The sequence below is a fragment of the Arachis ipaensis genome, chromosome B10 (genome assembly GCF_059453495.1).
Source record: "Arachis ipaensis isolate K30076 ecotype BB chromosome B10, ASM5945349v1, whole genome shotgun sequence".
NCBI lineage: Eukaryota > Viridiplantae > Streptophyta > Magnoliopsida > Fabales > Fabaceae > Arachis > Arachis ipaensis.
Genome location: NC_142435.1, coordinates 22,017,192 through 22,089,280, shown reverse-complemented (window position 1 = coordinate 22,089,280; position 72,089 = coordinate 22,017,192). Strand labels below are relative to the sequence as shown.

General features: G+C 38.6%; 1 protein-coding gene and 1 pseudogene across 1 annotated transcript; one reads left to right on the top strand and one right to left on the bottom strand.

The window, feature by feature from the left end:
• Positions 1-29,927: 29,927 nt before the first annotated feature.
• On the bottom strand, positions 29,928-70,018 carry LOC148579387 (uncharacterized). The gene is made up of 8 exons (XM_088489833.1): positions 69,952-70,018; positions 69,820-69,835; positions 69,638-69,725; positions 31,967-31,993; positions 31,474-31,572; positions 30,306-30,383; positions 30,053-30,256; positions 29,928-29,939 (listed from the first exon to the last, which is right to left on the bottom strand). Exons 1-8 carry the CDS (start codon positions 70,016-70,018, stop codon positions 29,928-29,930), a joined length of 591 nt encoding a protein of 196 aa, XP_088345959.1.
• Positions 36,743-37,666, top strand: LOC148579388 (uncharacterized; annotated as a pseudogene).
• Positions 70,019-72,089: the final 2,071 nt, after the last annotated feature.

Genomic DNA, 72,089 nt, shown 5'->3' with positions numbered 1-72,089 from the left:
TTATATATTTTATTTTATTCTCAATTTAGTGATCCTTACTATTTATTTGTTTATCTTTCGTTCTATTTTATTATATGTAATTATGTTGCATATAAATTTCTAAAGTCAATTGATCAATTTACTCATTTAGAATATATATTTTTTATTTTTAGAAATAATAATGAAAAAAATATTTTTCGTCTTATTTTATTATATGTAATTTTTTATTTTTTGTATTTGAATAATTAATGTGCACTTTAATTTTATGTTTTTAAATTTAGATTAATATATCTTTTGATAGTAATGTATATTATTTTTGCCCCCTAACATAAATTTTCTAGGTCCGTCACTACACGTACGCATTTCATTTAATTTATGTGCATTTCTTTTTATTTTCACGTAATATTTTTGAATTGATAAGAAAAATAGAATAATAATAAGTTTATATTGATATAGTCATATGATTCATTATTATTAAAAAAAACAAAAAAATTAAATATTCAACTCGAGCTTACTATTTTCAGAAACGACAATGTAATCTCTGACAAAAAGGAATAATTCCACCCCTAACGATTTAATGTGAAAATCTTTTACTCAATTTCAATTATATTAGTCCAATAAAATGTAAAAGTGTCTATTTTAATGTATACTATTAATTAATTTGTTTCATTCAGTATTGATATCATATTTACCAGTGCAAAATAACCGAAGAAACTAAAATAAAAAAAATTCCATGAAAATTGCAAATTTATAATCACAATTATTAAAATATATTTTCTTAATAAGTATGTATGCCCAACTTTTTATAAAAAAAATATATTCTAATAAAATATAATTTTTATATAATTAAACCTTTTCATCGCACAAATTTTATTGCTAGTTATATATATATTTCATACTTTTAAAGAAGATTCAAAAAATTGTATTAACAACAAAAGAAAAACTATTTTTGATTGGAAAAAGGTAATAAATTTTAATTTTGTAATAACTATGCATATGATATATCATATTAAAGAAAAATTTTAATAACTTTTATTTCGTTAATTCTTTTTCACTTATTTTTTTATGGAATACATAAAGATATGTTTGCTCGAGATACACATAATCAAACACAATAAGAAAAACACTTCACTTAACATATTAATTATTTTCTCCTGTGATCTAGAAGAAATATAGCTCTAATTAATAGCAGCAGCAACATCTTAGACCCGTACAACAACCATATGCAAAGCTCTTAGATCCACATAACTTGTTGCAAGTTTTAGCATGACATTGTCCTTGAATGCAAAACATTACTACATCATTAATAGTCCTATACATTATTCCACCTCTTGCGTCTGCGGTAATAATAAACACAACAAATCCGTTAGAATTTCTATCTAAATCGAAATGTGCATTTGAATGTAATATGATAACAATAATATATTTGCATGAATATTTAAAAATAATTGAAATCTCCGTATAAGAAATCTATAATCTCTCTCATGATCTTTTTATTTATTTTAGAAAAAGAGTTCAAACAAGTGCACCCGATTTTTATTATAAAATGAAATTTGAAACAAAAGCAATGTTATTTAGTTTATAATTTTATACAAGAGGGACCAAATATTTAATAGATTATCGGTAACAATTACTCAATCAATAATTAGATCATAATTTAACAATGAAAAATGATTAGATCATACCATCCGATCACAAGAATGCTTTATATGGGAAAGGAAAAAAATGTTTTAGAAAAAAGTGTAATAATAACGTTGAGAAATATTTTTTGTTACTTTAAATTTAAGCAGAAAATCAAAATTTAGGAATAATTACTATAACTCTCTCATGATAAAACAACAATGTAATTAAGTTTTAAAGCAAATTTTGATACCTAAGGTACTAGCGAAAAGTGAAGCCACGAAAAAAATGCACAAAAACAACTTTGTAACAGCATTAGGGATAGACACATGAGTTCATGGTCTGCGTTAGGAATAGACATGCATCATGTTGTTTGTACATTTGCATTTGATTGCGCTTGCTTGTCTTATTTTTTTTGTGATTGTGCAGTTTGTCTTGTTGTAACTTGCTTGTACATTGAATTGAATCTCTTGCTTGTACTATTTGTTTGTGAATGTATTAAAGTGATTACGAATTGACATTTGACTAAGGATTAACTATGTGACTGAGAGACGGGTAACATGACTAGTTTTATATTTAAAATTTGTTTTGAGTTTAGAGATTTTAAAAAGAGGTAATTAGTTAGCTAAAGTAGAACCAAGAGTATTTTCAAAGGGTTTGATAAAAATATAGTTTTATTGAGTAAAGTTAATTATTTGCACTTTATTTCATTACTTTTACGGTATTCCCATTCCCTACTGAGAACGTGCGGTTTGTTCTCACCCCAAAATCTTTCACCCTTTCAGTGTCATAGGTTCGAAGACTCAGCTTGAAGCTGCAGATGGTTATTAGTTTTCTTTGCGTTAAGTTAAGAGTTGAGTTGCTTTCATAGAATTCCCTCGCCTTTGATATTTTAGATTTATTTTATACAAAGGGATAGGTATTGTCTTCAAGTTTTATATTGAATTCATTTGTATAGCATTTATTATTATTAATAATGGTGTGATTTTAATTACTAAAAATAATTTTCTAGTATTTTCTTATAAACTGAAATGCGATATCGACAGAAAGGCTCAATATTAAATAGATAATAAAGGAAATCAGGTCCATAACGCCTTACTTTTAGTACGATCATGACGTGTTAAAAGTTAGGGTGTTATAATAATAATAATAAGTTTATATTGATATAGTCATATGATTCATTTTATTAAAATAAATAAAAAATTAAATATTCAACTCAAGCTTACTATTTTCATAAACGACAATGCAATCTCTGACAAAAAAGGATTATTAAAAGGATCGGAATACAAAAAGAATTGTTTGCTCGAGATACACATAATCAAACACAATAAGAAAAATACTTTACTTAACCTATTAATTATTTTCTCCTGTGATCTAGAAGAAATATAGCTCTAATTAATAGCAGCAGCAACCTCTTGGACCCGTACAACGACCATATGCAAAACTCTTAGATCCGCATAACTTGTTGCAAGTTTCAGCATGACATTGTCCTTGAATGCAAAATATTGTTGTATCATTAATAGTCCTATACATTATTCCACCTCTTACGTCTACGGTAATAATAAATACAACAATCCGTTAGAATTTCTATCTAAATCAAAATGTGCATTTGAATGTAATATGATAACAATAGTATATTTGTATGAATATTTAAAAATAATTGAAATTTCCGTATAAAAAATCTATAATTTCTCTCATGATCTTTTTATTTATTTTAGAAAAAGAGTTCAAACAAGTGCACCCGATTTTTATTATAAAATGAAATTTGAAACAAAAGCAGTGTTTTAGTTTATAATTTAATACATGAGCGACCAAGGATTCAATCCATTATCAATAAGAATTACTTCATCAATAATTAGATCATAATTTAACAAAGAAAAAAGAATAGATCATACCATCCGATCACAAGAATACTTTATATGCGAAAGAAAAAAAATGTTTCTCAGAAAAAAGTATAATAATAATGTTGGAAAACATTTTAGTTTCTTCAAATTTAAGCACAAAAATCAAAATTTAGGGATAATTAGTACAACTATCTTATGACAAAATAATAATGTAATTAAGTTTTAAAACAAATTTTGATACTAGCGAAAAGTGAAGCCACGAAAAAAATGCACAAAAACAATTTTGTAGCAGCATTATTAATAGCCATTTTGCCAAAATCACTTTATGTTCTCTTTCTTTCTTTCAATAATATGTCTAATCCTAATATGATATTTTAATTATGATGATAATAAATTGGTCTTTTGGGATTACAAATACTACTATCTCACACATTATTAGCATGTTTACTTACCCAATGATAAAATAAAGTTAGATAGTCCTTATATTTGGAAAATTTATTTAAATATTTTTCGTCTAATTTAAATATTTAGTCTGAATTGTCCTTAGATTGTCCCCCGACGTGCATCCCCAAGAGTCTATGCATAGTTTTTTCTCAAATAATCAATATTTCTCAATGGGGTAACATTCTCGAAAATTTATATAGTGCCCGGTCACACTTACGTCGTAGGGTCAACAGAGTATCGAGTTTTCAATCTGGTATACGTGGTGGCAAGCCATGGTACTTTATCCAGGGAACCTCGTATCTTAGATAATTCAAATTCATAAGCCATGTGAATAATTCAAAGTTCATATCTCAACGTTCTCAACATCATAATCATTCATCAATCCAAATCTCATTTCCAAATTCATTCAAAAATCGTATTTCAAAGAAATTCCTCATCATCCTTCTTTCTATTCTGTTCACTAACAATTCTCAATCCAAAACATAACTTTTCCTTTTATAAATGAAGTAATCTTAAATCATATAATGCTTAAAATTAAACCTTTTAAGATAACTACTTCAAATGAAACTTCTAATTTTATAAAATTTCGACAGCATCTCCTCTAAAACTCGGATTCTGCCACCCTTTTCGGGTCCCATCCAAACATTTCTCAACCCTTTTCAAATCTTATTCATTTGCAAAATTCAACTAGTTCCAATATCAAATTGTTTTCAAAGCGAATCAGTGCCAATAATAAATCTCTTTTTAAAATCAAACCAGCTAAAATACTAAATCATTTATAAAGTCATTTATAAAGTTAGTCTAACTCAAAATTAAACCGTTTCCAATATCAAATTGTTTTCCAAAGCTGATTCGTTCACATTATCAAAAATAGCTTCAAAATCAAGAAAGCCATTTTTCATAATAATCAACTAAATAACTTTTTAAACTAATTTCTTTTCAGCAATCACAAACTACTCAAGCAATCAAGCAACCAGTCATTCAGTCCAGCAAACAACCACATTTATAAGACAATCATAATCACAGACATATGTTTCTCACATTAATATCTATTTATAACAACTCTATAATGTAAAATAGATTTTAAGAAAAACCCCTACCCCGATTAGTCGCAAGTTGCCTAATTAAACCCATTAAATCCTTATTCTCATGTTAATTGGCAGTAACCGTAGAAATTCTCAAGCAACCGCAGGGATCACGGCAACAACCACATATCTGACATAATTTAAAATTAACGCGGAATGGATATTGAGCGATATTAGAACATAATTGATAGTAGAGTATTGTGATAAACAAGAATGTAACCAAAATAACCTTACCATGATAAACAAAATAGAACAACATAATAACAGCTTCCAGATTGACCGGACAGCAGCTTCGATAGCGGCCGAAAACTCTGATGGTTCAGCAGCAACCTCAATTTTTGACATGCAACCCCATAAAATTGACCTTACAACATCTATACATAATAATCCTTAACTGCAAATAACTAGAACGATTACAATACGAGTTTCAGAGCACAGGCAACTTACCATGAAAGGAAGAATGAAGGAAGTGGAGCAGCAACTTTGACGACAGTCTCCTATAGTAACAACACCGTTTCCCGGCAGCCAGAGGCGCGGCGGCGCAGCCTCTAGCAGCGGCAGTGGTGAACGGTGGCGCTTTTCTTCCTCGGTGTGTCCCTGAGTCGCACGTCTCCTCTCCCTTCCCTGGACGGCAACGCACAGCAGTGACAGAACCATCGGCAGCCGCGACAAGTTTCAGCGACGGTGGCGCACAGATCAGCGTTGGCGATAGGGTTTCGGGCGGCAGAGGCGGCGTGGAGCTTCGGCAGCGATGGCTTCACGGTGAGGGCGCGATGGCAGCGTGCGGTTCCCTCCTTCGTGTTTCTCTTCCTCACCTCAGATCTGATCCGCGACGGCAGCTTCGAGGCAGGTCGGCGGCGACGCATGGCGCAGTGGCGACAACCCCTTCCTTGGCTCCCTTATGCAGCGGCTTGGGCTAGATGGAAGGTAAACGGCGACGTTTGGGCATGAAAACGGCGGCGAGGATCCTCCAGCAGAAGCAGCAGCAACGTGGGGCTTCGACGGTGAGGCGTGGCGGCGACGGCTCCTCCCTCTAGCTTGACGACGGCGTAACGGCAGCCCACACCCTACCGGCGACGCATCTCCCCTCTCAGATCTCTCCTCCATGTTTTGTTTCGTGTGTAAATGGTTGGAAGGCAGAAAGAGTGAGGAGAGGAGGGTTGGGGGCTGCGCAGGTGAAGAGGAAAGAGAGGCGGTAAGGATAGAATTAGGGTTAGAGGCAGTTTGGTCATTTTACTAAAATTAGGGGTAGTAGAGTAATTGAAAAACCAATTTTAATTCAACAAAATCATCTCTAAAAAAAATATTATTTAATCATAAATTTACAAATTAATTTCGATGAAATATTCTAATTAAAGGATTAGATATAGTATAATTAATTTTCTTTATCTTTAACTTAAAGTATTAAATGATATAAATATAAATCATCTAAAATCAAATCATATAAAATTCTTATTATCTTTAATAAGAATAATTTCTAAAATTAAAACTATAAATAAATATATGATTTGAGATTGATTTAAAATAAAACTTTTCAAAATTTTTGGGTCTTACACCATATGCAAAACTCTTAGATCCGCATAACTTGTTGCAAGTTTCAGCATGACATTGTCCTTGAATGCAAAATATTGTTGCATCATTAATAGTCCTATACATTATTCCACCTCTTGCGTCTGCAGTAATAATAAACACAACAAATCTGTTAAAATTTCTATCTAAATCGAAATGTGCATTTGAATGTAATATGATAACAATAGAATATTTGTATGAATATTTAAAAACAATTGAAATCTCCTTATAAAAAATCTATAATCTCTCTCATGATCTTTTTATTTATTTTAGAAAAAGAGTTCAAACAAGTGCACCTGATTTTTATTATAAAATAAAATTTGAAACAAAAGCAGTGTTATTTAGTTTATAACAATTACTTCATCAATAATTAGATCATAATTTAACAACGAAAAAAGAATATATCATACCATCCGATCACAAGAATACTTTATATGCGAAAGAAAAAAATGTTTCTCAATAATAATAATAATAATAATAATAATAATAATAATAATAATAATAATGTTGGAAAACATTTTTAATTTCTTCAAATTTAAGCACAAAAAACAAAATTTAGGGATAATTAGTATAACTATCTTATGACAAAATAATAATGTAATTAAGTTTTAAAACAAATTTTGATACTAGCGAAAAGTAAAGCCACGAAAAAAATGCACAAATACAACTTTGTAGCAGCATTATTAATAGCCATTTTGCCAAAATCACTTTATGTTCTCTTTTTTTCTTTCAATAATATGTCTAATCCTAATATGATATTTTAATTATGATGATAATAAATTGGTCATTTGGGATTACAAATACTACTATCTCACACATTATTAGCATATTTACTTACCCAATGATAAATTAAAGTTAGATAGCGCTTATATTTGGAAAATTTATTTAAATATTTTTCGTCTAATTTAAATATTTAGTTTGTGTAACACCCTAATATTCAAATCCTTATGCTCGAGTCATAAGTCAATGATATTACGGTGGTACGACTCTCAGGTGGATTTTTAATATATAAATATAGGTAATTTCGAAAAGAGTATTAATCGAGAAGCCTGAAAAGAGTAGAAATAAAATCGCAAAGACGTATCACTCACGTTTCGATAACAAAAGATAAACTGTGAAGCCGAAAATGATATACGAACAAGGCGTAGAGGAGATTAAGAGATAGATAACAGATAGATATATATAACATAAGTAAATAGCCACTAGTCGCGACCCGCGAAGTTTAGGCCGGCTAGGGTACAGTATGAAAGTAGATGACAACATTATATCCTAATCTCTCCCAAAGGAAACATAAGAGCCTCTATAGGCAAGTTCCAAAAGAGTTCAATACATAATATAATCTTTTCAAAACATAGGTGGAGAGATTCTAATCAAACACAAAGTAGAGGAAATAAAGATCTTCGCCGTCTCTCAGACGACCCACAACTCACTTCTGAGCACCTGGACCTGTATCTGAAAAACAAGAGATATATACGGAATGAGAACCCCGGGCCCATGGGTTCCCAGTACGGTAAAAGTGCCAAATAAATACAATGCACTGCAATAAAAACTCACCAAGCATCCTAAACTCCTTTTCACCAAGTATCCAGCCTAGATTCTCACTAATCTATAAATAGGCATCTGTCGTAAGGGAATACTAAATCTAGATCACATCTCATATGACTCCCAACTCGCTGACTCTCCCACGAATCAGATTTCAGAATCATAAACAAAGCCATCATCAGTCGTGCTGTCTCAGCAATTCTATATCAATATATCATGCCCTCCCTGGAACTAGTGAAACCACATCACTGCATCTACCCAGGGAGCTCAAATCATCTCAACTAATGATCACCATCATCATGCAATCGCATCATCAATTCATCTCATCAAGAACAGCCCTCAACCTCCACCGACACCAACATGAGGGGCCTCTCAGTTGTACAAACACAAGCAATACAGGCAGGTAATACACAATTAGGGTACAAGTAGAACAAGTAGCACATAATCAGGTAACTTAGCATATATAATGTAGAAATCCAAAACAAATAGGCAAACCCAAACAATTCAAACATATGCAAATGATGAATGCCTGCCCTATGGCTGATGATATCATCTGTCGGTTATCAAGCCAACCCGACATGTCCGGTAGCTAACCCGGGCACAGTCTCTCTGTTGCGTATTAATATCATTAGAGGGAATATGTGCCCTGTCACCATTAGAGGGTATCTGCGCCCTGTCGCCATTAGAGGGTATCTGCGCCCTGTCGCCATTAGAGGGTATCGGTGCCCTGTCACCCTTACAACCAGAGAGAAAACACAAGCATGCTTACATTCAACATTTTTCATCATTATTCATTTATCATATTCGTTAATTTATCATATATGCCTTTATACTCAGCCATAATCCATAATGTCTTTGCCGTAACTCGGCAATAACTCAGCCACCCGGCTCACAGTTCCATCCAGAACTAGCCAATTTATCAACATGGATCCGCCGTATCCGGCAAGAACTCAGCCATCCGGCTCATGGTCCAATCAAGAACTAACCATTTATCAATAAATATAGCCCTTCGGCTCATGGCATACACGGTACTTCCACCGCCATCCTCCATATCTCATATAATCATATCTGATCATCATTGATCATAACCTTTTCCCTTGCTTCACTCGCAAGTTACCACATCCCCTAGCTCCTTCCTCATTGCTAGGCATACCATAATGATTTGATACATAAGGGGTGAGATCGGAGGCTTAAAAGTATGAGGTTTGGCTTTAAAAACTCAAAAATCTAACTTTGGCATGAAAACAAGGCCACGCGTACGCGCACTCCACGCGCACGCGTGGATGGCCAAAAACTCATCGACGCGCAAGCGTTATACGCGCGAACGCGCGGGTTGAAAAATATCCAAACGGCGCGCAAGCGTCAGCCACGCGTACGCGTGGGTGCTCTTGCGCCCAGGCACAAAACTGGCACGACCCTGGCACAACTCTCTGGAAAATAGCTGGGCATTTGGTACAGCGCATCGACGCGCCCGCGCACGCGTGGATGGTGCTTTCTGGAAGAACGGCGCGCACGCGCCAGGTGCGCCTACGCGCGTAGGGTCGTTCTGCTAAAAATTTTCTAAGTTAAAAGCTGCAGAATTTACAGATTCAACCCCCAATCTTTCGACAAACATAACTCTCTCATTTTAAATCGTTTTTCACCCGTCCTTCGAACGGCATGGACATCCCGGATCCAATTTTATTTCTAAACAGATTTGGCAGAAAACAGAGATCCGTAGTCCAGGTTATGTCCCGTCAAAGTATGCCCCAAAACCATGTTTCCATACAAAACCACAAAGTGCCATTTTCAAAACAAGCCATTTTCAACTCTTTTCAAAATCAATCAAAACATGCCAATTTCAGCCTTTTCTTTGAAATCAATCAAAATATACCAAAATCAACATCAAGCCTCCTCAACTCGCACGTTGACACTTTCTCAAACTCAAACACATTTACATATCATATACTCTTTCTCATGCCAAATTTCAACAACACTATTTCCAATCAACCATCATTATACATAATCAATATCGTACTCACTATCACGTGGCTTTACCCACAAATCAACCTTAATTATTCCTCAAGCATATATCACGACAAACATATCTCTAATGCATCATCATACCATCAAGGCATCAATAATCATAATCACATATATGACCATATAATATATCTCAACCAAAACCAAACATACTTCATCTATATAATTGCACCCAAATTTACCAAATCCCACACCTCAACTCCTCAAACCTTATTATTCAATAACCAACCCAATCATTCATATATTCATTATCTGAAATTCATCCAATCACTTGTGTCATCATACAATGCACACATCAACTTACCTTTCTCACCTTTTTTCGGCCTCCGGCCCAAAATCCACGGCCTCCGGCCCAATATCATAATTTAAATGCATAAACCACAAATCAATACTCATTACCCAGTACATCAAATTCTCAATACACCAAGCATACAAGGCCACACAATTCTCAACCCAAATCATTAATTCACATTACATACCAACTATGCATATTAGCACCAACCATTTACACAATCCAAACTTAATCCTAGGGGCATCTAGCCTAGGAATTCTCATCACAACACACGGTACTTAAATGAAACTTAAACCGTACCTCTTGTAGCCAAACCAATTGAGCCTCTTCTTTGGAAGTCTTCACCAACCTTAGCTCCAAGCCTCACCAAAGCTCCTCAAGTAATACCAATCTCCCAATTGTGCACCAACATCACCAAATACACTAACATAACCAATATCACATACATACATCAACCTAGGGCTCATAAAAATGACAAGTCACAAGGGTTTGAGCACTTCTTACCTCAACCCATATGAAGTAGGGATAGAACCCACTTAGAATCCATGTTGGAGTATCCCTAAACACCTAAAATCACAAGATTTTAACACTAATTACCCAAAAACGTGTAACAGTGGGAATTTCGAAAACTGGGCAGAGATGAACGGAATACTCACCACAAAACTTAAGTAGAATTGTAGAGGATGAGAAGAGCGACGCGTGGCCGCAAACGGCTCGTCAATCGGAGCTCCGTAGCTCAAGTTATGGTGGTTTGAAGATCAAAGAGAGTTAGGTTTTCTCTTTTCTCTTTTCTCTTCTCTCTTCCCAATTTCAGCGCCCAACACCCCTTCTTTAGGGCAAAATGAGCTGAAATGATCATAACTAATGTTTATATATGTTGGGTCTTGGGCCCACTTAGGCCCGGTTCACTTATTTTTGCCCATTGGCCTAATTTTGGGCCAAAACCTTTAAGATTAGCGCTCTAAATTGCACTTTAAATATTTCTACCTTCCCTAATTATAGTTCCTCATTTATTAATCTTATTTACCCATAATCAATTTCCTCAGTTGTAGTACCAGACAGATCTCAGCCGGTACTGCCGGTCAAAATTCTACTGTGCGCTTTTACGCAGAAAACTATGTTTTCCGACTCGGAAAAATTCACTGAATCCAAATATCATATTTGAATTATCAAATTCCAATTGCAAAATCTTCCAACCATATTCGCTGTTATTTAACTTATTATTTAATTAATTTCGGTTAGACCGGGTATTACATTCTACCCCCTAACAGAAATTTTCGCCCTCGAAAATTCCATCCATCACTGCGAGTACGCGAGCGTAGTCTGCCTCTATATCCAACGCATAACAGTCCCAAGGTCCTTTTATTCTGCGCGCTTCCGTTGCCGCGCTCTGATTTCTCTATATTCGAGGTTCTCGGTCATTTGTCCAACGCCGACCAATAGTCTCGTTCCTTACTTTTATCGTCTCATCAACTCACCCTATTAAATCTCAAATCATGTCATCAATAATATTACCATCGTCGTTAATCACAGCCATCGTCCCCCATCACTATAATCAATCAAAGATCATCACCACACCTTAATGATACTCCATCACTATCCTCTCTCTCTGCCAAGCCAATTACCACTAATCACAGCTCAACTCCAAGCATAAACTCCAAACTTACTTTTTTATTCTCAAACCCTCGAATTTCCACATGACTTGCTGTTATAAAGCCTCCGACTCATCAATCAAAAACCCCTTTCATTTCTGGAAAGCAAATGAGTTTGAAATAACAATTTAACAAAATTATAAGAATCCGCTTTCCTTTAATAATCTATAAAAGCATTCGAGACACATCTCTTTTGTTAACGTTACTCATATCAAAAATCATCCTCAAAACCATAACCAACGGTCTTTCAATTTCTTGGGAAAAATTTTCAACAGTACCTCCCCAAAAATTGGAGTTTACCACCCGTCACGGATTCCCTTAAACCAATCTCAGTACCGCATCAGCATTCCAATTTAGTGGTTTTCACATTCGTCTTTCAAAACCAATCATTATAAATCTCAATCTAATTCCAAGGTCACTATGACCAAACATCATAGTACTCATCTCTCAAACACGACAACTTGCACTCTCTCATCATCTAAATCCAATTATGCATCAATGATAATTTCCTCATCCACTTTAGAACCATCAAAGCTCGCAGCCGCAATCAATTCCAACTATTAGGGATCATTACTTGCAGTAACCCGCTTAACCCTTCTAGTATTCAAACATAAGATACTATAGTAAACTTTTACAGCTCTTATTCGTAGCTATCCTGTGTTACTGCTTCCACAAGTTTTCGCTGCTTTATTCTGATCTCTCGTCTAGTACGAGTTCTATCACTTACTCCCTCACAACCACAACTTAGCATGACTGGCATTCACTAGATTTCTATCTATGATAGCCAAAACCACATACCAACTTAATCGTACTTTTAACACGTTGTTACCGATCTTTTGCTTACCAATTCCCAAACCGTCGGATCTAACGGTATCACCCGTTGTTGTAGTGAACACACGACCTTGTTGTTGGCCCTTGGTAGTATTCCGGTTGACCTTCTTAGGACATTTCCAGGACACGTGTCCAACTCCTCTGCAACCATAGCAAAGTCCCAATCCACCTCGACACGGAGTTCCCGGATGATGGCTTTGACATCGCCCACCAGTCATTCCACTCTGAGGTTGCTTTCCGTTAAAGGCCTACCTAATCACTTATGCTCACCAAACCTTCTATTAAGATAACTTAGGGTTATCTAGAACAGATCATAATTTTTTATTCGACCATGTATTATGAGTGAATACCAGCCTTCAGCATTATCTAAAGTGGTAAAGAATTAAGTTATCAGTTTTCTTATTACCTCAGGTACGAAAATCAGACCTGGCAGTCTCCCGGTCCTTCCAATGTGGGCAATCTCTGACCAAATGTCCTAGCTTTCCGCAATTGTAACACAAACCCGAACCATAACGACACGGTCTATTTGGGTGATGATCTCCACATCTCTGACAGCTCAAAACATCTGAAACAACCACTATTTGCTTTTCCCTACCTTTTCCTTGGAAATTCTTATTTGTCGCAAGGTCATTTTGCCTTTGGGGAAGACGTTGTGGGTATCCTCTTCTCTTAAACTCTTGACCCCTTGTTGGGTATTCCTGATTGTGCTCTCTGCGGTGGAACTCCTGACGGTCATTCTTCGTCTCAACAGCCTTCCTCACACATTCTTCAGCAATATGGCTCTTGTTCACAAGTTCGGAGAAGACCCTAATCTCCATCGGTCCAACGGAGCTCAGGATTTCACTTCGAAGTCCTCCCTCATACTTAATACACTTCCATTCCTCGAAGTCTCCCGGGGTTCCTTGACACATACGAGAAAACCTGAATAACTCCTCAAATTTATCCGTATACTCAGATACGGACATTGTACCCAGCTTCAGCTGCAGTAATTCAAGTTCCTTGACCGTTCTAGCAGAATTTGGGAAGTACTTCTTATAAAATTCCACTTGGAAGGTACCCCAGGTGATAGGATCATTCCCCTGCTGCAGGAGACGTCGGGCCCCTTGCCACCAATGCGATGCTTCCCCCGTGAGCAGATAGGTAGCAAATTCAACACACTGTTCTTTAGGCACCAACTGCGCTTGCAGTGCTCGCTCCATGGCCTGAAACCAGGTGTCAGCTTCAGTCGGATTAGTGGTTCCCTTGAACTTAGGTGGATTAACCTTTAAGAAAGTTGCCAGTGTCATCGGGCCCTGAGCTCCACTTCCGCCATTGCCATTATTGTTTATCTGTTGCCTAAGAGCCTCCGCAGTGGCCTGCATAGTAGCAGCCATATTCTCCAACACCGCATTAAAGTTTACCGGGTTATTTGGGTTGATTTCCGGTTCCTGAGTACTAGTACGATCTCTCTCACGTCCCCGACCAGGTCCACGAGGCGCCATCTGGTTCCTATACATACCAAACAATCGATATCAAGTTGATCAGTCTCAATATCGGAAGTATAGTGCTTCAAAGTACCAAAAGTACACTCATGGACTTCATGCTAGATGTATCAGTTAGATACCCTAACTACCACAGGCACAGACTCAGAGTATGCATTGAAGCATAAGTAGTTCCATCCCTCAGGCTCACGAGGACGAACTGCTCTGATACCATAATGTAACACCCTAATATTCAAATCCTTATGCTCGAGTCATAAGTCAATGATATTACGGTGGTACGACTCTCAGGTGGATTTTTAATATATAAATATAGGTAATTTCGAAAAGAGTATTAATCGAGAAGCCTGAAAAGAGTAGAAATAAAATCGCGAAGACGTATCACTCACGTTTCGACAACAAAAGATAAACCGTGAAGCCGAAAATGATATACGGACAAGGCGTAGAGGAGATTAAGAGATAGATAACAGATAGATATATATAACATAAGTAAATAGCCACTAGTCGCGACCCGCGAAGTTTAGGCCGGCTAGGGTACAGTATGAAAGTAGATGACAACATTATATCCTAATCTCTCCCAAAGGAAACATAAGAGCCTCTATAGGCAAGTTCCAAAAGAGTTCAATACATAATATAATCTTTTCAAAACATAGGTGGAGAGATTCTAATCAAACACAAAGTAGAGGAAATAAAGATCTTCGCCGTCTCTCAGACGACCCACAACTCACTTCTGAGCACCTGGACCTGTATCTGAAAAACAAGAGATATATACGGAATGAGAACCCCGGGCCCATGGGTTCCCAGTACGGTAAAAGTGCCAAATAAATACAATGCACTGCAATAAAAACTCACCAAGCATCCTAAACTCCTTTTCACCAAGTATCCAGCCTAGATTCTCACTAATCTATAAATAGGCATCTGTCGTAAGGGAATACTAAATCTAGATCACATCTCATATGACTCCCAACTCGCTGACTCTCCCACGAATCAGATTTCAGAATCATAAACAAAGCCATCATCAGTCGTGCTGTCTCAGCAATTCTATATCAATATATCATGCCCTCCCTGGAACAAGTGAAACCACATCACTGCATCTACCCAGGGAGCTCAAATCATCTCAACTAATGATCACCATCATCATGCAATCGCATCATCAATTCATCTCATCAAGAACAGCCCTCAACCTCCACCGACACCAACATGAGGGGCCTCTCAGTTGTACAAACACAAGCAATACAGGCAGGTAATACACAATTAGGGTACAAGTAGAACAAGTAGCACATAATCAGGTAACTTAGCATATATAATGTAGAAATCCAAAACAAATAGGCAAACCCAAACAATTCAAACATATGCAAATGATGAATGCCTGCCCTATGGCTGATGATATCATCTGTCGGTTATCAAGCCAACCCGACATGTCCGGTAGCTAACCCGGGCACAGTCTCTCTGTTGCGTATTAATATCATTAGAGGGAATATGTGCCCTGTCACCATTAGAGGGTATCTGCACCCTGTCGCCATTAGAGGGTATCTGCGCCCTGTCGCCATTATAGGGTATCGGTGCCCTGTCACCCTTACAACCAGAGAGAAAACACAAGCATGCTTACATTCAACATTTTTCATCATTATTCATTTATCATATTCGTTAATTTATCATATATGCCTTTATACTCAGCCATAATCCATAATGTCTTTGCCGTAACTCGGCAATAACTCAGCCACCCGGCTCACAGTTCCATCCAGAACTAGCCAATTTATCAACATGGATCCGCCGTATCCGGCAAGAACTCAGCCATCCGGCTCATGGTCCAATCAAGAACTAACCATTTATCAATAAATATAGCCCTTCGGCTCATGGCATACACGGTACTTCCACCGCCATCCTCCATATCTCATATAATCATATCTGATCATCATTGATCATAACCTTTTCCCTTGCTTCACTCGCAAGTTACCACATCCCCTAGCTCCTTCCTCATTGCTAGGCATACCATAATGATTTGATACATAAGGGGTGAGATCGGAGGCTTAAAAGTATGAGGTTTGGCTTTAAAAACTCAAAAATCTAACTTTGGCATGAAAACAAGGCCACGCGTACGCGCACTCCACGCGCACGCGTGGATGGCCAAAAACTCATCGACGCGCAAGCGTTATACGCGCGAACGCGCGGGTTGAAAAATATCCAAACGGCGCGCAAGCGTCAGCCACGCGTACGCGTGGGTGCTCTTGCGCCCAGGCACAAAACTGGCACGACCCTGGCACAACTCTCTGGAAAATAGCTGGGCATTTGGTACAGCGCATCGACGCGCCCGCGCACGCGTGGATGGTGCTTTCTGGAAGAACGGCGCGCACGCGCCAGGTGCGCCTACGCGCGTAGGGTCGTTCTGCTAAAAATTTTCTAAGTTAAAAGCTGCAGAATTTACAGATTCAACCCCCAATCTTTCGACAGACATAACTCTCTCATTTTAAATCGTTTTTCACCCGTCCTTCGAACGGCATGGACATCCCGGATCCAATTTTATTTCTAAACAGATTTGGCAGAAAACAGAGATCCGTAGTCCAAGTTATGTCCCGTCAAAGTATGCCCCAAAACCATGTTTCCATACAAAACCACAAAGTGCCATTTTCAAAACAAGCCATTTTCAACTCTTTTCAAAATCAATCAAAACATGCCAATTTCAGCCTTTTCTTTGAAATCAATCAAAATATACCAAAATCAACATCAAGCCTCCTCAACTCGCACGTTGACACTTTCTCAAACTCAAACACATTTACATATCATATACTCTTTCTCATGCCAAATTTCAACAACACTATTTCCAATCAACCATCATTATACATAATCAATATCGTACTCACTATCACGTGGCTTTACCCACAAATCAACCTTAATTATTCTTCAAGCATATATCACGACAAACATATCTCTAATGCATCATCATACCATCAAGGCATCAATAATCATAATCACATATATGACCATATAATATATCTCAACCAAAACCAAACATACCTCATCTATATAATTGCACCCAAATTTACCAAATCCCACACCTCAACTCCTCAAACCTTATTATTCAATAACCAACCCAATCATTCATATATTCATTATCTGAAATTCATCCAATCACTTGTGTCATCATACAATGCACACATCAACTTACCTTTCTCACCTTTTTTCGGCCTCCGGCCCAAAATCCACGGCCTCCGGCCCAATATCATAATTTAAATGCATAAACCACAAATCAATACTCATTACCCAGTACATCAAATTCTCAATACACCAAGCATACAAGGCCACACAATTCTCAACCCAAATCATTAATTCACATTACATACCAACTATGCATATTAGCACCAACCATTTACACAATCCAAACTTAATCCTAGGGGCATCTAGCCTAGAAATTCTCATCACAACACACGGTACTTAAATGAAACTTAAACCGTACCTCTTGTAGCCAAACCAATTGAGCCTCTTCTTTGGAAGTCTTCACCAACCTTAGCTCCAAGCCTCACCAAAGCTCCTCAAGCAATACCAATCTCCCAATTGTGCACCAACATCACCAAATACACTAACATAACCAATATCACATACATACATCAACCTAGGGCTCATAAAAATGACAAGTCACAAGGGTTTGAGCACTTCTTACCTCAGCCCATATGAAGTAGGGATAGAACCCACTTAGAATCCATGTTGGAGTATCCCTAAACACCTAAAATCACAAGATTTCAACACTAATTACCCAAAAACGTGTAACGGTGGGGAATTTCGAAAACTGGGCAGAGATGAATGGAATACTCACCACAAAACTTAGGTAGAATTGTAGAGGATGAGAAGAGCAACGCGTGGCCGCAAACGGCTCGTCAATCGGAGCTCCGTAGCTCAAGTTATGGTGGTTTGAAGATCAAAGAGAGTTAGGTTTTCTCTTTTCTCTTCTCTCTTCCCAATTTCAGCGCCCAACACCCCTTCTTTAGGGCAAAATGAGCTGAAATGATCATAACTAATGTTTATATATGTTGGGTCTTGGGCCCACTTAGGCCCGGTTCACTTATTTTTGCCCATTGGCCTAATTTTGGGCCAAAACCTTTAAGATTAGCGCTCTAAATTGCACTTTAAATATTTCTACCTTCCCTAATTATAGTTCCTTATTTATTAATCTTATTTACCCATAATCAATTTCCTCAGCTGTAGTACCAGACAGATCTCAGCCGGTACTGCCGGTCAAAATTCTACTGTGCGCTTTTACGCAGAAAACTATGTTTTCCGACTCGGAAAAATTCACTGAATCCAAATATCATATTTGAATTATCAAATTCCAATTGCAAAATCTTCCAACCATATTCGCTGTTATTTAACTTATTATTTAATTAATTTCGGTTAGACCGGGTATTACATTCTACCCCCTAACAGAAATTTTCGCCCTCGAAAATTCCATCCATCACTGCGAGTACGCGAGCGTAGTCAGCCTCTATATCCAACGCATAACAGTCCCAAGGTCCTTTTATTCTGCGCGCTTCCGTTGCCGCGCTCTGATTTCTCTATATTCGAGGTTCTCGGTCATTTGTCCAACGCCGACCAATAGTCTCGTTCCTTACTTTTATCGTCTCATCAACTCACCCTATTAAATCTCAAATCATGTCATCAATAATATTACCATCGTCGTTAATCACAGCCATCGTCCCCCATCACTATAATCAATCAAAGATCATCACCACACCTTAATGATACTCCATCACTATCCTCTCTCTCTGCCAAGCCAATTACCACTAATCACAGCTCAACTCCAAGCATAAACTCCAAACTTACTTTTTTATTCTCAAACCCTCGAATTTCCACATGACTTGCTGTTATAAAGCCTCCGACTCATCAATCAAAAACCCCTTTCATTTCTGGAAAGCAAATGAGTTTGAAATAACAATTTAACAAAATTATAAGAATCCGCTTTCCTTTAATAATCTATAAAAGCATTCGAGACACATCTCTTTTGTTAACGTTACTCATATCAAAAATAATCCTCAAAACCATAACCAACGGTCTTTCAATTTCTTGGGAAAAATTTTCAACAGTACCTCCCCAAAAATTGGAGTTTACCACCCGTCACGGATTCCCTTAAACCAATCTCAGTACCGCATCAGCATTCCAATTTAGTGGTTTTCACATTCTTCTTTCAAAACCAATCATTATAAATCTCAATCTAATTCCAAGGTCACTATGACCAAACATCATAGTACTCATCTCTCAAACACGACAACTTGCACTCTCTCATCATCTAAATCCAATTATGCATCAATGATAATTTCCTCATCCACTTTAGAACCATCAAAGCTCGCAGCCGCAATCAATTCCAACTATTAGGGATCATTACTTGCAGTAACCCGCTTAACCCTTCTAGTATTCAAACATAAGATACTATAGTAAACTTTTACAGCTCTTATTCGTAGCTATCCTGTGTTACTGCTTCCACAAGTTTTCGCTGCTTTATTCTGATCTCTCGTCTAGTACGAGTTCTATCACTTACTCCCTCACAACCACAACTTAGCATGACTGGCATTCACTAGATTTCTATCTATGATAGCCAAACCCACATACCAACTTAATCGTACTTTTAACACGTTGTTACCGATCTTTTGCTTACCAATTCCCAAACCGTCGGATCTAACGGTATCACCCGTTGTTGTAGTGAACACACGACCTTGTTGTTGGCCCTTGGTAGTATTCCGGTTGACCTTCTTAGGACATTTCCAGGACACGTGTCCAACTCCTCTGCAACCATAGCAAAGTCCCAATCCACCTCGACACGGAGTTCCCGGATGATGGCTTTGACATCGCCCACCAGTCATTCCACTCTGAGGTTGCTTTCCGTTAAAGGCCTACCTAATCACTTATGCTCACCAAACCTTCTATTAAGATAACTTAGGGTTATCTAGAACAGATCATAATTTTTTATTCGACCATGTATTATGAGTGAATACCAGCCTTCAGCATTATCTAAAGTGGTAAAGAATTAAGTTATCAGTTTTCTTATTACCTCAGGTACGAAAATCAGACCTGGCAGTCTCCCGGTCCTTCCAATGTGGGCAATCTCTGACCAAATGTCCTAGCTTTCCGCAATTGTAACACAAACCCGAACCATAACGACACGGTCTATTTGGGTGATGATCTCCACATCTCTGACAGCTCAAAACATCTGAAACAACCACTATTTGCTTTTCCCTACCTTTTCCTTGGAAATTCTTATTTGTCGCAAGGTCATTTCGCCTTTGGGGAAGACGTTGTGGGTATCCTCTTCTCTTAAACTCTTGACCCCTTGTTGGGTATTCTTGATTGTGCTCTCTGCGGTGGGACTCCTGACGGTCATTCTTCGTCTCAACAGCCTTCCTCACACATTCTTCAGCAATATGGCTCTTGTTCACAAGTTCGGAGAAGACCCTAATCTCCATCGGTCCAACGGAGCTCAGGATTTCACTTCGAAGTCCTCCCTCATACTTAATACACTTCCATTCCTCGAAGTCTCCCGGGGTTCCTTGACACATACGAGAAAACCTGAATAACTCCTCAAATTTATCCGTATACTCAGATACGGACATTGTACCCAGCTTCAGCTGCAGTAATTCAAGTTCCTTGACCGTTCTAGCAGAATTTGGGAAGTACTTCTTATAAAATTCCACTTGGAAGGTACCCCAGGTGATAGGATCATTCCCCTGCTGCAGGAGACGTCGGGCCCCTTGCCACCAATGCGATGCTTCCCCCGTGAGCAGATAGGTAGCAAATTCAACACACTGTTCTTTAGGCACCAACTGCGCTTGCAGTGCTCGCTCCATGGCCTGAAACCAGGTGTCAGCTTCAGTCGGATTAGTGGTTCCCTTGAACTTAGGTGGATTAACCTTTAAGAAAGTTGCCAGTGTCATCGGGCCCTGAGCTCCACTTCCGCCATTGCCATTATTGTTTATCTGTTGCCTAAGAGCCTCCGCAGTGGCCTGCATAGTAGCAGCCATATTCTCCAACACCGCATTAAAGTTTACCGGGTTATTTGGGTTGATTTCCGGTTCCTGAGTACTAGTACGATCTCTCTCACGTCCCCGACCAGGTCCACGAGGCGCCATCTGGTTCCTATACACACCAAACAATCGATATCAAGTTGATCAGTCTCAATATCGGAAGTATAGTGCTTCAAAGTACCAAAAGTACACTCATGGACTTCATGCTAGATGTATCAGTTAGATACCCTAACTACCACAGGCACAGACTCAGAGTATGCATTGAAGCATAAGTAGTTCCATCCCTCAGGCTCACGAGGACGAACTGCTCTGATACCATAATGTAACACCCTAATATTCAAATCCTTATGCTCGAGTCATAAGTCAATGATATTACGGTGGTACGACTCTCAGGTGGATTTTTAATATATAAATATAGGTAATTTCGAAAAGAGTATTAATCGAGAAGCCTGAAAAGAGTAGAAATAAAATCGCGAAGACGTATCACTCACGTTTCGACAACAAAAGATAAACCGTGAAGCCGAAAATGATATACGGACAAGGCGTAGAGGAGATTAAGAGATAGATAACAGATAGATATATATAACATAAGTAAATAGCCACTAGTCGCGACCCGCGAAGTTTAGGCCGGCTAGGGTACAGTATGAAAGTAGATGACAACATTATATCCTAATCTCTCCCAAAGGAAACATAAGAGCCTCTATAGGCAAGTTCCAAAAGAGTTCAATACATAATATAATCTTTTCAAAACATAGGTGGAGAGATTCTAATCAAACACAAAGTAGAGGAAATAAAGATCTTCGCCGTCTCTCAGACGACCCACAACTCACTTCTGAGCACCTGGACCTGTATCTGAAAAACAAGAGATATATACGGAATGAGAACCCCGGGCCCATGGGTTCCCAGTACGGTAAAAGTGCCAAATAAATACAATGCACTGCAATAAAAACTCACCAAGCATCCTAAACTCCTTTTCACCAAGTATCCAGCCTAGATTCTCACTAATCTATAAATAGGCATCTGTCGTAAGGGAATACTAAATCTAGATCACATCTCATATGACTCCCAACTCGCTGACTCTCCCACGAATCAGATTTCAGAATCATAAACAAGGCCATCATCAGTCGTGCTGTCTCAGCAATTCTATATCAATATATCATGCCCTCCCTGGAACTAGTGAAACCACATCACTGCATCTACCCAGGGAGCTCAAATCATCTCAACTAATGATCACCATCATCATGCAATCGCATCATCAATTCATCTCATCAAGAACAGCCCTCAACCTCCACCGACACCAACATGAGGGGCCTCTCAGTTGTACAAACACAAGCAATACAGGCAGGTAATACACAATTAGGGTACAAGTAGAACAAGTAGCACATAATCAGGTAACTTAGCATATATAATGTAGAAATCCAAAACAAATAGGCAAACCCAAACAATTCAAACATATGCAAATGATGAATGCCTGCCCTATGGCTGATGATATCATCTGTCGGTTATCAAGCCAACCCGACATGTCCGGTAGCTAACCCGGGCACAGTCTCTCTGTTGCGTATTAATATCATTAGAGGGAATATGTGCCCTGTCACCATTAGAGGGTATCTGCGCCCTGTCGCCATTAGAGGGTATCTGCGCCCTGTCGCCATTAGAGGGTATCGGTGCCCTGTCACCCTTACAACCAGAGAGAAAACACAAGCATGCTTACATTCAACATTTTTCATCATTATTCATTTATCATATTCGTTAATTTATCATATATGCCTTTATACTCAGCCATAATCCATAATGTCTTTGCCGTAACTCGGCAATAACTCAGCCACCCGGCTCACAGTTCCATCCAGAACTAGCCAATTTATCAACATGGATCCGCCGTATCCGGCAAGAACTCAGCCATCCGGCTCATGGTCCAATCAAGAACTAACCATGTATCAATAAATATAGCCCTTCGGCTCATGGCATACACGGTACTTCCACCGCCATCCTCCATATCTCATATAATCATATCTGATCATCATTGATCATAACCTTTTCCCTTGCTTCACTCGCAAGTTACCACATCCCCTAGCTCCTTCCTCATTGCTAGGCATACCATAATGATTTGATACATAAGGGGTGAGATCGGAGGCTTAAAAGTATGAGGTTTGGCTTTAAAAACTCAAAAATCTAACTTTGGCATGAAAACAAGGCCACGCGTACGCGCACTCCACGCGCACGCGTGGATGGCCAAAAACTCATCGACGCGCAAGCGTTATACGCGCGAACGCGCGGGTTGAAAAATATCCAAACGGCGCGCAAGCGTCAGCCACGCGTACGCGTGGGTGCTCTTGCGCCCAGGCACAAAACTGGCACGACCCTGGCACAACTCTCTGGAAAATAGCTGGGCATTTGGTACAGCGCATCGACGCGCCCGCGCACGCGTGGATGGTGCTTTCTGGAAGAACGGCGCGCACGCGCCAGGTGCGCCTACGCGCGTAGGGTCGTTCTGCTAAAAATTTTCTAAGTTAAAAGCTGCAGAATTTACAGATTCAACCCCCAATCTTTCGACAGACATAACTCTCTCATTTTAAATTGTTTTTCACCCGTCCTTCGAACGGCATGGACATCCCGGATCCAATTTTATTTCTAAACAGATTTGGCAGAAAACAGAGATCCGTAGTCCAAGTTATGTCCCGTCAAAGTATGCCCCAAAACCATGTTTCCATACAAAACCACAAAGTGCCATTTTCAAAACAAGCCATTTTCAACTCTTTTCAAAATCAATCAAAACATGCCAATTTCAGCCTTTTCTTTGAAATCAATCAAAATATACCAAAATCAACATCAAGCCTCCTCAACTCGCACGTTGACACTTTCTCAAACTCAAACACATTTACATATCATATACTCTTTCTCATGCCAAATTTCAACAACACTATTTCCAATCAACCATCATTATACATAATCAATATCGTACTCACTATCACGTGGCTTTACCCACAAATCAACCTTAATTATTCCTCAAGCATATATCACGACAAACATATCTCTAATGCATCATCATACCATCAAGGCATCAATAATCATAATCACATATATGACCATATAATATATCTCAACCAAAACCAAACATACCTCATCTATATAATTGCACCCAAATTTACCAAATCCCACACCTCAACTCCTCAAACCTTATTATTCAATAACCAACCCAATCATTCATATATTCATTATCTGAAATTCATCCAATCACTTGTGTCATCATACAATGCACACATCAACTTACCTTTCTCACCTTTTTTCGGCCTCCGGCCCAAAATCCACGGCCTCCGGCCCAATATCATAATTTAAATGCATAAACCACAAATCAATACTCATTACCCAGTACATCAAATTCTCAATACACCAAGCATACAAGGCCACACAATTCTCAACCCAAATCATTAATTCACATTACATACCAACTATGCATATTAGCACCAACCATTTACACAATCCAAACTTAATCCTAGGGGCATCTAGCCTAGGAATTCTCATCACAACACACGGTACTTAAATGAAACTTAAACCGTACCTCTTGTAGCCAAACCAATTGAGCCTCTTCTTTGGAAGTCTTCACCAACCTTAGCTCCAAGCCTCACCAAAGCTCCTCAAGCAATACCAATCTCCCAATTGTGCACCAACATCACCAAATACACTAACATAACCAATATCACATACATACATCAACCTAGGGCTCATAAAAATGACAAGTCACAAGGGTTTGAGCACTTCTTACCTCAGCCCATATGAAGTAGGGATAGAACCCACTTAGAATCCATGTTGGAGTATCCCTAAACACCTAAAATCACAAGATTTCAACACTAATTACCCAAAAACTGGGCAGAGATGAATGGAATACTCACCACAAAACTTAGGTAGAATTGTAGAGGATGAGAAGAGCAACGCGTGGCCGCAAACGGCTCGTCAATCGGAGCTCCGTAGCTCAAGTTATGGTGGTTTGAAGATCAAAGAGAGTTAGGTTTTCTCTTTTCTCTTCTCTCTTCCCAATTTCAGCGCCCAACACCCCTTCTTTAGGGCAAAATAAGCTGAAATGCTCATAACTAATGTTTATATATGTTCGGTCTTGGGCCCACTTAGGTCCGGTTCACTTATTTTTGCCCATTGGCCTAATTTTGGGCCAAAACTTTTAAGATTAGCGCTCTAAATTGCACTTTAAATATTTCTACCTTCCCTAATTATAGTTCCTCATTTATTAATCTTATTTACCCATAATCAATTTTCTCAACTGTAGTACCAGACAGATCTCAGCCGGTACTGCCGGTCAAAATTCTACTGTGCGCTTTTACGCAGAAAACTATGTTTTCCGACTTGGAAAAATTCACTGAATCTAAATATCATATTTGAATTATCAAATTCCAATTGCAAAATCTTCCAACCATATTCGCTCTTATTTAACTTATTATTTAATTAATTTTGGTTAGACTGGGTATTACAGTTTGAATCTTTTAATTAGTTAAAATATATTGCTTCTAGAAACAACTAATTAAATCAATTGATTTGAAAATATATATAAATAAGGCTGTTTTATTGACCAAACGAATATAATAATTTCCTGACATTAAATTGTCTATCAAACAATTAAATCAGTTGACTTGTTAATATGTATACATAGATGTTTTCGTGAGTAGAAAATATATAGTTTTTTCCTCTATATTCATTTATTTAGATTTGAATTTGAAATACACTAAACATAGAAATAAAAATGGGCCAAATTTGTATATATATATTCTATTTAATTTAATTTGTGCCTCAAATGTTTTCAAATTATTATTTTGTTCTTTCTATAAAGAAAGCCCAAAATTAAATATAAGCAAGTAATAAAAAGGCATCTATATATATGATTAAAATCTTATTTTTATATTAAGTGTTGAGATCTAAAATACTAATAACAGTATAATATAAGCTAAGTATTTTATTTTAAAATAATTACACAAATTACAAATAAGCATGTGTCATTATCATAGCTATAAAGCATATCAGATATCAGATGGATAAATGAAATATTTAATTACATTAGAATATTTTTGTGGTTGAAACCATTTTGAATTTGATAAATGCATTGCTTATGAACTATGTATTCGTATATATCCTATAAAATTATTCGTTATTGATTAGAATCTGGAAACAGATATTAAAAACTATGCTTAATTATGGATATGCAAAAATCTTTCTCATTATTATAATGGATCCTCAAAAAAAAGTTTGTATCGAATAAAATATAATTCAACTTTTTTGTATTAAAACTTTAGCTCGTAAACATAAGACCATTTTATGTGCTTCTTTGAAAGGATTAGATTTAATACTCTGTTAATCTTTGTAATTTTACTAAATTTATAATTAGGTTTCTATAATTTTTTTTCCTTTCAATTGGGTTCATATACAGTTTTTATTTTTGTAATTGAGTCCTTGTCATTGTAAAAAATATTAGAGTTAATAATAAAATATTTTTCCGTAAATTAAAAGTATCCACAATTAAAAATCTAATTAAATTTTTGATCAAATATTTTTTTGGGAATAATATTCTCTTTATTTTAAAATTTGTGACACGAAAATGACTTAATTATAAAATTAAAAATAATATAAAAATTTATTTAAAAAATATGAATTTAAATACAAATTTGATATAATTATAAAGATCGACAAAATTATTAAACTTAAATAAAATCATGCTATCTAGCTTAATAAGATATAGTATATCAACAAATATGTTATATAAAAACGACATTGTTAATGATCATTGATTTTTTGGTAAATATGTAGTCATCAACTCATCATAAGCGGTACAAACTACTACAAAATGTAATTATTCATGTGTGCATTTCTTTTAATTTATGTACATTTTTTTTATTTAGACGTAATATGTTTGAATTGATAATAAAAATAGAATATTAAGAGGTTTATGTTGATATAGTCATATAATTTATTATTATTAAAAAAATGACAAAAAACTAAATATTCAACTTGAGCCTGACTATTTTCACAAACGACAATGCAATCTCTTACAAAAATGGAGAAAATTCCCTAATAATTTAATGTGGAGATCTTATACTCAATTCAATTCTATTGGTCTAATAAAATATAAAAGTGTCTATTTTAGTATATATTGTTAATTAATTCATTTCCATTAAATATTGATTTCAATATCTAACGATGCAAACTAACGAAAGAAACTAAAATAAAAAAAATTCTATGAAAATTGCAAATTTATAATCACAATTATTAACATATATTTCCTTATTATGCATGGCCAACTTTTTTGAAAAACTATATTCTAACGAAATATAATTTTTATATAATCAAACTTGTTCATCGCACAAATTTTATCGTTAGTTATATATATTTCATACTTTTAAAGCAGATTCAAAAAATTGTATTAATAATAAAAGAGAGATTATTTTGATCGAAAAAAGTAATAAAATTTTAATTTTGTAATAATTATGCATATTTATATACCATATTAAAGAAAAACTTCAATAACTTTTATTTCGTTAATTCTCTCTCACTTATTTTTTTTATGGAATACATAAAGATATGCTTGCTCAAGATACACATAATCAAACACAATAAGAAAAACACTTCACTTAACTTATTAATTATCTTCTCCTGTGATCTAGAAGAAATATAGTTCTAATTAAAGCAGCAACAACCTCTTGGACCCGTACAACGACCATATGCAAAACTCTTAGATCCACATAACTTATTGCAAGTTTCAGCATGACATTGTCCTTGAATGCAAAACATTACTGCATCATTAATAGTCCTATACATTATTCCACCTCTTGCGTCTGCGGTAATAATAAACACAACAAATCCATTAGAATTTCTATCTAAATCGAAATGTGCATTTGAATGTAATATGATAACAATAGTATATTTGTATGAATATTTAAAAATAACTGAAATCTTTGTATAAGAAATCTATGATCTATCTCATGATCTTTTTATTTATTTTAGAAAAAGAGTTCAAACAAGTGCACCCGATTTTTATTATAAAATGAAATTTGAAACAAAAGCAGTGTTATTTAGTTTATAATTTTATACATGAGCGACCAAAAATTCAATAGATTATCGGTAATAATTACTCAATCAATAATTAGATCATAATTTAATAACAAAAAATGATTAGATCATACTATCCGATCACAAGAATACTTTATATGCGAAAGAAAAAAAAAATTAGAAAAAAGTGTAATAATAATGTTGGGAAACATTTTTTGTTACTTCAAATTTAAGCATGAAAATCAAAATTTAGAGTTGATTACTATAACTATCTCATGATAAAACAACAATGTAATTAAGTTTTAAAACAAATTTTGATACCTAAGGTACTAGCGGAAAGTGAAGCCACAAAAAAAATGCACAAAAACAACTTTGTAGCAACATTATTAATAGCCATTTTGCAAATATCACTTTGTGTTCTCTTTCTTTTTTTTAATTATATGTCTAATCAATTGTATTGTTCATCTTATTTATAGGCTCTTGTTACAATAAACTAATTCTAATATGATATTTTAATTATGATGATAATAAATTGGTCTTATGAGGTTGCAAATGTTGCTATCTCACACATTATTTGCATATTTACTTACCCAATAATAAAATAAAGTTAGATAGTGCTTATATTTGGAAATTTTGTTTAAATATTTTTTCTTCTGATTTAAATATTTAGTTTGAATATTTTAATTAGATAAAATATATTACTTCTAGAAACAACTAATTAAATCAATTGCTTTGAAGATATATATAAATATGGCTATTTTGTTGACCAAACGAATATAATAATAGACACCAAAACAAATATATATATATAATAATTTTCTAAAATTAAATTATCTATCAAACAATTAAATCAATTGACTTGTCAATACGTATATATAAATGTTTTTGTGAGTAGAAAAATATATAGTTTTTTCCTCTATGTTCATTTATTTAAATTTGAATTTCAAATATACTAAATAAAAATATAAAAAAGTGCCAAATTTGTATATATATTCTATTTAATTTGTGCCTCAATGTTTTCAAATCATTATTTTATTTTTTCTATAAAGAAAACCCAAATTAAAAGTAAAAGAGTAATAAAAAAGCATCTATATATCTAATTAAAATCTGATTTCTATATTAAGTGTTGACATCTAAAATACTAATTACAATATAATATAAGCTAAGTATTTCACAACTAGAAAATGGATTAATACAGATAAATTTATAGACAGATTTAGTCTTTATTACAGACAGATTTTTGGTTATCGATGGATTTTGTCCCTCTGTAAAAACTTCGTCGGAAATTATTTACCGACGGATTTTTACCAGTTACCGACGGATTTTTCTCTATAAATTCTCCATCCATTTTCCTGAAATGTCGAACTTTCCGACGGATTTTCCGTCGGTAATTACAGACGAATTTTCTGGCGGATTTTCCGTCAGTAATTACAGACAGATTTTTCGACGGATTTTTTGTTTGTAATTACAGACAGATTTTTCGACAGATTTTCCGTCTATAATTTGAACCTTGGAAAATCATCCCACACTCTGAATACAGATAGAAAATTCGTCTGTAAATCCGTCAATAAAGTAAAATATTGGATTACTTTTGAAAAAGTAATATTGGATTACTTTTGAAAAAGTAGAGAGATTGTTAATACCTTATATAGGTGTTGTATTTGACCATGAATCCATAGCCCCAGGAGTACGAGGAAGGAAATTCCAAGAGTAACAAGGAGGACAGATTCCATGCTAAGAAAGCCACCGGCCTTGGCAACTTCAATAGTGCCGTTAAAGAAGATATTCTGGTAAGGATGCTGGTCTATCTCATACAAAATAGTGCCAACAAGGTCAAAAGTTCCATGCTAAAATCACATGTATCAAAGTTTATTGAGTTACCATCATTTTTCAAACCAACAAGCAGTTCTGTCTCTTCTCATGTGGTAGTGTCCACAACTTCATCTGAATATGAATCAGACTGGCACCTAGCAACTAGCAAAGAAGAAAAGAACTAACTTCAATCATAGTCATGCACAGAATGCATAAAAACAAACATGCATACAAGTTATTTATTTTGGCGCTTTGCACAATCATGGTAGCATATAAACCAAAAGATCACAGAGAGAGTAAAATACTAAAATACAAGCTCTATCAAGCTTATCACCAAAACCATGCTAACAGAACAACCATGTATATGAACAAAACCAGATAAATGTAGCATTCATTTAATGGCATAACATTTTGTCAACGCTTCATGAGATTCATGATTCGAATTGAGAATTCGCTTTGAAAAATTCACTAACAAATCAACATCGAATTTATTTCAACCCTACTGAATGTTTCCATAATTGGTCCTAAAATATAATGCCAGTAGTGAAGTGCCTACCATTAAGGCGTCAACAGAACAAAAGTCAGAAATCACAATTGTGCCTAGCATGCAAAAACCAAGTGAATTACCACACAGAATTAAGCTCAACAAAGATGCACAATTGTATATATTAGGAAATATGAACATGAGTCACCTATTAAAGGACAAACAACAAGCACAATTCCTGTTTTGGCCAGTGCAGGAATCTGATAACACATCGACTTGCTTCCTCCAATAGGCATAAGACAAAAACAATCTCTTCCTACACCAAAAGAGGGGTGGGAAGGTAATTGGCATTCCATCAAAAAATGAAAATCCCAACTTATCCATTTACCAAATTCAAAGAACATGAGTTCGTGATTTCAGATCATTTTTTAATTTCTTTTCTTTCATATCCAAACCGTTTATTAAAGTAGGACACTAATATAAAACTTGCTTCATGTTCTTTACTTTCTTCTTTCTATATTTGCAAACAAAACATTGTTAAAAGAAAAGTGTCAAGCTAATTTAACCAATCAAACTGAAAAGTGAGACCTATAAAAAAATGCAGAATTCAATTTCCTATGATTTCTCAGCAACCAAACAGTAACGGAAACCAAAAAATAAAAAAAGGAGAGATTTTTGCAAAAATGAACCTGAGAGAACAACTTAAATAGCGTCCAATTGCTTGCCCTTGAAATTAGGGTAACCAAAATGCCATCGCAAAAGCTTCACCAAAGCTTCCTTGCCGCACAGAGCCTTCATCTTGTTCGTATTGCCGCTTTTTGCGTCCCTCAACGGCAATGCTGCTTTTCTCTGCATTTCAATTCCAACCTGGAGGGTGAAAAAAAATGAAAACAGAGGATCGATTAATTGATCACTCGAATTTGAAGCAGAATTGGGAAGTTCGTTATCAATAGAGGAACAAAAAGTAGACGCCTTTTGTGTCAGGGTTTCGTGTGTGTTGCAGTGTTTGCGGGATTTTCTTTCTTGCTTCCAGTTTTCTTTGTAGAGTTAATTATAAGTATTAAAACCTCAATAGCCTCAAAGTGTTTGAGATCAATAAGGTTCTACTATGATTGCTATATCAGAATTCAAATGTTTCTCACTTTTTCCTGAGAAACTGCCCCATGCGTGCTTCCCATCTACCACATTTGTGCAAGGTAACTCCCCTGTATTTGGAGCTACCTCTCGAAAAACTAGTGCTTTGCCTACACAGAATATACACAAACTCTTCCTTTGTAAAGTTACTCATCTGCATCAGAAGAAAAAAAAAACAATCAAAGAAAAACCCTCAAAGCTTTTTAATTTTTCTTTACAAAGAAAAACCCTCAAACTTGCTCAAAACTATTATCAGATCAAACTATTAAGTATTAGAACCTGTAACACCCTAACTTTTAGCACGTCATGATCGTACCAAAAGTAAGGCGTTACGGACCTGATTTCCTTTATTATAAATTTACTATTGAGCCTTTATGTCGATATCACGTTTCAGTTTTTGAGAAAATTCCAGAAAATTGTTATATGTAATTAAAATCACATATCAAAGATATTCAAATAATAATAATCACATAGTTATTAATAATAATAAATGTATACAAATGAATTCAATATGAAACTCGAATACAATTCCTATCCCTCTGTATAAAATAAAATCTAAAATACCAAAGGCGAGGGAATTCTATGAAAGCAACTCAACTCATAACTTATCTCAAATAAAACTAATAAATGTCCGCAGCTTCAAGCTTAGTCTTCGAACCTGTGTCACTGAAAGGGTGGAAGATTTTGGGGTGAGAACAAACCGCATGTTCTCAGTAGGGAATGGAAATGCCGTAGAAGTAATGAAATAAAGTGCAAATAATTAACTTTACTCAATAAAACTATTTTTTTTTATCAAATCCTTTGAAAATACTCTTGGTTCTACTTTAGCTAACTAATTACCTCTTTTTAAAATCTCTGAACTCAAAACAAATTTTAAATATAAAACTAGTCACATTACACGTCTTTCAGCCACATAGTTAATCCTTAGTCAAATGTCAATTCGTAATCACTTTAATACATTCACAAACAAAATGTACAAGCAATAAGAAATTCAATTCAATGTACAAGCAAGTCACAACAAGACATACAACATAATCACAAAGAAATAAGACAAGCAAGCACAATCAAATACAAATGTGCAAACAACATGGTGCATGTCTATCCCTAACGTAGGCCATGAGCTCATGTGTCGGTTGCCTACCCGCTCCCGACATTACCCGGGTACAAGTCCCAGATATGACTTTCCAGATGCATACAGTGTGCTTACAAGTCGTACGGCTAGGCTGCAGACAGTGTGACTTTCCAAATCAATAAGCGTACATCTGGAAAACAATTCTCAGTGTGTAAGCGTCCCTACTTTATATTTGGCACTAAGGCCCAAACAATGTCACATCTGCTCTCCTATGGCAGACAATCCCTTTAAGTTAATATATTCTTTAAATCCTTGTTCTCTGCTCTCCTGTGGTAGAGATTCCTTTTCTTAAAAAACCGAGTTCAAAACAACACTTAAAATAAAATTCTCCTTACAAAATTGGATTTAAAACATTATGTTTTTCTTAATAAATCGAGTTTAAAAATAGAATACACATTTTCTCAACTAAATAAATCTCAAGTAATTTAATTTTCCAAAACCAAATCTTTTAAAATAACTTTTCAAATAAAACTTCAGACTTTATAAAATTTCGGCAGCACTTCCCCTAAAACTCGGGCTTAGCTACTCTTTTCAAGTCCCAACTGAACCATTTTCAAATCTCAGTTCAATATCAACGAATCGAACCAATTCCAATGTCAAAATCTTTACCGACCCTCAGAATCATTTTCGATAAATCAATAAAACTCATTCCCAATATCTCAAATCGATTCAAATGCAGATTTATTTTCAATATCAAATTAATCCCAAACCATGAAAATTCATTTTACATAGTATTTAATCAAACCGACTTTCTAACTCAATAATTAGAATTTTCAGCACTCTTAATCAATCAAAAAATCAAATACATATTCATCAAATTCAGTCACAAACACAACTCAAATTCATCATTCAATCATACCAAACAATCATAAATTATTTACAAATACCCACTAGATTTTCATGGCATTCACAGTTTAAAACAGTTAATTTTAAAATAAAATTCCCTACTTCTATACGAAATCAAAATCAATGAAAATTCTGAGGAAGCTTTCTGACCGAGCTGCTGAAGAGAAAAACGTCAGTAATCGCCTATTTCTTCTAGAATTTCAATTAGCCGAACTCAATGAGAATGAGAGCCACGTCACCGTCAGCTTCCACCGAACAAAAATAATGCTAATATGTAGAGAAAAAAAATACAAACACTTTTTTTGGATTAAATTTTTTATTAGAGTTACAAATCTCAAAAAATCGGTCTCAAAAAGATTAGAGTTCCAAGGTTTTTCGTTCTTCTCACTCACGGCATACTCTCTCTTTTTCCTTTTAGTTCAATTGGTGATTAATGAAAGAAAAAGGAAGATGAGTATGAATTGATAATATTAACTGAAGCTTTGTGGTTATCAAAGCGTCATTAGGTGTCATTTGTATTATATACATATACATGCATACGTGCCACGTTTCAGTTTCAATTTTATATATATATATATATATATATATATATATATAAAAGTATAAGAGTCATGCTTTGGTTTTCTTTCTTTTTAGTTCCTTTAAGGCTTCGGCCAAAAGGAAAATAAATAAATAAATAATATAATATAATATAATATAATACAGTAATGATAATAATAGAGTAAAATTAAGTGATTATATAATAATAATAATAATAATAATAATAATAATAATAATATAGTAATAATAATGATAATAGTATAATAATAATATTTGTTCGTTATCTGGGGTTTTCGGATTGTCGGTAGGTGAAGAATAGGAGAGTGAGAAAGATCCCGCGCGGGCGTAGAGCGAAGGAAATCGTGTGCTGGGGACGTCGGAGGGTGAACGGAGCGGGGGTGGCCACCTGCAAGGACACTCCAACGATCTAGTCAGAGTCCGTACTAGAAGTGGCAGAATTAGGTAAGAATGTGACATACTTTGGGGGGGAGAGCTGTCCTCTCCCCTTATATACTGTGCTGGGTGGGCCTAGTTGATGGCCTAGCCCATTGGTTGAGGGACAGAGCTGTCACCTTCCACGTGAGCGGGTCGTTCGTACTTGGGGTCGGTACGCCGGGTACCGACCCTGGGGGCTCCGACCCGAATGGTAGCATGCCTGGGGTGGTAAGTCGGTCGGACTCCAGGTCGGGTGTAGGAGACTGACCCGTGGAGGTCCATTGGAGGTTTTGGGCCTGGGTGGGGTAATGCCCCGACCCGACGGCTTCTTGGGCTGGACTGACAGTCCGTAACAGTGCCCCCAACGCGCCAGCCTTGAGGTCTGGGGCTCGTGACTGGGCGCGTTTGTCTTATTCTCCAAGGCGGCAAACTTTCTTCTTTTCTCGGCAACTCGTTGGTGGCGTTTTGTTTCGCTCACGTTTGGTCGCTTCGACTTTTGTGCTGTTCTCTCAATTTTGGCGCTGGACATTAAATGCCCATCATTTCATTGATTTGAAATTTTGGGTGAAATGGCAGATGTGCCCCTGCCTTTTGGCGCTCTTACTCGGCGGTTACGCTTTCCTCCTCTTATTTTTATTTCGTAACCCCCTTTTCTCTTTACTTTTTCTTCTCCTCATTCCCTTACTCTGTTACGCTGCTGCTGCTCCTGCTTCCACTACTGCTGTTACTTCAAGCATTCTTGCCCCCCGTTCCATTTCTTGCAGATTCTGCTTCTTTTGGTAAGTTTTTATGGCTTTTTCTCTCCCTTTTGGTTGTTCTTTATTTTGTGGATTTCGTTTTGTGTATGCTTGGGTCTTTGTATTTCTTGCTTGTTTTTCCTTCTAGAGGGGGTGCCACTGGGTTTTCGCTTGCGTTTTTGGGTTTTCCTGGGTTTTGTTCATGTTTCTGGGTTTTTGTATAGGGGACAAAAGGGTGATTCGTAGTTTCCCTTTTGCTTTTTGTTTCGAGGGTTTCCGACTTCCCATGTTGACTAAGTGGTGCCCCCGCTGTAGGTATGGCCGATCATCTTGCTTTCCCGAGTCAGGCTCAGCGCCCTTTGGCTGACTTCGTCGACCACTATGCCTGGGTCTCCTCCGATGTGAGGGATACTCCTTCTAAGATGACGAAGGAGGGGCTCTAGAAGCTACGACAATCCGGGCTCTTGTGTGGAGAGGGTCCCGAGGAGGCGCTCTATCAGGTTTATGTCCCTGCTGGTCGGGAGCGTGTCTGCCAAAAGAACTTGGCTTCTCCTCGGGTTGTTGATTGGCTGTGGGTTTACGAGCCTATGTTCACGACTTTGGGGCTTCGTCTACCCTTTTCTCCTTTCGTTATGAGCTTGTTGAATCGCTGCGACGTTGCGCCGTCGCAGCTTCATCCAAATAGTTGAGCCTCCATCCGGTGCTTCGAGATGATCCTCGAGTACCTCGAGCTACCGATCTCAGTGAATGTCTTCCTCTACCTCTTTCTGCTCACGAATCCTTCTAGCCAGGGGAAGGATAAGAAGGGTTATATGTCTTTTAGGGCCTAACAGGGGCGTAGAATCTATGGCCTCTTTGAGGATTCTTATCACGGTTTCAAGTCTACCTTTTTTAAGGTTAGGCCGGTCGAAGGTCATTAGCCTTTTTGGCTTACAGTTGAAGGAGCTAGGCGGATCCCGACCTACTGGAGTTTTGGTGCGGGGTCCGACTATCTTATAAAGGTGTCCTATGACTGGCTGAGCCCGGAAGATCGCAATATTGCAAATATTCTGTTGGCCATTTTTGGTTAGAAGAACCTTAATCCTCGTATGTTGATGGGGGACCGGGAGGCCGGTCGGTCGTATGTTGGTGGGTTATCTTTCCTTTGAGCTCTTTATGTTTCCTAATTTTCTATTGTTGACACCTCTTTCTTTTTCTTTTGCTCGCAGTTTCCATGCCTGGCGAGAAGAAGACCTTGGCTGACTTGATGAACCTCATCAAGGGAAATGAAGAGGGTGAGGATGACTCCCCGACGACTCCCACAGCGAGCCAGGAGCAAGGGGAAGCTGGGGAGGCCGGGGAGGCCAGTGGCCAGGTGGACGAGGCCGACCTGGCTCATCGAGAGAGCGCTGTTCCTTCCGAGAAGGTTGAGGGGTCTGCTGGTGTGGAGACAGAGATTTTTGAAGGAGATTTTGGTGATGATGAGCTGAGGGTTGTGGGTAACTCTAAGAAAAGGAAACGAGATACCGGGAAGGCCCTCTCAGTTATGGAGAAAAACTTCGATGCTGGGGATTTTATCGAGTCCCAATTGCTCCCTGGCACCGAGGAGTTTTTCCATGAGGCCGACCTTTCCAGGCAGGCCAGGTGGATCTATCGTAGCCTTCTCCGAGACGCTGCCATCGCCAAGAAAGTGGAGCCTGTCTTGGGCAACTATCATGCCATGGAGGTAAAGCTTCGAAACTCCGAGAAAGATTTGACGGACTCACGATCTCGGGAGGAGTCTTTGAAGACGAAGTTGTCCGAGCAGGAGAAGAAAGCCGAGGAGGACGCCAAAGAGATTAATAGGTTGGTGGATCGGGACATGGCTTTGATGAAGGACCTGGATACCTCCCGTGGTGAGACTGCCGCCATGAAGAAGAGGGTTGAGGAGCTAGAGGAGAAGCTGAAGCTGGCGAAGAGCTCAGCGGAGGCTGTTTCTCAGGAGATGGCTGCTTTAAAGAAAAGGAACAAGGATCTTGTGAAGGGGGCTCGCGATGCTGTTAAGCTGACCGAGGAAGGGATAAAGCTGTAGGTGGCTGTGCTGGCTCCCGACCTTGACCTCTCCCAAGTTGGTGCGATGAAGACTGTGGAGGGCGGGAAGATTGTTGATATTCTTTAAATGCTTGGATGGATATTTCCCGACTTCCTTTGCTTTTTGCTTTTTGTCTTGTAACTTGTTCTTTATTTTGGGGCCTATTCGTGAGGCGCCCTTTGGCTGTACTGATGAGAGAAACTTTTGCGTGGTCTAGAAATTTGCGGATAAATCCTCGTTGCAAGTATAGTTTCTAAACCTTCAAAAGTCCTTTCATACAAACGTTTGGTTGTCACAAGTAACAAACCCCTTTAAAAATTGATAACCGAGTATTTAAACCTCGGGTCGTCTTCTCAAGGAATTGCAGGGAGGTATGTTCTTATTATTGGTTATGAGTTTGTAAATTAGGGGTTTTAGAAATTAGGGAGCAGTATGTTGCATAAGAAGAATAAAATAAATAAATAACTATAAAATAAACTCTTGGCAAGGTATGAAAACAGGAAGTCCTATCCTGGTTATCCTTATCAATTGTAATGAGAATTGGATTTTTCTCCCACTTTGTTGACCTCTAACTATGAAGGTAAGTTAAGTGGATAAATTAATTTTTATTCCTCAGGTCCTAGTCTTTCCTTGGAAAAGGATAGAGTTATTGAAACTCGAATTAATTCTTGAAGAATTCTAATTTTCAATCAACAATGAGTTTGATAACTCAAGTGTTTCCAATGATTCAACCAAAGCCAAAAGGGAAGAAAGTCTACTTGAATGAAAATAACTTGGATAAACACAGAGCATTAATAAATTAAAGAGAGCAATCATAAGTCTGAAATACCTCAAATTATATTAAATAAAATATTCAAATCATAACATGGAAAAGTTCATAAATTAAAATGGGAAAATAAATAAAAATAAAGAACCTGTGATTGAGAGTCGCTCCTAAAACTAAGAGAAATCCTAAATCCTAATCCTAAGAGAGAGGAGAGAACCTCTCTCTCTAAAAACTACATCTAAATCTTAAAATTGTAAATATGAGAGCATGATTATGAATGGATGCATTCCTTTGCTTTATAGCCTCTAATCTGAGTTTTCTGGGCCAAAAACTGGGTCGAAAACAGCCCAGAAATCGCTGGAGAAGAAATCTGCCATGCTGGTTTTTCGTCACTGCGATGCGTCCGCATGGAGCACGCGGTTGCGTCGCCTAGCGTCAGGGCAACTATGCATATTATATATCAAATCGAAGCCCCCGGATGTTAGCTTTCCAACGCAACTGGAACCGCGTCGTTTGGATCTCTGTAGCTCAAGTTATAGCCATTTGAGTGCAGAGAGGTCAGGCTGGACAGCTTAGCAACTTCTTCAACTTCTTGTATTCCTTCCACTTTTGCATGCTTCCTTTCTATCCTCCAAGCCATTTCTGCCCTGTAATCTCTGAAATCACTTAACACACATATCAAGGCATCTAATAGTAATAAGAGAGGATTAATAATAAGCAAATATAAGATCAAAGAAGCATGTTTTCAATCATAGCACAAAATCAGGAAGGAGTTGTAAAACCATGCAAATAGTATGAATAAGTGGGTAAAGAGTTGATAAAATCCACTCAATTGAGAACAAGATAAACCATAAAATATTGGTTTATCAACCTCCTGACACTTAAACATTAGCATGTCCTCATGCTAAGCTCAAGAGAAACTATAAAGAGGAATGTAAGAAAGTATGAAATGCAACTCATCTATATGAATGCAACTACATGCAAAATGATTCTACCTACTTAGTTAAAAGTAAACAAATCCTTCAAGAAGAAATATGAAATGGATTTCACTAATTCAAATCATGAAAATGAAGTACAAATAGACTTGCAAGAAGAAAATAGCTCATGAAAGCACGGAACAAGGAATTGAGCATCGAACCCTCACTGGTAGTGTATACACTCTAATCACTCAAGTGTTTAAGGTTCGATTCTCTCAATTCTCTACTAACCTTGCTTTCTAAGGCTTGCTCTTCATCTAACAATCAGCAAAAATTTAATGCACAAATACACAAATCAAGAGGTCTTTTAAGGGTTGTAATGGGGTTAGGGTCAAGGTAGGATTGTATTTGGTCAAGTGGACTAAAATCTGAATCCTTAATTAACTTAAACTTTCCACCTAACTTTAGACAATCCATGTAATCATAATACCACATCTAACTATCCATTAACCATGTTTTCCACATATTCATGCATTCTAATTTCAAGTACAGTACATATGCATTGCTTTCACCACTTACTTTGGGGCATTTTGTCCCCTTTTTCTTATTTGCTCTTTTTCTTTTCTTTTTTTCACTTTTTTTTAATATATATATGTATATATATTTTTTCTTTTATTTTTTTTCTCAATGCATATGATTAAATTATTGGATGCATGAATCATGTCCTAAACATATTTATTTATTTATTTATTTATTTTCATTTTCAGAAAATTCTAACATACTCAATTCTCAAACCAAATGTATTCAACTTTCCCCATACTTAATTCATGAGCATTCTCACTAGTCTAAGCTAACCAGGAATTCAAATTAAGGACATTATTGTTTTCCGCTTAGAGTTAATGATGTGCTAAAGTAAAGAACAAAGGGGTATAATAGGCTCAACATTGGTTTGCAAAGAATAATGAATGGGTAAGGCCATATGGGTATGTAAGCTCAGTGAAACAAAGGCCTCAATCATGTAAGTGTATCCATACATCAAATAATGGAAATATAGAATTAAGCAAGACAAAGATCACAATTTTAGAGAGAAAAACACACACCAAAAAAATAAAATATTGGTTGGTAAAATGCAACCAATCAAATAGGCTCAAAAATCTCACAGGTTTTGTGTGTTCGAGCTCTAAACCATGTTCCAGTATAATATTTCTTCAAACAAGTGTAACATTAAATTTTATTCAAATTAGTGAAATGCTCTTAAAAAAGTTTCTTGAAAAAGAAAATATTACTTCAACCAAGTGGTAAAATATGCAAAAAAATCAAACAAACATGCAAATGCAACAACTAATCTACAAAGAAAATTTAAACATTGGTGTTGAGACAAGAAAGTACTAACCCATGGAGATCGGTATCGACCTCCCCACACTTAAAGATTGCACCGTCCTCGGTGCATGCTGAGATGTGCAGGTGGACGGGTTATTCCAACTGATGCTTTTCTTCAAGGATTGTGCAGATGGACTTGTCTTGTTTCCCCATGCAAACGTCTTCCAGTTCCCTTCTGGGTGGCCATCCTAAAAAAGGAAAGAAAAGTAACCCAGAAATAGAGATAAGAAAATAAATGAAGTATGGGTGGGTTAATGCCAAATGAAAAGGGTCTCATTTACATGGAAGCTTCAACATGTACGTGAGAAAATAATAGAAGCCATGGCATACCAGTGGTGCAAAATTTGCAACAATGGGGAAGAGAGTGGGTAATGAAAGACAATGTAAGTTCATGTCAATGCAAAAGGAATATCAGTAATATAAAAATTAGCATTGATTTAAATAATATTACCCAATCAGAATAAAACAAGTCATGAAGCACCAAAATAATACCAGAAAAGATATAATAGTTGAATAAGAACAAGTGACACCAATGGTAAAATAATAACTTTAGAAAAGAAAAGAAAAATATGCACAAAATTAAAATTCAATGAATGAAAGTATGTAAATAAATTAGGTAAAATAGAATGGAAGTGAAAAAAAAATGAGAAGTTAAAAAGATAAAGTAAGAAAGAAAGAAGAAAGAAGAAAAGATGGAAGAAATTAGGATTGGGGAAGAAAAGATAAGATATTTGGCAAATTAGGATAAGCTGTGCGGCGCAATCGACGCGGACGCGTGGGGCACGCGGTCGCGTGACTTGCACTTATAAGGATTGACGCGGTCGCATCGGTCACGCGGTCGCATGACACAGTTTATGCTACTGACGCGAGGGCAGTCTCGCGCTCGCACAACTCTCTGTTCAAAATCATATTAGTGCCAAATTTTAAGTGACGTGATCGCATGGGGCATGCGATCGCGTGAGTGGGCTTTAAAGGAATATGACGCGGTCACGTGGGTCACGCGGCCGCGTGGGAAGGATTATGCGTTCAGCATCAATCCAGCACCACTCTCGCACAACTTTTGGGTGTGCACCACTTTGACGTCAAAATCTTGGTCATGCGGCCGCGTGGGGCACGCGGTCGAGTGGGAGGCCATTATTCCCATATGACGCGGTCGCATCAGCGATGCGGTCGCGTGGGACGATTTGTGCCATTGGCACGCCTCCAGCCACGCTCTCGCATGACTTTCTGTTCGTTTTCTTTTCTTCCTATTGCACTGGTGACGCGGACGCGTCAGCGACGCTGCTGCGTCGCGTGCGTGCTTTTTTTTTTTTTAATGCAATATCCAGAATGCAATGCTTAATGTGAATGCTTTGAAAACTTCCAGGTTCAATGAAAATTAAAATAAAATAAAAACAAACAACATGAAATAAAATTGAAAAAGAAACAATCATACCATGGTGGGTTGTCTCCCACCTAGCACTTTTAGTTAAAGTCCTTAAGTTGGACATTTGGTGAGCTCCCTGTTATGGTGGCTTGTGCTTGAACTCATCCAGGAATCTCCACCAATGTTTGTGATTCCAGTAACCTCCGAGGTCCCAAACTAGGCGCAGAAAGCCTTCAAGTAAGTTAAAGCAAGTTACAAGGCCCCAAGAGTGTTGATTGCCAGAATGAATTCCGGGGTCCCAAATCTTGCTTTTGCACCCGTCTTCAAGTTGATTATCATGATTCCATCCGGGTGATTCAGCTTTAGAATTCTCACTGAAGCGTTCAAACAACTTCCTAGACCCATTCAATTGAGCTCTACACCAACCTTTGCGTTTAAACTTAAAGCTTCCAACCATAATGAACTTTGCAGGACAGTTCTTACCACTGACCATCTTCCTCTTACTCTTAATGCCACAAAGAGCTCTAAGTTGACCATCCGTCTCCAGTAGCCCATATTCAAGTGGAATTAGAAAGCTAAGGGATATGAATTTTACCCACTTGAATGTTATGAAGGATGATGGCAACTTAGGGGGAGGGGTCTCCAATAACTTTGGCAAGGTGATTTCAAGCTCCACTCCCTTGTGCTCTTTGACAACTTCCACCTCTTTGCAAACTTCTTTAATTTCAATCTCTTTTTCTTGAATCTCCATCTCTTGATCGACCTCTTCCAAGTCTTTAACCATGACATGCCTTGGAGGCTGTACACCCTCCTCAACATCAAATGCAACCGTCTTGGAAGGAGGTTCTATGTCTTGACTTTCCCATGGAGGTTCAACATCTCCTAAGTCTGCAATCACTTCTTCCTCTTCAATAATTACAGCTTCCTCCACTTGTTCCAGTACAAAGTCATGCTCCGTACTGTCCACTGGAGTTTTTAATATCTCCTTCATGCTACGTTCTTCATTAGATTGCCCACATGAATCCATGGGAGCACTTTGAGTGTCCGAGCGTTAGGAACCTAATTGACTTATCGCTTGATTTAGTTGATATAGAGTTGCATGAAATCGATCCGCTGCTTCCTTGAGATGATCCCTTGATTCTTCCTTCACTAATTCTTCAACCACTCCTTCGACTTCAAGGGTTTTTACTACCTTCACCCTTAGGGCCTCCTCTAGCTCCTTATGAAGTATGGATTCGTGAAGATGATCCCTTCTTTCTTGTTCCATGTCAATAGCATCATTGGGATCATGTTGCTCCTGGATTGATGGATGTGGGTGCTCTTCCATAGATGGTGGTGATGGGATGGAGAGATCATTCTGTGGTTGAAAAGGAAGTGCACTAGAGCTTGAGGGTTGATTGTTGAAGGTATTTGGTGGTCTGATTTAGGCGACGAGAGCTTGTATAGTAAAGTTTAGATCGGTAAGTGCTTTCTCCATGGAGGTTTGGGGTGGATAGGAGGGTTCATTTGGCTTATAAGGTGGTTGATATAGTAGATACGGGTTAAGGTCATATGGAGGTGAATGGTGAAAATGGGCTTGTGAGTATGGTGGTCCAAAGTCATGTTGAGGATAGGGTTTATAGGCATATGGTGGTGGTTGTTGATAGTCCATTGGAGGTGGTTGTTGCCATGAGGGTTGATCAAATCCTTGTGGCTCCTCCTATCTTTGATTATTCCAACCTTGATGCCTGTTCTCATTGTAATTTTCTCTTCCTACAATATAATTGTAATCAGACTCATAGCCAAAGGAGTGAGAGTTTATAGTAGTAAATAAAAATTAAAAACGAAAATAAAAACAATTTTAAATTAAAAGGTCATTTAAATTTTGAAATTGAAAATTAAATTTTAAAATTTGAATTTTAATTTTTGAAATTTGAAATTTTGAAATTTGAATTTTAAATTTTTGAAATTTGAATTTTTGAAATAAGATAAGATAAGATAAAAATTTTAAAGTAAAAACCAATAACCTCTTAACTTAAGAAAAAGCAAAAATAAAAACAAAAATAAAAATAAATAAACAAGCAAAAATAAAATATTTACAATAACCAATAATAAGGCACACGTTTGCAATTTCCCGGCAACGGCGCCATTTTGATGAGAGGAACTTTTGCGTGGTCTAGAAATTTGCGGATAAATCCTCGTTGCAAGTATAGTTTCTAAACCTTCAAAAGTCCTTTCATACAAACATTTTGGTTGTCACAAGTAACAAACCCCTTTAAAAATTGATAACCGAGTATTTAAACCTCGGGTCGTCTTCTCAAGGAATTGCAGGGAGGTATGTTCTTATTATTGGTTATGAGTTTGTAAATTAGGGGTTTTAGAAATTAGGGAGCAGTATGTTGCATAAGAAGAATAAAATAAATAAATAACTATAAAATAAACTCTTGGCAAGGTATGAAAACAGGAAGTCCTATCCTGGTTATCCTTATCAATTGTAATGAGAATTGGATTTTTCTCCCACTTTGTTGACCTCTAACTATGAAGGTAAGTTAAGTGGATGAATTAATTTTTATTCCTCAGGTCCTAGTCTTTCCTTGGAAAAGGCTAGAGTTATTGAAACTCGAATTAATTCTTGAAAAATTCTAATTTTCAATCAAAAATGAGTTTGATAACTCAAGTGTTTCCAATGATTCAACCAAAGCCAAAAGGGAAGAAAGTCTACTTGAATGAAAATAACTTGGATAAACACAGAGCATTAATAAATTAAAGAGAGCAATCATAAGTCTGAAATACCTCAAATTATATTAAATAAAATATTCAAATCATAACATGGAAAAGTTCATAAATTAAATTGGGAAAATAAATAAAAATAAAGAACCTGTGATTGAGAGTCGCTCCTAAAACTAAGAGAAATCCTAAATCCTAATCCTAAGAGAGAGGAGAGAACCTCTCTCTCTAAAAACTACATCTAAATCTTAAAATTGTAAATATGAGAGCATGATTATGAATGGATGCATTCCTTTGCTTTATAGCCTCTAATCTGAGTTTTCTGGGCCGAAAACTGGGTCGAAAATAGCCTAGAAATCGCTGGAGAAGAAATCTGCCACGCTGGTTTTTTGTCACTGCGACGCGTCCGCATGGAGCACGCGGTCACGTCACCTAACGTCAGGGAAACTATGGCATATTATATATCAAATCGAAGCCCCGGACGTTAGCTTTCCAACGCAACTGGAACCGCGTCGTTTGGACCTCTTTAGCTCAAGTTATAGCCGTTTGAGTGCAGAGAGGTCAGGCTAGACAGCTTAGCAACTTCTTCAACTTCTTGTATTCCTTCCACTTTTGCATGCTTCCTTTCTATCCTCCAAGCCATTCCTGCCCTGTAATCTCTGAAATCACTTAACACACATATCAAGGCATCTAATGGTAATAAGAGAGGATTAATAATAAGCAAATATAAGATCAAAGAAGCATGCTTTCAATCATAGCACAAAATCATGAAGGAGTTGTAAAACCATGCAAATAGTATGAATAAGTGGGTAAAGAGTTGATAAAATCCACTCAATTGAGCACAAGATAAACCATAAAATAGTGGTTTATCATGTACTGAATACTTTCTCTTTTGCTTATGTTAGTGCCTTTGGTTATTGCTAGTTTTATTCGGGCCGTCGTGGCCTTGCTTTTACTTTTCGTTTGCTCGGGCCGTCGCGGCCTTTGGTTTTACCGTTTATTGTGGTTTTATTGCTTGAGCCGATTTGTTTTCTTTTGGTCCCTTGTGGCTCCCGGAGTGATTAGTCCCGGGTTTCCATTGGGTCGACCGCTCATCTTTTTTCGTCATACTTGCTATTCCAATTTGAGACTTGCAAAAAGTAAACTTATCATTTTGTTAGATATGAGGAAGTAATGTGATAATTAAGTGAAAGATAATATAAATGATGATTTATATGAGACATGAAAAGAAAACGTAAAGGTGGAACATAGGAGGGGGGTTGAGGTCGCCAGGTCATGTGGTCGCCTCTTCTTACGAGTAGAATCTTCTGAGGTTTGCCATGTTCCATGTTCTCGGCACCTCGCTTCCATCCAACTTTTCTAGCTTGTAGCCTCCTTTGCCAAAGACTTCTCTTACTCTGTAGGGTCCTTCCCAGTTTGCGGCTAGCTTGCCTTTTCCCGAGGTTGGTGGACCTATGTCGTTACATCGTAAGACCATATCGCCTTCTCCCAAGCTCCTTTTCAACACTCTGCCATTGTACTTGAGGGCTATTCTTTGCTTTATTGTCGCTTCCGCTAGGTGTGCCATTTGCCTCGTTTCGTCGGCCAGGTCTTTTCGATTGCCTCACTTCCTCCTCCGAGGAGTAACCTTGGACTTGGTTCCCCGACTTCGACTGGGATGACCGCGTCGACCCCGTATGTGAGTCGGAAGGGGGTTTTGCCGGTGGATGATTGGGGGGGTGGTTCTGTACGACCACAAGACTGAGGCTAGCTCGTCTGCCCATAAGCCTTTCTTCCCTTCAAGTCGTTTCTTCAACCCCTTTAGGATGACTTTGTTGGCTACTTCGATCTGGCCGTTGGTTTGGGAATGTTCGACTGAAGAGAACTTCTGCTTAATCCTTAGTCCTTCTAGGAACCCTTTGAACTTCTTGTCCGTGAATTATGTCCTGTTGTCCGATATGACGGCTTCCGGGATCCCGAACCTTGTGACCACTTGCTTCCACATGAACTTTTGGCAATTTGCTGCGGATATGCTGGATAGTGGTTCTGCTTCTACCCAGTTGGTGTAATAATCTATGGCCACTATCAAATACTTCACTTGTCCAGGCCCTGGTGGGAATGGTCCCAAGAGGTCGACCCCCCATTGGGCGAAAGATTGGGGAGCCATCATTAGGCTGAGCTCCTCGGAAGGTGTTTTGTGGAAGTTGGCGTTCTCTTGGCATTTTTTGCATTTTCTCACAAACTTCTGGGCGTCCGACATCTTTGTGGGCCAGTAGTACCCTGCCCGAATGATCTTTCTTGCTAGAGATCTTCCCCCGATGTGGTGACCACAACATCCTTCGTGTACTTCCCTTAGGACGTAGTCTGTCTGGTCGGGGCGCAGGCACTTAAGTAGGGTCTGGTGGAGCCCTCGCTTGTATAGCTGCCCTTGTATGATTGTGTATTTAGGAGCTTCCCTTTTAATGGCTTCCGCTTCCTTTTGGTCCAGGGGTGTTTTTGCATGCTCCAGATATCGGGAGATGGGGTCTATCCATGAGGGCAGGCTTGGTGCCTGAGCTGTGCACATGACGATTGCAGGTTCCGTTGCTAGTCCTTGGATCAAGGATCTGTTCCCCGTGCCGGGTTTGGTGCTTGCGAGTTTGGAAAGGAGGTCGGCTCGGGTGTTTCTTTCTCTGGGGACGTGCTGGATTGTGACCTCTTCGAAGCTTTTGCATAGCTCTCTTACCTTTTCCAAGTATTTTTGTAGCAGTGCGTCCCTGGCTTGGTAGCTGCCGTTTACTTGGGAAGTGATGACTTGGGAGTCACTGCTAACTTCCACCCTTGATGCTCCGATTTCTTTGGCTAGCATTAGTCCCCCTATCAAGGCTTCATACCCGACTTGGTTGTTTGAAACTGGGAATTCGAACTTGATGGATTGTTCGAAGGCTACTCCTATCGAGTTTTCGAGGATAATTTCGGCCCCTCCGAACGTTTGGTTGGATGCTCCGTCAATGTGGAGCTTCCACCGTGTGCTCGGTATGTCGGGAGTTTCTCCTGTGACCTCTACGAGGAAGTCTGCCATTGCTTGGGCTTTGATTGCTTGCCTTGGCTCGTACTGCAAATCATATTGGGATAGTTCCACTGCCCATGCCATCATTCTTCCCGCCAGGTCGGGTTTTTAGAGGACTTGTCGGATGGCTTGGTCGGTTCTCAGGATGATTGTGTGCCCTTGGAAGTATTGTTTTAGCCTTCTTGATGAAATTAGTAGGGCGTAGGCTAGCTTTTCCAATTTGGTGTATCTCGTCTCTGCCCCTTGAAGTATTTTGCTGATGAAGTATATTGGGCGCTGGGTCTTGTTCTCCTCCCTGACTAGGACTGCTGCCATTACTTGCATGGTCACGGCCAAGTACAAGTATAGGGACTCGCCTTATCTGGACTTGCTGAGTACAGGAGGTTCCGAGAGTATCCTCTTAAAATGGTTGAATGCCTCTTCACACTCCTGGGTCCATTCAAAGGTGATTCCTTTCTTCATTAGGTTGAAGAATGGGATGGCCCTTTCAGCCGAGGCTCCGAGGAACCGAGATAGAGCCGTGAGCTTCCCGATAAGCCGTTGTACATCTTTGATGCACCCAGGGCTTGTCATTTTGAGAACGACTTCGCATTTGTCCGGGTTGGCTTCTACCCCTCTCTGAGTTATCATGAACCCTAGAAATTTTCCTGCTTCCATGGCGAATGCGCATTTGAGTGGGTTGAGTCGCATTTTGAATTTTCTTAATGCCTCAAAGACGACCTAGAGGTCGTCTATCAATTTGCTTGGTTCTGCTGTTTTTACCAGGATGTCGTCGACATATACCTCTACAATTTTGTCGATGAGGTTGATAAACCCATATTTTATGATATATTTTGTACTTAATCTGAGTGATTTATTCAATCCTTCACCCACTTATTCATATTATTTGCATGGTTTTACTTTCCCTTCCTTATTATGTGATGTATGTGAAAAACATGTTTCCTATGCTTTTAAAATTAATTATTTTAATTACCTTTATTTCCATTCGATGCCGTGATTAGTGTGTTGAGTAGTTTTAGATCTTCTAAGGTAGGAATGACTTAAAGGATGGAAAGGAAACATACAAAAATGGAAGGAAAGCACAAACAGAGTTTTTGAAGAAACTGGCAGCCACGCAATCGTAAACTTAATTTCCTTCATCATCAACTTAATTTCCTTCATCATCAACTTAATTTTCAGGATGTCTGCCACCTAGAGAAAGGGAAAAGCAAAGGCAACTACTGGCAAACGTAAAAGAGGAGAATCCGCTACGTCCATCATGGATATCATGCACGATGACTCCTGGCGGGAGAAAAACTTTACCCCGCAGAAGAAGGCTGACCAGCTACTCCCTGCTAATGATCCAGTAAAGTTTGCAAACCGATACTATGAGCTGAAGTATCCGGTGTTTGCAACCTCCAGAAACCTATACCTGGAGAGGACTTTGAAGATCCCAGAAGAACTCCAGCAATACACCTCTGATCAGATCAAACAAAGAGGCTGGTTCTTTCTGGAGAGAAACCTGACTGAGGTCAATGCATCTTGGGTTAGGGAATTCTACTGCAATTATTTCAAAACTTCCCTAGATGCAGTGAACCTTAGAGGGAAGCAAATTCTGGTCACTGAAGAGGCCATTGAAGATGTTCTGCAACTTCTGCCTAAAACTAATCAGCTGGATGGTTATCAAAGAGCTGAGGAGGATATGCGCTTCATGAAGTTTGATTGGGATGCAGTCAAGGCCCGGATAGCCCTTGACTCGACCGTTCCTTGGATTATGGGTCAGAACACTACCATGCCAAAGGGAATCAAGCGGATTTACTTGAATGATGAGGCTCGGCTATGGCATCAGATACTTAGCAACTTCATTATGCCGAGTACTCACGAGACTGAGATACCAGCCGCTATGATCACCCTCCTATGGTGTGTGATGGAGGGTAAGGACCTGTACCTACCACGCTTTATCCGGTACTATATGGCCAGGGTCCACGTCCGAGGCACTCTTCCCTTTCCCTATTTGATTACACAGCTAGGCCGTCGAGCTGACGTGCCTTGGGAGGATGCTGATGAAAAGCCACCTGCTGTAGAATGCAAGAAGATTATCCCTCACAACAGGAACTTTCTGGCTTTGGACTACAGACCTCCTTTCCTCACTGCTACTGCTGAGACAGCCACACCATCTGCCGGCCCTTTTTTCTTTACAGCTACTCCTGCCACCACCACTGCACCTCCACCTGCCCCAGAGCCCATCTATCATCTAGTGCACCGCCTGTTTCGACGGCTTGACCAGATGGAGCGTCGCAACAAGCGACGCTATGAGCACCTGAAGCTGATGATACGATCTGGCGACATCCCCTCTGAGCCTGACATACCATCCGAGGCATCTGAGGAGGAGGCAGATGATCACAAGGCAGAAACCCATCCACAGAGCGAGGCTGCGCAGGCAGCCACAGAGCAGGCCGCATCACATCAGGAGGCTCCGCCTCAGATTCAGGCTGTAGACCCCGAGATCCCTATCCAGTCAGCACCTCCTCTGCAGCAGGCAGATCTTCAGACCACCACCACAGAGACTCCAGCTACCCGTCCTTCCAGTGATGACACCCCTTCACACCCTGCTTGAGTGAGCATCAGGGACGATGCTTCATTTTAAGTGTGGGGAGGTCGCCATCTCTGGCGTACATTTTTTTGGTGAACCACTACAGACTCTTTCATTTTATTTTGCTACTTTTCTGTATTTTTCTTTTTATTTTTATTTTTCTTTTCTCAGTACTTATATATTGCTATTTTTATGTATTTTTACTCTATTTCTGCATTTTGCACTTTAGTTCATATTTTAGCCATTTAGTTTAGTTGCAATTCTAACTTATTAGTTATAGAAATTGTGGATTAATTAGTATAGTTTACCCTTTTTAGCATAAGATAGCTTAGTTTAAATTGAAAAATATAAAAAGAAAAAAAGTAGGAACTTGAACATAGTAGAAACAACCCACACCTTGTATATATAACATTATATGTTAGTCAGTTAACAACATTCCATCAAGGAGAAACACAAACTTTAAAGCCATTCAATATAAATTTTACATTGAGAATAATGGGAACTTTTAATTTTACTTGCATGACATACATAACTGATAAATGATTTTTGAGCTAGAGAACACACAGCCTGTGAGTTTTGAGCTTAATTGTATGGTTACATTCAAACCATAATTTTTATTCCTGTGTGTTCCGCCCTTCTTATTTATTCTGATGTTCTTTACTTTGTTTTAATCTATATGTCCAATTATAGAATAGAAATACATACCAAGAGAGTGATTGAGGCCATTATTTGATTTTAGCTCACTTATCCCAAAATAGCCTACCTTTTACATCACCCTTGTTAGCCCCCTTGAGCCTTTAAATCCCCTCTTATTCTATCAGCCACATTACTAGCCTTAAGCAGAAAAAAAAAATAAAAATCCCAAGTTGAATCCTTGGTTAGCTTAAGATAGAAATTGTGTAATTGTTTAAGTATGAAAAACCTATTGGGAACATGGATGATAAAAATAAAAGGTAGAAAAGTTGAAAAGAATAAAATTATTCAAATAAAAATTTTGGGAAGCATGCTCATGTAAAATTAAAATAATTGAATTACCATGTGCATTAAAAAAAAAAGAAGTGTTATTTTTCAGTAGTTGAATAAAAGGGACACAAAAGAATTCTCCAAATGTGAAATAAAGCAATGCACATGGGATAAAAATAATAAACATTGAAACATGAGCATGTAACATCAAAAGTGGGAAAATATAGAAAAATAGGTAAAGAAGCTTTGCTTTACAAAGTATGTATGTTAGGTGAGATCTTAGACTAATTAAGGATTCACTTATTAGCTCACTTAACCTTATACATATACCCTTACCTTTACCTTGGCCCCATTACAACCTTAACTAAAGACCTCATGATTTTTGGTATGTCTATACTCTATAATTGTTGATTGGTTAGATGAAAAATAAAGTTATAGAAAGTAAGAATAAAAAGAAGAATAGAGTGATTAACCCAATAAACACTGAGTGATTAGAGAGTAAACACAAAATCCAGTGAGGGTTCAATAGCTCATTAACATATATCTCTGCTTGAATTATTAATTGTCTTGCAAGTTTATAAAATTTTTTTCTCTCCCATCTCAACTATAAAGTGCTTTATCATTATCTAAGGTTTGGCTATATATATATATATATATATATATGACTCCTTGAGAATGTGAATTAATTCAACTACATGCAAGCTTTATATACAAGTGAATAAAAAAAATTAAAAATTGCATGATGCATCTAGGTAGTTGCATTTAGATTAGATTGCATTGCATGGCATTCCACCACTTTATCCTAACATTACTCTTGGACTTAGCATGAGGACATGCTATTATTTAAGTGTGGGGAGGTTGATAAAATCATATTTTATGATATATTTTGTGCTTAATCTGAGTGATTTATTCAATCCTTCACCCACTTATTCATATTATTTGCATGGTTTTACTTTCCCTTCCTTATTATGTGATGTATGTGAAAAACATGTTTCCTATGCTTTTAAAATTAATTATTTTAATTACCTTTATTTCCATTCGATGCCGTGATTAGTGTGTTGAGTAATTTTAGATCTTCTAAGGCAGGAATGACTTAAAGGATGGAAAGAAAACATACAAAAATGGAAGGAAAGCACAAACAGAGTTTTTGAAGAAACTGGCAGCCACGCGATCGCATGGGCGACGCGGCCGCATGCCAGCGCGAAAAGGCATTGACGCGTGGTGCACGAATTGTGAATCACACTTTTCACAACTCGTACCACTAACCAGCAAGTGCACTGGGTCGTCCAAGTAATACCTTACGTGAGTAAGGGTCGATCCCACGGAGATTGTTGGTTTGAAGCAAGCTATGGTTATCTTGCAACTCTTAGTCAGGATATTAATTTGTGATTATCAGTTGACTTACAAATGAACAAGAGAGCATGAATTAAAGGTTACTTGTTATGCAGTAATGGAGAATATGTTGGGATTTTGGAGATGCTTTGTCTTCTGAATTTCAGCTTTTCTCTTGTATTCCTCTTCCCTCATGCATGCAAAAGTGCAAAGTTCCTTCCATGGCAAGCTGTGTGTTGGTGGATCACCGTTGTCAATGGCTACCATCCGTCCTCTCAGTGAAAAGGGTCCACGTGCGCTGTCACTACACGGCTAATCATCTGTCGGTTCCCACTCATGCTGGAATAGGATCCATTGATCCTTTTGCGTCTGTCACTACGCCCAACACTCGTGAGTTTGAAGCTCATCACAGCCATCCAATCCCAGAATCCTACTCGGAATACCACAGACAAGGTTTAGACTTTCCGGATTCTCATGAATGCCGCTATCAATCTAGCTTATACCACAAAGATTCTGATTAAGGAATCTAAGAGATACTCATTCAATCTGATGTAGAACGGAGGTGGTTGTCAGACACACGTTCATGGATTGAGGAAGGTGATGAGTGTCACGGATCATCACCTTCTCTATAATTAAGCGCGAATGAATATCTTAGATAGGACCACGCATGTTTGAATGGAAAACAGAAATATTTGCATTAATTCATCGAAACACAGCAGAGCTCCTCACCCCCAACAATGGAGTTTAGAGACTCATGCCGTCAGAGATTACAAAGTTCAGATCTAAAATGTCATGAGATCCAAAAATAAATCTCTAAAAGTTGTTTAAATACTAAACTAGTAACCTAGGTTTACAGAAAATGAGTAAACTATGATAGATAGTGCAGAAATTCACTTCTGGGGCCCACTTGGTGTGTGATGGGGCTGAGACTTAAGCTTCTCACGTGCTTGGGCTGTTTTGGGTGTTCAACGCCAAGTTGTAACCTGTTTCTGGCGTTGAACTCCAACTTGTAACCTGTTTCTGGCGCTGGACGCCAGACTGCAACATGGAACTGGCGTTGAACGCCAGTTTAAGTCATCTATTCTTGAGCAAAATATGGATTATTATATATTGCTGGAAAGCTCTGGATGTCTACTTTCCAACGCAATTGGAAGTGCGCCAATTGGACTCTTGTAGCTCTAGAAAATCCATTCCGAGTGTTGAGAGGTCAGAATCCAACAGCATCAGCAGTCCTTTTTCAGCCTGAATCAGATTTTTGCTCAGCTCCCTCAATTTCAGCCAGAAAATACCTGAAATTATAGAAAAATACACAAACTCATAGTAAAGTCCATAAATATGATTTTTGACTAAAAACTAATGAAAATATACTAAAAACTAACCAAATCATACTAAAAACTATATGAAATTAACCCCAAAAAGAGTATAAAATATCCGCTCATCACAACACCAAACTTAAACTGTTGCTTGTCCCCAAGCAACTAGACAAATAAAATAGAATACAAATAAGACATGAAGCAATAATATCTCAGAGTTCTTGAGTGAAGCTCAGATTCTAATTAGATGAGCGGGACTAGTAGCTTTTTGCTTCCGAACAGTTTTGGCATCTCGCTTTATCCATTGAAGCTCAGAATGATTGGCATCTATAGGAACTTATAATTTAGATAATGTTATTGATTCTCCTAGTTCAGTATGTTGATTCTTGAACACAACTACTTTATGAGTCTTGGCCGTGCCCCTAAGCACTTTGTTTTCCGGTATTACCACCGGATACATAAATGCCACAGACACATAATTGGGTGAAACTTTTCGGATTGTGACTCAGCTTTGCTAAAGTCCCCAATTAGAGGTGTCCAGGGTTCTTAAGCACACTCTTCTTTTTGCTTTAGACCTTGACTTTAACCGCTCAGTCTCAAGTTTTTACTTGACACCTTCACGCCACAAGCACATGGTTAGGGATAGCTTGGTTTAGCCGCTTAGACCAGGATTTGATTCCCTTAGGCCCTCCTATCCACTGATGCTCAAAGCCTTGGATCCTTTATTACCCTTGCCTTTTGGTTTTAAGGGCTATTGGCTTTTTCTGCTTGCTTTTTTTTTTGCAAGCTTTGTATTCACTGCTTTTTCTTGCTTCAAGAATCATTTTTATGATTTTTCAGATTATCAATAACATGTCTCATGTTCATCATTCTTTCAAGAGCCAACATATTTAACATTCAAGAACATCAAATTCCAAAGACATATGCTCTGTTCAGGCATTCATTCAGAAGGCAGAAAGCATTGCCACCACATGTAGATAATTAGAATTTCTTTTATTAAGAATTCGAAAAAGTATTGCCTCCTTATTCTAAAGAAAATCTTCTATTTTATTCATGTTTAATGATGATGTGAAAAATAAATTATAGCTTAATTAGAGATAAAATCACTACTAATTACTACTATAACTTCTAAGGTAAAACTCAAATAAGAACAATTATCACAGAGTTAAGGCTAAGATTAGAGCTCAACAACCTTGAGTTTGGAATGTGGATGTTCCTCTAGTCTGTGGGGTGCTTGGTCCTTCAAGAGATAACTTCTGACGCTTCAATTCCTTTAAGTCACGCCTTTGCTCTTCTTGTTCCCTGAGCAGTTTGCAGAGCATACTGTTTTGATTTTGCTGTTCTTCCTTTATTTGGTCCATAGATTCTTGCAACTTGGTAACAGATGCTTCAAGCTGTTCCCAATATTCAAATTGAGGGACTTCCGGGAGAAATTCTTGCGCCCTCCTCTTGATGGGGTCATCCTGCACTTGTTGTTTTTCCATTGTGATTTTAGTGATTGGTTGCTCCACTGAGATGTACTGCGTTATTCCCATCCTTACTCCAGCATCCTTGCAGAGCATAGAGATTAGGCTTGGATAAGCCAACCTGGCATCCTTGGAGTTCTTGTTTGCAAGTATGTAAAATTCAGATGGAATCAGTTGATGAACTTCCACTTCTTTTCCCAACATAATGCAATGGATCATCAATGCTCTTTTAACGGTGACTTTAGAACGGTTGCTAGTGGGCAATATAGAACGCCCAATGAAGTCCAGCCATCCTCTGGCAACTGGTTTGAGATCTTCTCTCTTGAGTTGATTTGGGACACCCTTGCTGCTGGTGGTCCACCTGGCTCCAGGGATGCATATATCCTCTAGAATCTTATCCAGGCCCTTGTTTGTTCTCATCATTCTCCTATTGAAGGAGTCTGGGTCATCTTTCAGCTGAGGTAACTTAAAGATCTCCCTGATTTTGTCAGGGTAGATGTGAACAATCTTTCCTCTGACCATAGTCCGATAGTCATAGAGGGCAGTTCCAGATATTCTCTGCCTGTCTGTTTGCCACAGATTAGCGTAGAACTCCTGAACCATATTCCTTCCCACTTTTGTTTCAGGATTAGCTAGGACTTCCCAGTTCCTGTTTCGAATCTGCTCTTGGATCTCCGGATATTCATCTTCTTTCAGATCGAACTTGACTTCTGGGATCACTGATCTTAGACCTATTATTTTGTAGTAGTGGTCTGAATGTTCTTTAGTTAAGAACTTCCCTTGATTCCAAAGTGGTTTTGGAATACTCTCTTTCTTGCCTTTTGGAGTGGGTTGTTTTCCTTTAGGAGCCATGATCTCAGTGGGTATAATTTAGTGATCACGGATAAACACACCAAACTTAGAGGTTTGCTTGTCCTCAAGCAAAAGAAAAGAAAGGAGAGTGATAGAAGGAGAGCTAGTGTCGAATGGTGGATGAGAGGAGGGAGGCCGAATGTGGATTTAAAAGGGAGGGGTGGGTTTTCGAAAATTTTTAAAAAGATAAGATAGAAGATATGATTTATAAAAAATAAGTATGATATGAAAAGATGTGATTTAAAATTGAAAAGATATGAAAGATATTTGAAAAAGATAAATTTGGATTTTGAAAAAGATAATGTGGATATTTGAAAAAGATATTGATGAGTTGAAAAGATTTTAGAAGGAAAAGAGATAGATTTGTTTTGGAAAAATTGAAAAAGAGTTGGATTGGATTGAAAAAGAATTTGTGCTTATGGATTAAGATACATTTGATATTTTTAAAGTAGGGTTTTTAGAAATTAGGGTTTTTAGAAATTAGGGTTTGTAACATGTTTATGCAAGAAATCATGAATTGAAACATGAAAATTAAAATTAAAATAAAAAAATGTGAAATAAAAACGAATTTACCTCCTCCCCACCATCCTGGCGTTAAACGCCCAAATGCTGCATGTTTTGGGCGTTTAACGCCTAAATGCTGCTTCTCCTGGGCGTTCAACGCCCAGCTGTTGCTTCTTTCTGGCGTTGAACGCCAGGAACTCCTTTGTCACTGGGCGTTTTTCTGAACGCCCAGGATGCTGTCAATCTGGCGTTAAACGCCCAGAAGTTGCTTTTTTCTGGCATTTAACGCCCATATGGCTATTATTACTGGCCTTAAATGCCCAGTAGATGCTCCTTTTGGGCGTTTAATGCCCAGTTGTGCCTCTTACTGACGTTTTCTTGCCAGTGAGCTCTTTTTCTCTGTTTTGAGTGCTGAATCCTTCTGTAACCCTGTGAACCTATGCAATTGACTCTTTGCCTTATTAATAGTGAACTTTATATAAACAAATAAAATCAAGAATAGGGCAAAACAGCAGAAAAAGTTTTGCCAATGGCTGGGTTGCCTCCCAGCAAGCGCTTCTTTATTGTCTTTAGCTGGACCTTGCTGAGCTTTTAATCTAGCTTCAGCCTTGAGCACTCTTGCTCAACATTGCCTTCAAGATAGTGCTTGATTCTCTGTCCATTAACAATGAACTTCTTATCAAATGTCTTGAAGCTCCACATAACTATACGGCGATACACTTGTAATCATATATGGTCCCCTCCACCAGGATTTCAGTTTCCCAGGGAATAGCCTGAGCCTAGAGTTAAACAGCAGAACCTTTTGTCCTAGTTCAAAGATTCTAGATGACAGCTTTGTGTCATGCCACCTTTTTTATTTCTCTTTATAAAGCTTGGCATTTTCGAAAGCAGTGAATCTGAATTCCTCTAGCTCATTCAGCTGGAGCAATCTTTTTTCTCCAGCTAATTTGGTATCAAAGTTTAGGAATCTGGTTGCCCAGTAGGCCTTATGCTCTAGTTCCACGGGCAGGTGACAAGCCTTATCATATACTAGTTGGTATGGAGAGGTCCCTATAGGAGTCTTGAATACTGTTCTGTAAGCCCACAGAGCATCATCCAAGCTCCGTGCCCAATCCTTTCTACGGGTACTTACAGTCCGTTCCAGGATCCTTTTTAGTTCTCTGTTAGAAACTTCAGCTTGCCCATTTGTCTGTGGATGATATGGAGTCGCCACCTTGTGGCGAATCCCATACCGGACCATGGCAGAGTAAAGCTGTTTGTTGCAGAAGTGAGTGCCTCCATCACTGATTAGTACCCTAGGGACACCAAACCTGCTGAAGATACGTTTCTGGAGGAACTTTACCACTATTTTAGTATCATTGGTGGGTGTGGCAATGGCCTCTACCCATTTTGATACATAGTCAACTGCCACCAGAATATAAGTGTTTAAGTATGATGGTGGGAAAGGCCCCATGAAATCAATACCCCATACATCAAACAACTCAATCTCCAAGATTCCTTCTTGAGGCGTGGCGTAACTATGAGGCAAATTACCAGCTCTCTGGCAACTGTCACAGTTACGTACAAACTCTCGGGAATCTCTGTAGAGTGTAGGCCAGTAGAAGCCACATTGGAGGACCTTGGTGGCTGTTCGCTCACCTCCAAATGGCCTCCATATTGTGATCCATGGTAATGCCATAAGATCCTCTGTGCTTCTTCTCTAGGCACACACCTATGGATTATTCCGTCTGCACATCTCTTAAAGAGATAGGGTTCATCCCACAAGTAGTACTTTGCATCAGTAATTAATTTTTTCTTTTGTTGCCTGCTGTACTCCTTGGGTATGAACCTTGTAGCTTTATAGTTTGCTATGTCTGCAAACCATGGTGTTTCCTGAATAGCGAATAAATGCTCATCCGGAAAGGTTTCAGAGATCTCAAAAGAGGAGGGACGTCCCTTCTATTGGCTCTATCCGGGACAGATGATCAGCCACTTGGTTCTCTGTCCCTTTTCTGTCTCTTATTTCTATATCAAACTCTTGCAGCAGCAACACCCATCTTATAAGCCTGGGTTTTGAATCCTGCTTTGTGAGTAGATATTTAAGAGCAGCTTGGTCAGTGTACACAATCACTTTTGATCCTACCAAGTATGATCTAAACTTGTCAATGGCATAGACCACTGCAAGTAATTCCTTTTTCTGTGGTTGTGTAATTTTTTTGGGCATCATTTAAAACACGGCTAGCATAATAAATGACATGCAGAAGCTTGTCATGCCTCTGCCCCAGTACTGCACCAATGGCGTGATCACTGGCATCACACATTAATTTGAATGGTAATGTCCAGTCTGGTGCAGAGATAACTAGTGCTGTGACCAGCTTAGCTTTCAGAGTTTCAAACGCCTGCAGGCATTCTGTGTCAAACACAAATGGCGTGTCAGCAGCTAGCAGGTTGCTTAGAGGTTTTGCAATTTTTGAAAAATCCTTTATAAACCTCCTATAGAATCCTGCATGCCCCAGAAAGCTTCTGATTGCCTTAACATTGGTAGGTGGTGGTAATTTTTCAATTACCTCTATTTTAGCTTGATCCACCTCTATTCCCTTGTTTGAAATTTTATGCCCAAGGACAATCCCTTCAGTCACCATAAAGTGACATTTTTCCCAGTTTAAAACCAGGTTGGTCTCTTGGCATCTTTTCAAAACCAATGTCAGGTGATCAAGACAGGAGCTGAATGAGTCTCCATATACTGAGAAGTCATCCATGAAGACTTCCAGAAAATTTTCCACCATATCAGAGAAAATAGAGAGCATGCATCTCTGAAAAGTTGCAGGCACATTACACAGCCCAAATGGCATCCTTCTGTAAGCAAACACTCCAGATGGACATGTGAATGTTGTTTTCTCTTGATCCTGGGGATCTACTGCAATTTGGTTGTAGCCTGAATAGCCATCCAAAAAACAGTAATAATCATGACCTGCTAGTCTTTCTAGCATCTGGTTTATGAATGGTAAAGGAAAATGATCCTTTCTGATGGCTGTATTGAGCCTTCTGTAGTCAATACACATGCGCCACCCTGTAACTGTTCTTGTAGGAACCAGTTCATTTTTTTCATTATGAACCACTGTCATGTCTCCCTTTTTGGGGATAACTTGGACAGGGCTTACCCAGGGGCTATCAAAAATAGGATAAATAATCCCAGCCTCCAGTAATTTGGTGACCTCTTTCTGCACCACTTCCTTCATGGATGGATTTAGCCGCCTCTGTGGTTGAACCACTGGCTTAGCATTGTCCTCCAATAAGATCTTGTGCATGCATCTAGCTGGGCTTATGCCCTTAAGGTCACCTATGGACCACCCAAGAGCTGTCTTGTGTGTCCTTAGCACTTGAATTAGTGCTTTCTCTTCCTGTGGATTTAAAGCAGAGCTTATGATCACTGGAAAAGTGTCACCTTCTCCCAGAAATGCATATTTCAGGGATGGTGGTAATGGTTTGAGCTCAGGTTTAGGAGGTTTTTCCTCTTCCTGAGGAAATTTCAGAGGCTCTTTCAATTCCTCTGAATCCTCAAGATCAGGCTGAACATCTTTAAAGATATCTTCCAACTCTGATTCGAGACTCTCAGCCATGTTGATCTCCTCTACCAAAGAGTCAATAAGATCAACTTTCATGCAGTCTTTTGGTGTGTTTGGATGCTGCATGGCATTGACAGCATTCAACTTAAACTCATCCTCATTGACTCTCAGGGTGACTTCCCCCTTTTGGACATCAATGAGAGTTCATCCAGTTGCTAGGAAAGGTCTTCCTAGAATGAGAGTAGCACTCTTGTGCTCCTCCATTTCCAGCCCTACAAAGTCAGTGGAAAAGGCGAATGGCCCAACCCTGACAATCATGTCCTCAATCACGCCTGATGGGTATTTAATGGAGCCATCAGCAAGTTGGAGACATATCCGGGTTGGTTTAACTTCTTCAGTTAAACCAAGCTTTCTGATAGTGGATGCAGGTATTAGGTTGATGCTTGCCCCAAGATCACATAAGGCTGTCTTGGTGCAATTACCCTCTAATATGCATGGTATCAGAAAGCTTCCGGGATCTTTAAGCTTTTCTGGAAAGCTTTTCAGAATGACTGCACTGCATTCTTCAGTGAGGAGAACTCTTTCAGTTTCTCTCCAATCCTTCTTATGACTCAAGATCTCTTTCATGAACTTGGCATAAGAAGGTATTTGCTCAAGTGCCTCTGCAAACAGAATCTTTATTTCAAGAGTCCTGAGATAATCTGCAAAGCGAGCAAATTACTTATCCTGCTCCTCTTGGCGGAGTTTTTGAAGATAAGGTATCTTGGCTTTATATTCTTCAACCTTAGTTGCTGCACGTTTATTTCCTACAGAGGTGGTTGGAGAAGCCTTTTTAGAGGGGTTATTATCAGCACTTGTGTATGTCTGATCCCTCACTGGCATTTGAATGCCAGGGTTAGAAGCTGGAGTGACGTTGGATGCCAACTTCTCACCTGTTCCTGGCGTCTGAACGCCAGAACTGTGCTTCTTTTGGGCGTTCAACGCCAATTCCTTGCTTGTTTCTGGAGTTGAATGCCAGGACTGAGCATGGTTTGGGCGTTCAACGCCAGCTTCCCACCCAATTTCTGGCGTTTGATTGCCAGAATTGTTCCTCTCCGGGCTCTTACTGTTCTCAGATGGATTTTGGGTAGTTTGCTCATTTCTTGGCTTCCTGCTACCTTGAGGTGGGGCATCTAATGTTTTCCCACTTCTCAATTGAACTGCTTGGCACTCTTCTGTTATTTGTCTTGACAGCTGCTGCTTTGTTTGCTTTAATTATACTTCCATATTTATATTAGCCATTCTTGTCACTTGTAGTCTCTCCTTAAATTCGGCTAACTGTTTTGTTAGAAAATGCAATTGCTGATTGAATTCAGTAGCTTGTTCTGCAGGACTGAGTTCAGCAGTCACTGTTCTAGCCTCTTCTTTCATGGAAGGTTCACTGCTTAGGTACAGATGCTGATTTCTGGCAACTGTATCAATGAGCTCTTGAGCTTCTTCAATTATCTTTCTCATGTGGATAGATCCACCAGCTGAGTAATCTAGATAAATCTGAGCCTTTCCTGTAAGCCTATAGTAGAAGATGTCTAACTGAACCCACTCTGAAAACATTTCAGAGGGGCATTTTCTTAGCATCTCTCTGTATCTCTCCCAGGCCTCATAAAGAGATTCATTATCTCCTTGTTTAAAGCCTTGGATGTCCATCCTTAGCTGTGTCATCCGTTTTGGAGGGAAATATTGATTCAGGAATTTTTCTGACAGCTGTTTCCATGTCCTTATGCTAGCCTTAGGTTGGTTATTTAACCACCTCTTAGCTTGGTCTTTTACAGCAAATGGAAATAGTAATAGTCTGTAGACATCCTGATCTACTTCCTTATCATGGACTGTGTCAACAATTTGTAAAAACTGTGCCAGAAACTCTGTAGGCTCTTCCTGTAGAAGACCGGAATACTGGCAACTTTGCTGCACCATGATAATGAGCTGAGGATTCAACTCAAAGCTACTGACTCCAATGGAGGGTATACTGATACTACTCCCATATGAAGCAATAGTGGGGTTAGCATATGACCCCAGAGTCCTTCTGCACTATTCATTTCTACTTAGATCCATGATGGAGAAGGGGAAATGATGTAAAATAGGAAAAAAAGTATTTTTATTTATTTATTTATTTATTTCAAAAATAAAATAAATTAAAATAAAATAAATAAAAATGGGTGAAGATTTTCGAAAAATGAAAAGAGAGAAAGAAGAAAAATGGATAGGAAGTTTTGAAAAAGATATGATTGAAAGGATTTGATTTTTAAATTTGATGACTAATTTAATGCTAATTTTTCGAAAATTATGAGTGGAATGAAGAAAAGATATTTTTTTTTTTTTGAATTTTATGATGAAAGAGAAAAACACATAAAAGACACAAAACTTAAAATTTTTAGATCTAATGCTCCTTGTTTTCAAAAATTTTGGAGGGAAAAACACCAAGGAACACCAAACTTAAAAATTTTAAGATCAAAACACAAGGAAGACTCAAGAACACTTTGAAGAATCACAAGAACAATAAGAACATGAAGGTAGAACACCAAACTTAAAATTTTTAGAAAACCAAAATAAAATTTTCAAAAACCAAAGAAAAATTAACAAGAAAACACCAAACTTAAAGTTTGGCACAAGATTTAATCAAAGAAAAATTATTTTTAAAAAAAAGAATTTAAAAAGAAGATACCCAATTACCAAGAACATAGACCAACGCTCTAGCCAATTGGGCAGTAAATGTAACACTTGTTTTGAAGAAGTAATTTTTAATAACTAAGAATAATAAAATTTTTGAAAACTAATGTTTTGAAAAGGCACACAAAAAACAAGAAAAGAAACAGAACAAGAAAAACTAAAGATCAAACAAGAAAAATAAACAAGAACAACTTGAAGATGAAGGAAGAACAAAGAACACAAATTTCGAAAATTTTAAAAGAATATAAAAATATGCAATTGACACCAAACTTAAAATATGAAACTAAACTCAAACAAAAAAACTCAATTATCAGTTTATAAAATTTTTGAAAAATTTAAAAGGAGAAAATAGGGATTTTAAAAAAAAATTCCTAATCGAAGCAACAAAATAAACCGTCAGTTGTCCAAACTCGAACAATCCCCGGCAACGGCGCCAAAAACTTGGTGCACGAATTGTGAATCACACTTTTCACAACTCGTACCACTAACCAGCAAGTGCACTGGGTCGTCCAAGTAATACCTTACGTGAGTAAGGGTCGATCCCACGGAGATTGTTGGTTTGAAGCAAGCTATGGTTATCTTGCAACTCTTAGTCAGCATATTAATTTGTGATTATCATTTGACCTACAAATGAACAAGAGAGCATGAATTAAAGGTTACTTGTTATGTAGTAATGGAGAATATGTTGGGGTTTTGGAGATGCTTTGTCTTCTGAATTTCAGCTTTTCTCTTGTATTCCTCTTCCCTCATGCATGCAAAAGTGCAAAGTTTCTTCCATGGCAAGCTGTGTGTTGGTGGATCACCGTTGTCAATGGCTACCATCCGTCTTCTCAGTGAAAAGGGTCCACGTGCGCTATCACTACACGGCTAATCATCTGTCGGTTCCCACTCATGCTGGAATAGGATCCATTGATCCTTTTGCGTCTGTCACTACGCCCAACACTCGCGAGTTTGAAGCTCGTCACAGCCATCCAATCCCAGAATCCTACTCGGAATACCACAGACAAGGTTTAGACTTTCTGGATTCTCATGAATGCCGCCATCAATCTAGCTTATACCACAAAGATTCTGATTAAGGAATCTAAGAGATACTCATTCAATCTGATGTAGAACGGAGGTGGTTGTCAAACACACGTTCATGGATTGAGGAAGGTGATGAGTGTCACGGATCATCACCTTCTCTATAATTAAGCGCGAATGAATATCTTAGATAGGACCACGCATGTTTGAATGGAAAACAGAAATATTTGCATTAATTCATCGAAACACAGCAGAGCTCCTCACCCCCAACAATGGATTTTAGAGACTCATGCCGTCAGAGATTACAAAGTTCAGATCTAAAATGACATGAGATCCAAAAATAAATCTCTAAAAGTTGTTTAAATACTAAACTAGTAACCTAGGTTTACAGAAAATGAGTAAACTATGATAGATAGTGCAGAAATCCACTTCTGGGGCCCACTTGGTGTGTGCTGGGGCTGAGACTTAAGCTTCTCACGTGCTTGAGCTGTTTTGGGTGTTCAACGCCAGGTTGTAACCTGTTTCTGGCGTTGAATTCCAACTTGTAACCTGTTTCTGGCGCTGGAGGCCAGACTGCAACATGGAACTGGCATTGAATGCCAGTTTACGTTGTCTATCCTTGAGCAAAGTATGGACTATTATATATTTCTGGAAAGCCCTGGATGTCTACTTTTCAACGCAATTAGAATCGCACCAATTGGACTTCTGTAGCTCCAGAAAATCCATTCCGAGTGTTGAGAGGTCAGAATCCAACAGCATCAGCAGTCCTTTTTCAGCCTGAATCAGATTTTTGCTCAGCTCCCTCAATTTCAGCCAGAAAATACCTGAAATTACAGAAAAACACACAAACTCATAGTAAAGTCCAGAAATATGAATTTTGCCTAAAAACTAATGAAAATATACTAAAAACTAACCAAATCATACTAAAAACTATATGAAATTAACCCCAAAAAGCGTATAAAATATCCGCTCATCAACATGACCGCATGACTGACGCGACCGCGCACCTCGAGCGAAACACATATGACGCGGTCGCATGACTGACGTGACCGCATGACAAGGAAAACTCCGAATGATGTGACCGCGTGACCCACGCGGACGCGTGACAGAGGCCACGCACCAGAAATTACAGAAAACGCTCATAGCAAATTCTGAAGCCCTTATTGGCCAAAATCCAAGTCCAGAAGGCATAGACCAGAGGTTATGAAGTGGGAGAATGCATCCATTCAAAGGGAGTCTCCACTTTATTTAGTTTTCATGATTTAGATTTAGTTTAGAGAGAGGTTCTCTCCTCTCTCTTCTCTCTTTAGGATTAGGATTTAGATTTAGGATTTTATTCGCTTTCAGGATTATCTCTTTATCAGGTTCAATATTCCCTTTTATTTACTTTTGCAATTTAATTTATGAATTCTTCCATGTTACAGATTACTCTTTTGAATTAATGTTATTTGAGGTATTTCAGTTTAATATTGCTTTCTTTTATTTACATTATTGTTATTCCCATCTGAAGACATTTTTATTCCAGTAGATTTACTTTTTTCCTTTTTGGTCTTGGTTAAGAAATCAGTAACTCAGGAGTTATCAAACTCAAACATGATTGATAATTGTTATCTTTGTTAATTAAATTGAACTTCAATAATCCCAATCTTTTCTTAGGAAATAAATAGGATTCGAAGATCAAACCAATTAATCCCTTGACCTTCCTTTATCTTAGTAAAGGTTAACAAAGTGGAATTAACATTCAATTCTCATCATCTTTGATAAGGATAACTAGGATAGGACCTCTAATTTCTCAGACCTTACCAAAAGTTTATTTACAGTCATTTATTTATTTTACTTGCCATTTAAATTACTTGTTCTTCATTTACTTTAATTGCTAATTAAACCATTCGCTCCTCATTCTCAAAACCCCAATTTACAATCTCCATAACCAGTAATAAGAACATACTTCCTTGCAGTTCCTTGAGAAGACGACCCGAGGTTTGAATACTTCGGTTATCAATTTATTTAGGGGTTTGTTACTTGTGACAACCAAAACGTTTGTACGAAGGGATTTCTGTTGGTTTAGAATCTATATCTACAACGCGACTATTTTTATAAAATTCTTTACTAGCAAAAATCCTAACGTCAGAGGTCGTGGAAGACTCTGCTCATCAGCCTTTGATAGGCTGTCTTGTCTTCATTAGGTCGGTGCATCGGGATTTGGTTGTAGTCGGAATAGGCATCCATGAAACTGAGGAAACGATATCCTGCTACCGAGTCCACTAGGGTGTCAATGTTGGGGAGGGAAAAAGAGTCTTTTGGGCATGCCTTGTTCAAGTCGGAGTAATCTACGCACATCCTCCATTTCCCACTGGCCTTCTTGACTAGGACAACATTGGATAGCCATGTCGAGTACACGAGTTCCTTAATGAACCCTGCTGTTTGCTTGGCGACTTCTTCAGCTCTTTCTTGTGACATCTTTCTTCGCCGCTGGGCCACCGGTTTGGCCTCAGGCTTTATGGCTAGTTGGTGAGACATGACCTTGGGATCTAACCCCGGCATGTCTAATAGGGTCCATGCGAAGAGTTCGCTGTTTGCCCTGACAATTTCTATGAGGGGGCCCTTGAGTTCATGAGGTAGGTTCCTATTAATGAAGGTGAATTGGTCTGCCAACTTTTCTATCTGGAACTTTTCCATGTCCCCTTCTGGTTCAGGCCTCGGTTTGTCTTCCATCCTGACGTTCAGATTTGCTAGGAACACACCAACTGCTTTCTTAGACTCTTTCCTTAGGGAGAGACTGGCGCTGTCGCAAGCGACTGCTGTTTCTAGGTCTCCCCTTATGGAACCAACCGTTCCCTTGTCCGTTATGAACTTCATCGTTAAGAACTTGGTGCATATTACAGCTGAGAATTCATTGATAGTTTTCCTCCCTAGGATGATGTTATAGGCAGTGGAGCCTCTGAGGACTACAAAATCTGCCATAACTGATTTCCTAGTGTCACTAGTTCCTAGGCTGATTGGGAGAGAGATCGTCCCGTCGGGTTTGATGTAGTTATCACCTAGTCCCATGACTCCGTGTTGGTGGTTTTTGAGGTCGGATTCCTTGAGTCCCATGACATCAAACACATTTCTGAACAAGATATTAGAGTCAGCTCTTGTGTCGACGAGGATGCGCCTGACCAATCCTGTGCCGACCATTGCTGTAACTACCATGGGGGTTTTCGGAAAGGTCATTGAACCATTTATCTTCTGGTCCAAAAGAGATTGTGGGGTGCCTTTTGCTGGTGGCAGGGCCATCCGTTGAAATGGATAGTACCCGGGTGTCCTTTCTTACTGCCGACTTGGATTTGGAGGGGCTGTCTCGTCCGACCACAATGTTAACCACGAAAGTTGGGGGTTATCGGCATCCCCTTGGGGTTCTTACCTTGGCTTGATAGTTCGGCTCTGTCCTTCCTCGGAGCGTTCCCTTTCCCGCCTCCTCGGCTCCCTGATGAGCCGGGAGAATTCGCTCAGTTTCACCTCTCTGATGGCCTGTTCCAAGGCATCCTTGAGGTCGAAATAGTCTTGTGTTTTGTGACCAAATCCCTTGTGGTAATCGCAGTAAAGGCTTTTGTTGCCTCCCGTTCTCTCCTTCAAGGGTCTAGATCTGGATAGGATTCTTTTGTCTGCAATTTGCTGATAGACTTCCACTATGGGTGCCGTAAGTGGCATGTAGTTCGTGAACCTCCCTACCCGTGGTTGCTTGGGTAATTTGTTTAGGGTGCCGTCCCTGGGAGCTTCTTTGTACCTTTCGACCTGATGCGCCTGCCGGGCTGGCGGGTTGGGGGGCTGCTGTTTATTGGCTGCCACAACCTTGCTAACCTCTTCGTCATTAATGTATTCTTTGGCTATGCTTTGGATTTCTTGCATGGTCCATACAGGCTTGGTTGTGAGGTGTTTCCTAAAGTCTTCATTCAGCAGGCCGTTTGTTAGGCATAGGCTAGCGACTGAGTCCATGAGGCCATCGATTTCTAGACATTCATCGTTAAACCTATCCAGGAACTTCCTGGTCGGCTCCCCGGGTTTTTGGGTAACTCCTAACAAGTTGATCGGGTGCTTTGCTTTGGCTATGCGTGTCGTGAACCGGGCTAGGAACTTCTGGGATATGTCTGCGAAAGTTGTGATGGATCCTTGTGGGAGGGTGTTGAACCATCGGATCGCCGGGCTGGCCAGTGTTACGGAAAATGCCCGGCATCTAACCGCGTCGCCTACCCCTTCCAAGTTCATTCTTGCTTCAAAGGCTGTGACATGCTCTTGGGGGTCCTTGGTCCCATCATACCTCATGTCTGTCAGCTTGTCGAAGTTTCTCGAGAGCCAGACCTTGAGGATTGAGGGGGTGGAAAGGGGTTGCTCCCATGATGACAGGATCTTGTTGTCTCCTGGCCTCCTCTTTCTGGGACCCCCAACGGCTTTCCGACTTGCTTCGAGTGGGTCTAGAAGTTGCTTGTGTATGTGCCTCTTCGTGCCTTGTTAGGCTTCTTCCTTGGCTGTCGTACGCACGAGAGGGGGAGCGGGTGTGGGTGTGGGCGTGGGACCGGCTAGTGCCGCCGTGTGAGCGGTTGGAATTTCCATGGGATTGGTCCCTCGCCGCCAACTCCCGCTCGAGGTTCTGTACCTTGTGCCTAAGCTCTTGCATGATCTTGGCGCTGTCGGCTCCCGTCCCCCGAAGGGGCGCCTTTCGGGGGTCTGGGTATACATTTGGTTGGGCTGAACGGAGGGTCTTGGGTGCTCGGCAACGCGGGCTGTCGAGCTTGCTCTGCTCAAACGGGCCCCACCTCCTTCGCGGAGCTTCTCTGAAGTGATGTGTCGCTCCATGTCTGCGCCGGGATTCCCACAGACGGCGCCAATATTTGTTACCTAGGGTCCTTGGGTCGTCGGTAGGTGAAGAGTAGGAGAGTGAGGAAGATCCCGCGCGGGCGTAGAGCGAAGAAAATCGTGTGCTGGCAACGTCGAAGGGTGAACGGAGCGGGGGTGGCCACCTGCAAGGACACTCTGACGATCTAGTCAGAGTCCGTACTAGAGGTGGTAGAATTAGGTAAGGATGTGACGTACCTTGGGGGAGAGCTATCCTCTCCCCTTATATACTGTGCTGGGTGGGCCTAGCCCATTGGTTGAGGGACAGAGCTGTCACCTTCCACGTGAGCAGGTCGTTCGTACTTGGGGTCGGTACGCCGGGTACCGACCCTGGGGGCTCCGACCCAAATGCTAGCATGCCTGGGGTGGTAAGTCGGTCGGACTCCGGGTCGGGTGTAAGAGACCGACCTGTGGAGGTCCATTGGAGGTTTTGGGCCTGGGTGGGGTAATGCCCCGACCCGACGGCTTCTTGGGCTGGACTGGCAGTCCGTAACAATATTAATAATAATAATAGTAATAATAATAATAACAATAAAAATTAATTTAATTTTTTGTCTGTCAAAATATTTTTTTTGATAAATAATTTAAACTTAATAAAATAAGTCATAATTAAATTAAACTTCAATAATTATAAATTCTATTTAATTATTTTTGTTATAAATATTTTTTTTTAAAATAAAATCTCAATAAATATAATAACTCATAAATAACTAATTATTTAATTTTTAAAATTTCAAGGTATTACAGAACCTGCTTTATATCTTCATCATAATCGCTGACGTTGAAATTGATATCTGCATCAATGCCACAGAACTTGATCACAGCTCGATCATATGCCCTGAAAATTAAATCAAACTTACACACTAAAATTCAAATCCATGAAATATTTTTCATTAGCCAAAAAGAAAAAAAAGAACCGATAACAAAATTACCTAGCTGCAGCATGTGCTGTGTCAAATCCACCTATTAAAATATATAAATAAATAAATTCATAAACAAATAGAAAAGCAATATATATCATTTAAAAAGAGAAAAAAAATTTTGAATTCAACTACAACCATCACTATATTTTCTCACCCAAGTACACTTGTTTCCTACAGTCCCTGCACAGAGCACCAACAATTGCGGCATCTATAGCATCTTGATTCTCAGTCCTATATGGAAGACCAAGTTAACATGGACACTAATCTTCAATCGCTGAGAGTGGAATCATAGGGTGCATCGTCCAATTCAAGGTGGACAGAATTAGAAGCTCCATTCTCTGAATAGTCTTTGACTCAAACACATATTTTGCATCTTCAACCTGATGATGATTCATGATCAAATAATCACATTATTAGAAACGTCATGATGAGTTTTCTGATATAAAGGAGAAAGAAAAACACGTAATTGAAGGTCCATGAGAAGAGGCACTTGAGTTTCTTCAACTTTAGCAGCCAAAGAGATGCAAGTGACAGAGGCAAGTTGGATCATTGATGAGCGGATAATTTATACGCTTTTTGGCATTGTTTTTAGCATGTTTTTAGTATATTTTAGTTAGTTTTTATTATATTTTTATTAGTTTTTATTTAAAATTCATTTTTCTGGACTTTACTATGAGTTTTTGTGTTTTTCTGTGATTTCAGGTATTTTCTGGCTGAAATTGAGGGACTTGAACAAAAATCTGATTCAGAGGCTGAAAAAGGACTGCAGATGCTGTTGGATTCTGACCTCCCTGCACTCGAAGTGGATTTTCTGGAGCTACAAAAGCTCAATTGGCGCGCTCTCAATTGCGTTGGAACGTAGACATCCTGGGCTTTCCAGAAATATATAATAGTCCATACTTTGCCCAAGATTTGATGGCCCAAACCGGCGTTCCAAGTCAGCATAGAAATTCTAGCGTCAAAACGCCAGAACTGGCATAAAAGCTGGAGTTAAACGCCCAAACTGGCACAAAAGCTGGCGTTTAACTCCAAGAAAAGCCTCTACACATGAAAGCTTCAATGCTCAGCCCAAGTACACACAAAGTGGGCCCGGAAGTGAATTTCTGCATCATTTACTCATTTCTATAAACCCTAGGTTACTAGTTTTCTATAAATAGGACCTTTTCCTATTGTATTATCATCTATCTTTGGATGTTTAGTCCCTAGACCTTGGGAGGCTGGCCATTCGACCATGCCTAGACCTTTTGTTCTTATGTATTTTCAACGGTGGAGTTTCTACACACCATAGATTAAGGTGTGGAGCTTTGCTGTTCTTCATGAATTAATACAATTACTATTGTTTTTCTATTCAATTCACGCCTACTTCTTCTCTAAGATATTCATTCATTCTTCAACTTGATGAATGTGATGATCCGTGACACTCATCATCATTCTCACCTATGAACATGTGCCTGACAACCACCTCTGTTCTACTAGCAATGGCTTGAATGCATATCTCTTGGGTTTCTAATCTAAGATTGGAACCTTCGTGGTATAGGCTAGAATTATTGGCGGTCATTCTTGAGATCCGGAAAGTCTAAACCTTGTCTGTGGTATTCCGAGTAGGATCTGGGAAGGGATGACTGTGACGAGCTTCAAACTCGCGATTGTTGGGCGTGTGACAGACGCAAAAGGATCAATGGATCCTATTCCGACATGATTGAGAACCGACAGATGATTAGCCGTGCGGTGACAGCGCATTTGGAACATTTTCACTGAGAGGACGGGAAGTAGCTATTGACAACAGTGATGCCCAACATAAAGCTTGCCATGGAAGGGAGTATGAATGATTGGATGAAGGTAATAGGAAAGCAGAGGTTCAAGAGGAACAAAGCATCTTCATACGCTTATCTGAAATTCCTACCAATGAATTACATAAGTATCTCTATCTTTATTCTATTTTATGTTTTATTCATCTTTTAATTATCAATCCTCCATAACCATTTGAATCCGCCTGACTGAGATTTACAAGATGACCATAGCTTGCTTCAAGCCGACAGTCTCCGTGGGATCGACCCTTACTCATGTAAGGTATTACTTGGACGACCCAGTGCACTTGCTGGTTAATTGTGCGGAATTGTGACAAAGTGTGATTCACGTTTGAGAGCACCAAGTCTTTGGCGCCATTTTTGACGATCACAATTTCGTGCACCAATCATCCATGGCTTCTCCCTTTGAAGATGGAAGCTCAAGAGGAACCTATCCAGATAAGTATAAATACAAAAAAAGGATTAGGAAAT

Coding starts and splice junctions, on each gene's coding strand:
- LOC148579387 (XM_088489833.1), bottom strand. CDS start 70,018: ATGCCGCAATTGTTGGTGCTCTGTGCAGGGACTGTAGGAAACAAGTGT. Junction 31,994..69,637: donor ATGATGAAGATATAAAGCAG/GTTCTGTAATAC, acceptor CTTCTGATGCAG/ATGAGTAACTTTACAAAGGA. Junction 30,257..30,305: donor AGAGACAGAACTGCTTGTTG/GTTTGAAAAATG, acceptor ATGTGATTTTAG/CATGGAACTTTTGACCTTGT.